Source organism: Hevea brasiliensis, chromosome 1 (genome assembly GCF_030052815.1).
Source record: "Hevea brasiliensis isolate MT/VB/25A 57/8 chromosome 1, ASM3005281v1, whole genome shotgun sequence".
NCBI lineage: Eukaryota > Viridiplantae > Streptophyta > Magnoliopsida > Malpighiales > Euphorbiaceae > Hevea > Hevea brasiliensis.
Window position 1 is genome coordinate 103745191 of NC_079493.1, and position 72089 is coordinate 103817279.

A 72089-nucleotide genomic window follows, 5' to 3' on the forward strand; every position below is an offset into this window, starting at 1 on the left:
CTTTCACAATAACATTAATTTCGCAATTATCCCTAGGCTTGGGTGTCACAGGGTCCCACACGAAATCACGGTAGCGACTGAGCTCACAGCCACTTCCCAGTACAGTCAGCCATCGCTGTGACCTTGACTCATTTAACCCATTATGCTTTATTTTCTTCATTTCCATTTTACTTTCATATAATTGTTATTAATTTTTTATTTAGGGCTTTTCTAAATGGCACAGACTTAGTTATAGACATCCTGACTATCCGGACAGACACTAGTCACCGGAACAGTGAGATGTACGGAACTAATGAATATAGGGGGTGTTACAATTCTCTCCCTCTTAAAATAAATTTTGTCTCGAAATTTTACCTGGTGTTAGTCTCTGAATAGCTGTGGGTGCTGCCTCCTCATATCCTCCTCACATTCCCAAGAAGCTTCTTGGCCTGAATGATAGTTCCACAGCACCTTAACCAGTGGTATCTGCTTGTTCCTCAGCTGTTTCACCTCATATGCCAGAATCCCTATAGGCTCTTTCTCATAAGTGAGGTCTGGATTTACTTCAATCTCCTCAACAGGTAGAATGTGAGAGGGGTCTAATCGATACCTCATTAACATTGATACATAGAAGACACTATGTATATTTTCCAACTCTGGAGGCAGTGCCAATCGATATGCCAGAGGACCCACTATTTTTAGCACCTCATACGGCCCAATGAAATGAGGACTTAGCTTCCCCTTTCTGCTAAATCTCATAATCCTCTTCCAAGGGGAAACCTTAACGAATGCCTTTTCACCCACTATATATTCAATATCTTACCTCTTCAGATTAATATAGGACTTCTAATGATTTGATGCAGCCTTGAGTCTATCTTTGATAAGCTTAATCTTTTCCTCTATTTGCTGAATAATTTCTGGTCTAATTAGTTTCCTTTCATCCATTTCATCCCAACACAGAGGAGTTCTACACTTCCTGCCATATAGAGCTTCATATGGAGGCATTCCTATGCTTAATTGACAGCTATTATTGTAGGCAAACTCAATCAAAGGCAAGTGTGTATCCCAACTACCTTCAAATTCAATTACACAAGCCCGTAGCATATCCTCCAATATCTGAATTACCCTCTCAGACTGACTGTCTGTTTATAGATGGAATGTCACACTAAAGTTCAATATAGTTTCTAGGGATCTTTGCAAACTACCCAAGAATCTAGAAGTGAACCTTGGATCTCTGTCTGATACAATCGATACTGGCACTCAATGAAGTCTCACTATTTCATCAAGAAACAGTTTAGCCAATCTGTTCAGGCTATAGTCCATCCTCACTGGAAGAAAATGTGCAGACTTGGTTAATCTATCCACAATGACCCATACTGTATTATAATTCTTCTGTGTTCTAGGAAGTCCCATCACAAAGTCCATTGTGATTCTTTCTTATTTCCACTCGGGAATCGGCAATGGATGTAGTAAACCATCTGGCACTTGGTGTTCAGCGTTCACTTACTGACAAGTTAGGCATTTGGATACATATTTAGCTATGTCTCTCTTCAAACCCATCCACCAATAATGTCACACCCTACCCCTCAGTAAGATGTAACATGATCCCGTAGTACATCTAATGAATTGCCGTACTTCGCCTACTGGTAACCCATTAAATATACTACAAGGGATTTTAAAACAATTTTCTTACTTTTGAAGGTGGCGAGCACTTTTGGTAGGAATTAAAAATTTTTACTTGAAGTTTAAAGACTAGTTAAAATTTTTGTACATTTTTATTTTTACGCAAATTTTAGAAAATTTTTGATAGAGTGCCACCTATATTTGGAAAAAATAGTTCTTCAAAACCTGAAAAGAAACACACTTCCAATATTTTCTCAATCACAACTTTAACACAAATCAATTTCATCTCAACCCATACAATATGCTCAACACAAAATCAACCGTAATTGAAACATCTCACTTCCAAAAAGGAAATAATTTATCATTCATAAAATACAAAAAGAATTATTTGCATTAATTAAAAAACTTAGAAATAAATTTAAATATTACAATAATTTGCATTTTAATTACATACCCAAAATAATATTACAAGAGTTTTTGTACAACTGCTCAAGTAATTTACACACATATATTTACATGCATAATCAAAATCTAATATACAAGGGTATAACTAAATATCCGTACAAAAACCTCAATGTAGACTCAACAATCAGCAACTCACTCTGCTGCCTTTTTCCTTGTTTCTATCAACGACAATAAAGAAAGTTATCGTTGAGTATAAAAATACTCAGTGGTGCACAATAAAATATAAAATGAATAATATAAAACATTTATTATCAATTCACAGTTCAAATATTTCATAATCACATTTCAATTTTCAAATCACATTTATCACAAATCACAATTTGAATATTTCATTATTTTCAAAGCTTAATTTAATACAATTTGATCAAACAATTTAATAAACACAATGTTGTCAATCACTAACACAACTTAGGCCATGACACAAAATTTTCGAACATGCCGTGTGTACATCACGACAAGGCATACTCACCTCACTAATCGAAATTAATAAGGGAGGTGGCTAGCTAGCTAATGAGTACTCATCCAAACTCACCTCCTGACTGGGAATCCAAAGAGGGAGGAATATAGTCAAACTCACCCCATAAATGGAGGAGAAACATAGTGATATTGCCATGCCAAGTGTGAATTAAAAACAATTTAAATCAAGTTATTCAAACATTTCACACAAAACACAAATCAAGTTCTAATTCAAATTTCCATTCATAAAATGGCAACACAGCATTTCTCAAAACCTATAATTAGTACAACTAATTCACAATGCATAGCTAAATAAGTTTTCAATTAGAAAACAATAAATTAAAATTTATTGTGCACAAACCTCTTTTGTCGACTCAATTTACTCAAACTTTCGTTTCCCCTTCGAAGATCCCTTTTTAACTAAAACACATAAATTTAAAGTGCTTCAGTATCTATTTCTAATACTTAAATTCCAATAATTTATTTATAAACTTATCCTTCCTATTACGGTTTATAAATTTCGGGTCTTTCATATTTTTGTGTTTGGTGGCACTATTTATGTCAAAACTTTGACTTTTCTATACTTAATAGATTTATTAGTTCTAATTGCACCCATATGCTACATTTTGGGTGTCAATTTTGTTGGCATTGATTGCCAATTTAATTTTTAAGTCTCCTAAGAGAAATTAAAATTTTTTAGTTTTGGTCCCCTATTTTCTACGATTCCATTGGTTTGGTTACTGTGAGAATTTGGCTAAGTCTTCTTTATCAAAGTTGTTCCTTATTGTCTTAGCTTTAATTCTCTTTTTGAATCACTCCATTTAGAGTTTTGTAGCCCAAGTTATGCCTATTTTTCTAAGGCTGGCCGGATTTGATATTACCCAGAATTCTAGGCATTTTCTGGATTTTGGCAATTTTTGGTGTGTTGATTGCAGGTGATTTTTCAGATAGGTTATGGTTAAAATTTGGGTTTGTTATCTTCATGAAAGTTGTAGGGCTATGTCTCAACTTTCTATCAGTATAAGATTCAGGTCATTTGGACCTTCTTAGACCAAGTTATGATCATTTACGTAACTACTGTTCATTTAGTCATTTTTGTAAAGGGCAGTGTGCCCTAATCCGAATTTGGCCTAATTGTTTACTAAGTTATTGTCATTTTCTGAGCATGATTCCTGAATGAAAAATGTGCCATTTTGTGTCTAGTTTCATTCTCAATTAGCCTCACACTAATTGGGTTGGTAAATTTTCAGTTTTGATCCCTGAAAGGGACCTAGGTCAAGCTGCCTGCAGAATGACCCTAACCAATCTGAATTGAAACTTGGTTCCAACAATTCATACACACCACAAATGGTCACAATTGATCATTTCTATAAGGTCAACTACATCAATTGACCAATTACATAGAATTCAAATCTAATGCATTCAAAACATATAGCCATACTTTACATACACAACTCAACCTAAACAACCATTCAAACACCTCAAAATCATTCATTTTAAACCCTAACTAAGGCTGGTCAAAATTCTCTTTTGGTCCATCAACAATTATTTTCTTTTAATTTTAAGTTAAGATCTAAGTTAATTGAGTCATAAATACAATAAATAAACTTAAATTTCCAAGTGCAAGTGCTTACCTTCACTAGAATTTTTAACTCTTCCCTTTCTTCCTTTTCTTCTTTTCTTTCCTTCTTCTAAAGCTTCCTCAAGTTGATCTAACAAGTTTTTATGGATTATTTTGGGGTCAAAGTGGGTTTAAGTGGTAGAAATCAAGCTTGGATGCAAGCTTTCAATGGAGTGACTATGGTGGTTTAAGAGAGTGGGGCGGCAACTAGGGAAGAAGAAGACTAAAAATAGTTTTTCTTTTCTTTTTTAGGTATTTTATGTCTTTAAAAAATGCTTTTGACTTGGTCAATATTTGTAGAAAAATTAAAATGGATTTTGACATCATGATGATGTCATCCAATGATGTAATAAACTTTTTCTTTTTTTTTCTTTTGCATTTATTTTTTACTTAGTTCTTTAATTTAATTCTTGATCCCTAAATTTTTTTTTCTCTTATTTTATTGAATAGTTAGATTAGGAGTCAGCTCTAGGGGTGAATTGACCAAATTGTCCCTCGCTGGTTCAATCCGGTTTGCAAGTTATTCGATATTTCTTATGGATCCCTGACCTAATTATTTGACCTGTGTAACAACTTTTTTTTTTGTGATTTTCTCTTTTCTACTGTGTTCGCAATAGTCCTAAGGACTGCGGCGTTACATTTTCCGGTTCGAAATTTGAGTTTAGACTGACCTTGCAGTCATTTCCGAGAGGGTCATCCATCGCTGTGACTCTTGGCTCATTTAACTTCTTGTGTTCTGTTTTTCTTATTTATACTTAACTATTTGGCAATTACTAATTATTTGCATTTAGGGCTTATCTAGGTGTCTTAGATGTGGTTCTAATTCTCTTAATTATCTGGACCGACACCGGTCACCGAAACAGTATAATTTACCAGGCTATGTAAATAGGGGTGTTATAAATAGTGCTCTTTGACTGTTCTATACATTTTAGTTCCACCAGGATGCATAGCAAAAGGAGAGTCATGTGTTTCCTTCATAATGATTTGCCTCAGTTCCACATCATTTGGAACGCACACTCTGCCTTAATATAGCAACAACCCATCATTGTTCATTATAAATTCAGGTTTCTTGCCATCCCGAGTTTCTTCCATCAATTTCTGATATTTTTCATCATTCTGGGCTGTTTTTAGGATTTGTTCTATCAACACTGGTTTCACTTGCCAAGTAACTGTCATCTGCCCCTTATCATCAACCTCCAAGCTAGCATGTAGTGCTTTTAATTCATATACCACGGACAAAGGAGAAACTTTTAAGCTAGCCATAGTTTTATAACTCAAAGCATCAGCGATCACATTTGCCTTTCCTGGCTGGTAGTCTATTAAGCAATCATAATCTTTAATCAATTCTAACCACCTCCTCTGCCTCAAATTCAACTCTTTCTGGGTGCCCAAATACTTCAAGCTCTCGTGATCTATGTAGATATAACACTTCTCCCCATACAAATAGTGTCTCCAGATCTTCAGAGCAAATACTATGGCAGCAAGCTCCAAGTCATGTGTAGGATAGTTTCTCTCATGTGGTTTCAGTTGACGTGATGCATAAGCAATAACATTTCAGTCTTGCATCAGTACACAGCTTAACCCATTGTGAGAAGCATGGCTATAAACAATGTATTCTTTACCCGGTGTAGGTAAAGTCAAGACTAGAGCTTCAGTTAAACATCTCTTCAATTCATCAAAACTCTGCTGATATTTATTAGTCCACTGAAATTTTATATCTTTTCGAAGTAGCTTGATTAGTGGAGATGCCAACATAGAAAACCCCTTAACAAAATGGTGGTAGTTTCTAGCCAAACCCAGAAAACTACAGACTTTTGTAACATTTCTGGGTGGCTTCCAATTAAGGATAGCTTTTACCTTACTGGAATCTACCTTAATGCCCTCAGCTGACACAATGTGCCCCAAGAAAGAAATTTCTTTCAGCCAAAATTCACATTTTGATAATTTGGCATACAGTTGTTTCTCTCTTAAGGTCTGCAGTACAATCCTCAGGTACTTATCATGCTCCTCTGCATTCCTCAAATATACTAATATATCATTAATAAATACAACAACAAATTGATCTAAATATGGCATGAAGATAGTGTTCATTAGGTCCATAAAAGTAGCTGGAGAATTGGTTAACCCGAATGGCATAACAAGAAACACAAAGTAGCCATATCGAGTTCTGAAAGTGGTTTTTGAGATACTCTGCTCTTGCACCCTCAACTGATAATAGCCTGATCTCAAATCAATTTTAGAGAACACAGCTGCACCCTTCAATTGATCAAACAAGTCATCTGTGTGAGGCAATGGATATCTATTCTTTATTGTCACCTTATTCAGCTGTCTATAGTCGATGCATAGACAAAGAGTATCATCTTTCTTCTTAACAAACAGTATTGGTGCTCCCCATGGTGACACACTAGGGTGAATAAAGCCCTTGTTAAGCAATTCTTGCAACTGCATCTTAAACTCCTTCAATTCAGCAGGTGTCATTCTATACGGAGTAATGGAAATTGGGTTCACACCAGGCATAACCTCTATTTCGAACTGCACCTCTCTTTCTGGAGGTAATCCTAGTAACTCATCAAGAAAGATGTTTGGGAAGTCACATATAATAGGAATATCCCTCAATGTTGAACTCCCTACTTAGGTGTCTATCACATGAGCTAAGTAAGCTTCACACCCCTTTCTGATCATTTTTCTTGCTAATGCTGCCGTAATGAGATTTGATGTCAATAATTGCCCCTCCCCATGTATTACTACATCACCATACTAAGAGAGACTAAAAGTGACTATCTTTAATATACAGTCAATCATAGCATGATGTCTGGCTAACCAATCCATGCCCAAGATGATGTCATAATCTCTGAAGGGCATTTCTACCAAATCTGACAAAAAAGTATGTCCTTGGATCACCAAAGGACAATTCTTATACATCCTATTTACCCTAACCTCTTATCCCAAAGGACTTGTTACTACCACCTCAAAATCCATTTTCATACAAGGAACAGCAATAAAGCAAGCAATGCTGGCACTAACATAAGAGTGTGTAGACCCTAGGTCAAACAATACATACACATCTTGGTTAAAGATTGAGAAATGACCAGCAACTATGTCGGAAGTCTCGGCCTCTTCTCTCTGTTTCATAGTATACACTCTGGCTGAGGTGCCACCCTGTTCTGGCTGGTTTACTATGCTCTGACTACTAAGTGTACTACCCCTACCTCTGCCTCTGCCTCTACTAACTGATGGTGAACTCCTCGGGGTAGAGACTTGGGTTGATCCCTCTGAAGTAGTAGGTGGCCTAGAACAGTGTGCACTTGTACAATTCTTAGCAAAATGACCAGTCTCTCTACAGTTAAAACATGCTCCTGTGGCTCTATAGCATACCTCATTGTGTGTCTTGCCACAAGTTTCACAAAGTCGAACAAATAGTGCACCTCTGGGTGTCTTCTGGGTTTACTGACCGGATCAGGGTGGTCTCTGTCTAGAAGATCTGCCTCTACCAGACTTATGTGAATTGGATCCCCTAAAATTTTTTCTCTTTCCTAACCCACTATTAGGAGCTTGACTAATATCCTTTCCACCCTTCTCCTTTTCCTCTAATCCCTTTTTATGTGCCCCTTCCATTTCAATTCTCTCTAGCTCCAGGGCTTGCAAAATCAGTTTCAAAAAATTTTGATGTCTGAACCCCACTACTTGCATTCTCAAGCTAGGCCTTAACCCGGCCTCAAAGTGTTTACACCGATCTCTGGCAGTAGTGAGTAAGCTCCCAGCTTAGTGACTCAGCCTAGAGAAATCCCTTTCATACTCTGTTACTTTTCTGTCCCCTTGCTTCAAGCTCAGAAATTCTTGTAACTTCATGTCAACATATGTATCGGGGACCCATTTCTGCCGAAACTCCCTTAGAAAATCTGACCATGTGAGGACTGGGGGCTCCAATAGACTGCGAGGGATGGTCTTCCACCACTCATATGCATCCCCTTGCAGCAAAGAAATAGTGTACTCAAACTTTAGTTCTTCTGTATAGTGTAGCTTCTTAAACACCCTTTCCATTCTCTCCAACCACTGCTCAGCTTCTAGCGGATCCACAGTTCCCTTAAATTCAGTAGCCCCATACTTTATCAGCTTATCATACTGTCTGGTTGGAGGCTGGGGTTGCACTGCTGGTGTTTGAGTTGGGACTTGGGTGGGCATACTTCCAGCCATTTGTTGAAATAATACAACCATCTGCTGAGCGAATTGAGTAGGAAACTACAGCATGGGTGAGTTAGTGTAGTTGACCCACTAGCATTCTGTAAAGTTAGGGCTTCTTCTTATGCCTCAGCCTCAACTGATTGCTTAACAGAGCGGTCTCCATCACTTATAGAGATTCTCTACACCCTGTCAACCAACACAAGGAGAATTATCCTCATTAGTTCATATTTATGATGTAAATGCATTATATGTATCAATTAAGAATACTTGAATAGTTGTACTTATCAAGAAAATAATTCAAATGCATAGTTCAAAACTCATTCAAAACATGGCTCTGATACCACTAAAACATGTCACACCTTACCTCTCCGTGAGGCATAACATGATCCCGTAGTATACCTAACAAATTAACGAACTTCGCCTACCGATAACTCATTAAATATACTATAAGAGATTTTAAATCAAATTCAAATCATTTTAAGATGTAAAGTAAAGTTGAATCATTATTAAAAGTCTTTAATAGGAGTTTAGGTCATAAGTTAGAATTTTGATTAATTCGACATTTTGAAAATTTTACAAAAATTTCGGCAGAGTGCCAGCTGTAATTTGAGAAAACAGTTCTTCAAAACCTGTTAAAAACACTCTCAATATGTATTTCAACTACAACTCCAATAATTTCTAACACAATTCACCTCAATCAACACAATGCAACACATTTTCAATAAACCTCATTATCATTTAATTTAATGCAATTTACATACAAAAATCTTAATGGACAGAAAGGAAAACAAAAAAATTATTAATACAAACTTTAAGGCACAACTGCTCGACTAGTTCAATAGATACATATGAATAAAAATATTTACATCAAAAGAAATTATAAGGGTATAAAATATTATACTCATAAAAGTCCTCAAAAGATGCATCTTCGCCACTATAGCAGCTCACTCTGCTGCTTTATCCTTTCCCCTATCTGCGACAGTAATAAAAAGCCATTGCTGAGTAATTTTACTCAGAGGTGCACAATAAAAATTTAAAGTTATTGAACTTAAAAGCATACATCGATAAACAAATATTTAAACCCTTTCACAATCATATTTCATGAAATTAATGTCAACATTTATAATACCATGTTATCAAAATAGTTTATAAATCATAGTGTTGCCAATCAATAACACAACTTAGGTCATTACACAAAATTTTCAATCAATGTTGTATTGTACACCACGACAAAGAAAACTCAACCCCACTAATCAAAATCAATGAGGGAGGTAGCTAGCTAGCTATATGAGTACTCATACAATCTCAACCTCAAACTAGCAAGAAAGAGAGGGAGAAATATAGTCAATCTCAACCCCATAAATAGAGAAGGAACACAATGATATTGCCATGCGGATTGTGAATCTAAAACCAAATTCAAATCATATTGTTCAAACATTTCATGTAAAGCACTAAGCATTTTTCATTCCAAATTTTCATTTGTAAAATAGGTAACACAACATTTCTCAAAGCTATAATAAGCGCAAATTATTCACCATACATATTCAAATAAATTTTTCAAGTAGCAAACAAGAAGTCAAAAATTATTGTGCACAAACCTCTTATATTAGCCTTGTCTTAGTCCACACTTCTCCCTTCCTTAGTGTAACACCCTTATGTTCGGTAGTGCGTTCTACTGTTCCAGCGACCAATGTTGTCTGCACAGCTAGGATGCCTAGAACTACACTTAGATATGAGTGAGGAGACATAAAATAATGAAATACAAGAAAAGACAATACAAGAAAAACAAAGGAAAAATAATAGCAATGAAATATAACCAAGTTAAACGAGCCGAGAACCATAGCGATGGGTGACCACACCGGAAAGTTGCAGCGTGGACCGTTGACTAGCCCTGGACCGTGGGGAGCCCTGAAAAATATTTTTAGGACTTAAATAAATATCCATTGAAGTATAAATATCATTAGAAATATCAAAGAAAAATTAAATAATTAGTACAAAGAAAAACGAGAAATCGAGAAAATGAAAAAACTCAGTGTTACCGAAAAATCGGAAATATAACTCGAAGAGGGGCATTTTGGTCATTTGACACCTAGAGTTGGCTTTGGACCTAAATGTCCATGAAAATAAAGTGGTATTAAAATTTGAAAATTTCATGAAAAATGAAATTGGAATAAAATGTAATTAAGAGAAATTAAAGGGATAAAGTTTGGGATAATTAAAAGTTTAATTAAATTATTATTATTTTAAAATTAGTGGACCTTAGTGAGACATATATAAGCATATGAGACAAAGTGGACAGCCATATTTCATCATCTTCATCTCTTTAATTTCACTTTGCTGAATTCATTTTTCTTCTCCATAAAAACTCCATAGCCGGCCATGGAAGGAAGCTTCATGCAATCATCATCAAGCCAATTTCCACCCAAATTTCTTCATTAATCCTTGCCTACACACCTTGGGCAGCATATTGGTAGTAATTTTAAGGAGGTTTGGTGAGGTTTTGGTGAAGCTTCAAAAGTGGTAAGTGAGTATTTTCAATTCTTGTTTCATTAAAAGTGTAACCAAGGTTGTGGGTAGTTGATTTGTGGAAGAATTTTTTAAGTTTGATGTTTTAATGGAGATGTACATTTTGGCAGCCATGGAACTTCACTATGAACAACTTGTTCTTGCATGTAAATAGTGACTTGAATGATGATTTAAATATTTGATTGTATTGTACTTGAATTCCATGTGTAAGGTATGATTTGGAAGCTTAAAAAGTGAAAATGGCAATTGATGGGTATGTGTAAATTTGTGGCAGCCTCATGAAGAAGATTGAAGTGTTTGAGTTCATGAAATATTATTGAATTATGTTGTCATTGATGACATCATGTGTATATAAATAATTGTTTGAATTTGGACATGGAAATGAGGTATGTTCATGTTGTTGAATTGTTGTAAATGGGACTTTAATTGTTGTAAATGGGACTTTAATTATTGTAAATGGGACTTTGGAAAATTCTGTATTATAGTGTGTATATTGAGAGTGGTTACAAGCTGCCAAAATGACCAAAAATGTGAAGTAAAGTGTGTTAATATTAAGGTACAAACCAGAATTGGCATGAAGCAAGTAGTTTGGTAAGTATAAAATGTGTAATGGGTATGTGATAAAGAAGTGTGTAGTAGGGCAGTGTGTGTTTTGGCTTAGAACCTTAAGTGTGTGACTCCAATTGATATGAGACCAATTGGAGGAGAAACTAGGCACAAAATGTGCCAACTTTCATGAAGAAAGCTTATCAAAATTCTACCTAGAAGGTGACTTGAAGAATGACCAAATCCGGATTAGTGACTTGAAAGCTTGAAAATTTACCATTTGGGCAGCAGTTAGTGTTTTGACCATAACTTACTCAAAACAGGTCCAAATGACCTGAAATTTTTACCATGAATAGTTTAGACATATATCTACAATTCTTATGAAGACACCAAAGCCCAGAAATGGCCAAAACCAAACCAAATAGCTTGCACAAGTTCAGGTTCAAAAACTGGCCGAACCAAAAGTGACCTAAAAATAACCTAAAGTTACCATTTTGGTACATTCTGTCCAGTATTGGTAAATTGACCATAACTTGGTCTACACAACTCATTATAACCTGAAATTTTGCCCTGCGTGCAATAAGACATAGACCTATAAGTTTGTAGTTTGGACCGAAACCCGAAAATCGAGAGAACTAGGTCATCCAGCTAGGTCAAATTAGTATACCGAAATTCAGTAAATTGCAATAAAATGCAATATACTTGAAAATGAAATTGGTAACATATACCAACACTAAAGGGCTATAAAATATTGACATATTCGTCAACATCTTAGGTTGACTAAGGAAATAATAGAATTCAATAAATTAATTATTAAGCCTCATTGTTAGAGACGGTTCAAATGAGTACTGAAACACTTCAAATTGTGTGTTTCAGTTAGCAAAGACTCAGGGAAGGGGAAGGAAACACCGAGTCAGAGCCAAGAGGCATTTATCAGAGGTTTGTGCACAATTAGTTTTTAATTGATTTTATTTTGAATATTTCATATGATTAAATGACATATTTTTCTTATGTATTATGTTTAATAAGCATTGGATTTAATTCAATGATTATTGAAATTGTTATAGTATGTATGAATTTAGCTTTGTGAAATGGTATTTCCACAAGTATTAAGCATTGTTGTGATTGAATAAATTATGTTTTAGAAAATTGTGATAGAACATGTTTTTAATTGTGATGGGCAATTTGCATGGAAAAATGCAAATTATTGATTTGAATTGTGATGAGCATAAAAATTATTGGATATTGGAATTGACTTTGAATCGAATTGTATTGTGATTTATGCTAACAAAAAGGATTGTGATATTGTTTTATATCTCACTATAGATGCTTGACTAGGTTATTACCCGTCTCTCTCATTTGTTGAGAAGACAATAGAGTTAGTTGTGTTTTGATTACCATGTTACGTGCACAGGTTTAGATTCTCCTCTTATTAGAGGTTAGATCTAAGTTCTTATTTGTTATGGCCCTTGCGGAAGATTCATTACTGTGATGTGTACTGTGCACGATGATTCGACCTCCCCGACCATAGAGAGTTAAAATCACCCCGAAGATGGCCCTTTCGGATTAGTCTTACATTGTTAGTGAGATAAAGAATGGTTTTTGAGATAAAGAATAGTTTTTGAGATAAAGAATGATTTTTGAGATAAAAAATGTTTTTGAATAGTAAAGAATTGTGATTTCAATTATGATTTATGTATAATTGATTTTGTTGGAATTACCTTAAATGGTTAGTTATGATTTGATAAATTGAATTTCGTGATCAAAGTCATTTTATATAAATGATTTATATTATTGGCAATGAATATTTTGAGTTTTGAAATTTGATGAGTATCCATATTTTCAAATTATTTGTTGTAATTTTTGTTAAGGTAAATTATACTATGTTTTAAATTATAGTTGTGCACCACTGAGTTCACCACTCAGCGATAGCTTTGTATGCTTTCGCAGGTGAAAAGAACATAGAGCAATTGAGTAAGCTTCTTTGAAGAGACATTCAGATTAGCTCCAGGTTTACCTATGTACACAGGTTTTGATGTATGCATGTAATAATATGTATGTAAATTATTTGAGCAGTTGTATAAAAACTCTTGTAAAATATTTTGGTATGTAATTAAATGTAAATTATTGTAAATGAAAATTTGAGATTTCATTTACCTGAATAGTTTTGTAATATTAATTTTGAGTCTTGTAATCAATGAAATATTTCTTTATGATGAGATTGGTTTGAAAATGAATTGATTGTTTATTGAGATTTGAATTGTGAGTTGAAATGAAGTTATTAGAGTTGTATTTGAGAAAACATATTGGAAGTATTTTCTTTTGCAGGATTGAAGAACTATTTTCTCAAAATACAGCCGGCACTTTGCTGAAATTTTGAAAAAAATTTTATAACACCAGATTTTAATTGATGATTTAAATTTCACGAAAATTGTTTTAAAATCCCTTGTAGTATATCTAATTGGTTATCGGTAGGCGAAGTACGGTAATTCATTAGGTGTACTGCGGGATCATGTTACATCTTACGGGGGAGTTATGTGTGACACTTAGAGGGCTCCTTTTCAACTGAAACATATAATTTAAAGTATTTCAATACTCATTCCCAATTATTTCTCACAATAATTCTAACAATTAAATTTTTCATTTAAAATTTACTTACAAGGTCTTCTAAGTTGAGTTCTTTGTATTTAAGATTATGAGGTTACTATTTATTTGACTAATTAGGCAAAATGTTGACTTTTTCATACTTAATAGGTATACTAGTTCTAATTACACTTACATACTACATTTTGGGTTACAACTGTGTTGGCATTGATTACCAATTGAAATTCAAAACTCCCTAAGAGAAATTTCAAATTTTTAGTTTTTGTTTCCAAAGTTTACTGTTCCATTAAACCTATCTACAATGGAAATTTGGCCAACTTTTCACCATCAAAGTTATTCCTTAATGTCTTAGCTTTAATTCTCTTTTTGAATCACTTCATTTGAAGTTTTGTAACTCAAGTTATGCTATTTTTACTAAGGCTAGCCAGATTGGTCAAAACCCAAAAATTCTGGAAAATTTAGGTTCTGGCAGATTTGATGAGTCAAATTTGGTTGATAATTTGACTAGGTTATGGTTAGAATTTGGGTTTGTGTTCTTCATGAAAGTTATTCTACTATGTTTAAGCTTTCCATTTGTATAAAAATAAGGTCATTTGGACCTTTCTACACCAAGTTATGACCATTTGAACAAGTACTATTCATATGGTCAGTTTTGTCTAGTGGCAGGGTACCTATTCCGAATTCAACCTAATTTTACACCAACTTGTGATCAGTTTTAGGGCAAGGTTTCTACATGAAAATTGTTGCTTTGGGTATTAATTTTCATCTCTAATTAGCCTCACACCAATTGGAGCAATAAAATTTCAGTTATAGCTATGTGAATGAGCAAGGGTCAAGATGTCTAAATTTGGACATTACCACATTCACACTTCAATTCAATTCCATGCATTCAATCACACTTATAAGCACACCAATTGACCAATTTAAGCATTAATAATGTCAATTGGGCATCAATTCACCAAAATCCCCAAATTTGCCCCAATTTCTAAATTGCCAAGAACCCTAATTTTCAATTGCTTAATTCATGTAAATTTCACTACACTAATCAAGTCCAACACTTCATAACTATCATAAAACATGTTTAATACCATCAATTACCATCAAACCCTAATCATTCTCAAGGTGGCCGAAATCCCTAGGTTCCCTAACATGCATGATTTTTTTTTCAAGTTTCTCAGTATAAATTCATCCATTTCAACTCAATTTCAATCACTTATACTAAAGGAGAAGATTTGATTAACTTACCTTAATGATGATCTTCCCAACTTCACTTCCCTTCAAATTTTCTTTCAATTCTTTCTTCAATTCTCTTCTTCTAGGGTAAATTAGGAGGTTTCTATGGATTTTTGTTAGGGTTTATAAGGTAAAATGAAGCTTTGGAAAGCTTGATGTAGCTTATTAATGGAGGATTTGAGAGTGAACTTTAGAGAGAGAGGGATGGCTTGGAGAAGAAAGAAGACAATGAATTTTTTTTCTTTTTAATTTTCATTTTATTCCCTTTTATACTTATCAAAAATTAATTTAATTAAATTATAATTCTTTATTGTATCATGCATACCTCATCCATGATGTCATAAATCCCTTTTTGAATTTCTTTTCTTTTTTTTCTTTTTCCTTTCTTCCATTCACCTCTCCACTTTTAATCCATTTTTCATAATTTTAATTTCCTACATTTTAATGGACACTTAGGCCAAAAGTCACCTCTAAGGGTGAATTGACCATATTGCCCTTTCTTGGTCTGATCGATTTTTCCAATCGCACTAGATTACTTCCTAAACTCTGATTCAATTATTGAGCTTGTTCTCTGTTCTTTTCTGTGGTTTTCACAATACCATTAGCTTCGTAATTATCCCTAGGCCTGGGGTGTCACAGGGTCCCACACAAAATTAGGGTAGTGACTGAGCTCACAGTCACTTCCCGGTACGGTCACCTATCGCTGTGACCTTGGCTCATTTAACCCATTATGCTTTGTTTTCTTTATTTCCATTTTACCTTCATATAATTGTTATTAATTTTTTATTTAGGGATTTTCTAAATGGCACAGACTTAGTTCTAGATATCCTGACTGTTCCAGCAGACACTAGTCACCAGAACAGTGTGATGTATGGAATTAATGAATATAGGGGTGTTACAACTTTAGAGATTTCACTTTCTTCTTCCTTCATTTTCTCTCAAGCCAAACACATTCTTCTTACTTTTTGTGTTTAATTCAAGAGAAATTAAAAGTTATGTCTCTTGAATTAAAGTTAGAGAAATTGTTTCTCTACTCTTAAATAAGGTTAAAACCAAAGAAACCTAAATCCTCTTCTTGTGCAAGTTGTTGGCCAAACCAAGAGAGGGAGAACAAAAGGGATTTTGGTATAAAGTTGGAGCTTTGATCATTGTTCGTGTGGACAGACTAGAGGACCGATAATTCGAGGTCTTTTCTTCCTCGATTTGGTGTTAGATTTGATTCTATACTTATCGAGTAAAATCTCTAAAACCTTAATTATGTGAATGGTTTTAGTTTCTTAATGACAAATAGGCTAATAGCAATTGATTACAAGAGTTGTAATCAATTAGTATGTGTTTTTGCAATAATAAAATTAACTTGTATGAGTTACATAAAACACTTAGGATTTTAAAATGTAAAGTTTTTATTTTTTTACCCTTGGTGGTATTTTTCTTTCAGGTAGAGCACTTGGCAATCTCATTCTCCTATAGCCATTGAGGAACTGTGTGCTTCAAGGGTCATCGGTAGCATTCCCTGGGATACCATCCCCTCCTCACTATTGAACTTGCTGTGTCCTCCAGAGAACATAGAGAGCACCCATAAACTGGTCAATAAAATCACTCTCTCTAAAATCATCTAAGATCTACAAATTCAAATACAAAAGAGACTATTTGCACTCAATCCAGGAAAAGGAAGGGGTAGAACCCAAAAGTTGGGTTGAGAGGAGAGCCTCCCCTGCCTAGAAGTTACAGAGGAGGCCACAATTGGCATTAGACTTTACCCTTAGAAGAAGAAAGAACAAAAAACCAGAGTTTTTTTAGAGAAAAATATCGACAATAGCCTTAGCTGTTGAGGTTTAAAACTCATTTTTCTTATATGTATTACTACTCTCCTTATATCTCCTTATATGTCATCCTATCCTTTAGAACTCTTTTTTTTTTTTTTTTTTTTTTTTTATCTCATGATCACTATCTCTTCCCCTCTCCCATCATTATATATGTCTTTCATTCCATATATTACTACTCTTTTTATATGTTGTCCTTGAGGACTCTCTCTCTCTCTCTATCTATCTCTCTCTCTCTCTCTCTCTCTCTCTATATATATATATATATTTATATATTTATATATTTATATACTCTTTCTCTCTCCCTCTTATCATTATATATTGCTTTCATTCCATTTATTATTCTCTTTATATCATCCTTTTAAATTTATGGAAATGAACATATTATATATGCAACTATTCACATTAACTACATGTTTAAAAATATAGAGATAACACAAACCTAAATGATACTTTTTTATTTTAATTTAAGTTGTAATTATTAATTTTGTGAATTGTAAGCTTTTTCAGAGTAAACATTTCTGTAAAATACTATATATTAATGATATATCTTTTATAAAGCAAGGTTTTTAATTAATTAAAAAAATAATTTAGTTTAAACTATTAAGATAAATAAAATAATAAAATTAAATATACACCTAATCTCAAAAATAATATTATTTTATTAATTTAAGTTATAATTATTAATTTTATCCTTTAGCCTATTAGATAAAAAAATATCTAAAACCTTTGAGTTTCTCGTAATTGTAACCAAAACTTTTTTTTTTTTGTATTTTATTGTCGTAATTTAATTGATTGTCATAATTATAACTAAAATAATTAAATTAAATTTAAAAAATAATAATAAATTATAATATAATTCTTAAAATTCTATTTAATTACTAAAATAATTCATTAATTTAAATTTTATATTTAATTTTTTTATTTATAATATAAAATATATTTATATTAATTTTAATTAAAATTTTATACTAAAAAATTAATTTTATTACATATTAATAAATAAAAATATATTAATTACCCATCAATTAAAAATATTAATATACTTAATAATAAACTGATGATTAAAAAAATATAATTCAATTTAATAACTTTGTCTATAATTGTGACGCTAACTAAAATTATAATATAATAAAAAAAAATTGGCTAGAATCATAAATACCTTCGAAGTTTGAATTTCCTAGAAGTTTTGAATTTTTTTTTTTTTTCCAGGCCTCACCTTTTGCATGTTTAGATTTCAGAACTACAAATCGTTTAAGCAAATGAACCTAACTGTATCCCATTTGGCCACGACCCAGCTCCCTGTCATCTCTTTCTCCCCATCCCCTAACTGTCACTGTGTTCGAAGCCGCAGCACTGAAGTAACTCGTCGCCGCAGCACAAGACAACGTCGCCTGCCCTCATCCTCGCAGCTGCTCATCGAAGGCGCATTACTGAAGCAACTCGTCGGCGCTCCTAGTAGGTGAGTACTCAGGATTTTCAGTTTTCAGTTAACATATCTTTGGATTCATTTCACGGCCAACAATTTTTTTTTTAATTTTGTTTCCATGTGAAGTCTGTACCTTGGGTGTTGAATTTTTGGTTAATAATACAGAGTAGAGTATCTGTGGTTTCATCTACTGTTCGGTTGATTAGGGCTTTGGTTTTAATTCTCTAAAAACCTCCATTAGCAGTTTAAGATTTGAGCCGCAATTCACAAGGATGTTCTTTAGCTGTCACTTTGGAATGCAATTTTTCCATTAAATTCAATTTTATGCATGGCGATTTGGTATTGGAGCTTAATTTGTTTGTTGAATTGACATTTTCAAGCTGAATGAAGGCGTTTTTTTAAGATCATATAGACTAGTGTATTTGCTTGATTACTTCTCTGTGATGGTCAGAACCTAAGTATGCTGTTATTAATGTGAAAGGGTTGGTGTTTTGGTGGGGGGGGGGGGGGGGGGGGAAGGGGGGGGGGGGTGTTGGGTAGGGGTGGAGGGGGGATTGGGTTTGGTGGTGTGGGGTGGAGGGGTTGGCGGAACATTGGTTTGGCTATCTTTTATAAATTAACATTATTTATAAATTTTTTTATGATTTATTTAAATGAAATCAATGTGTGAAATGGAATTGTAGAATATTTTTATTTAATTATTTTAAAATTTGGAATTTTTTTCACCATGATTCTTTTAATATTTCGGATTTGAGCTTCTGGTTTAGGCGCCCTTAATTTCATGGGTGCCCTACCCGGTACCATCCATGGACCATAACCTATAAATTCAACTCCCCAATTCTTAAGAATATGAAAGGTGTTATTTGTTGAATTTAGAATCTGTAAATGTTGTGGTTCACATTTCATTTTGTTATTGAAATTTAAATGAGTTTTTTTTTTTTGATAAAAACTCAATGCAATGAGTAATAAGTAGTAAGTAATATAGTAAGGGATAGGTCAAATTATAGAACTCCTTACCATTGACACCTTTAAGAAAAAAGGTGTTACTGTCTGTAATGGAAGATAAAATAAGTGTAAAGAAAATTATGAGTTTGGACTATCTTTAACAAAAACCGCAAATTAGTGTTACTGTCAATTGCTTTGGAAATTGGATGGGGCAATTTACCAACCCAAAATCCACAAATCAAATTGAATCAACTCCTTTCATTTGGTTTAGTTTCATCAATTTTTGGATTTTTTTCAAATTTCATATGAAATTGAACACACTTAGCTATTTGGATTTATTTGTTATGGTTCTATACAATTTTTTTTTTTGGAGTGTTATTAGATTAAAAAAAAAAGTTGAAACTGAGGCAAATGCCATAAAATATTGTACTCTTTGGTAACTATATGCAAACCTCAAGGACTAGAATGTAATTTATCTTTAAAGGATAAAATAAAACCAGTGTCGCATCTGGGCTTGCGGTTTGCAGCGCAACTTTTCTGCTAATTCTTCCTTCCACAAACTTAAATTGGTACGTGTTTATCGATGGGTCCTTATTTAAGCATTCTTTGGTCTTCAACTATTGTTTGATATTTTGCTTCATGGTGCTTAAATTAGTTAACTTTGGCTAAATATGAAAGGAGTATTGCTTGTAAATTTTAATCCTTGTCTTATTATTTCCTTAGTTTTGGGGTTTTCTGTGATGATTTATTTGCTTAGGACTAGAATTCATTGTGACCCTTCTAGTATTTCAGTGATAGAAACTAGCTTTCATTGTGAATTACTGCATATTTGATTTGCTTGGTTTTTGGTTTGTTGTAGTTGATGGTGAATATTCCCAATTTTTGATAACATTAGTACTAATATGAAGGTCATTGTTTCTGGATGTGCAAGAAGTTTTTCAGGTCTCTCTCTCTCTCTCTCTCTCTCTCTCTCTCTCTCTCCTGCATTTTCATGATTATCTGAGTCTCTAAATTTTGTGACCATTTCATTAGTTATAGAAATCAAATTGAAATGTAATTATTTCTATAAAGGAGTTCAATTGATTTAGGTGAGTCTGAAACCAAATTTTAATTATAATTGAAGAAATTTCCATCTGATTATTTGATGCTCCAAAATGAAATAGTAGGAAAGGAAATCTTGAAATGAGGTGGATGGTGTCCATTTCTTTTTGCCTTAAACACGCCTAAATTGCAAAATTATTTGTCAATTAATTTTTGTGTTTCCTTAAATTCATTACCTTGTCTTTCATAGGTTTGGTCATTCATCATTCTAAACAACCTTTTGGGATTCGAAGATGTAATGAAATCAAATTTAATGATGACAATGTCATTAAGCTATCTCAAAGGGTGAGTTTCTTTTTTGCTTTATGGTCCAATTGCCTTTTCTTTATTTTTTTTAGTTCTTTTTTTTTTTTTTCCTTATTTTCTTTTTGAAAATTTGGTATCCAGCTTCTAGTTGTTGAGATTGGAATTTTTGTTCTAATAGATTCCTGGAGGAAGGATTCAATATATTCCTGCAAAGCCGTCTAGCAACAAGCATGTTTTGTTTGCAGGAAGGAATCAATATCAGTTGAGATATGAAGATGACTTGCCTCAAGAACCTTTTTTTCTGACTCTTATTAAGGAAGTCATCTGGTATATTATTATATTTATATCAAAGATGATGTAATTTTTAATACAGATGAAGAATGCAGTTAGCAGTAATGAAATGAATGATGTTTAATCTTCTTTCCAGGGGTACAAAATCACTATTTTCATTTCTGGTTGAGCAGCCTGGTCAGCTGAAGTACATAGAATGGCCAAGCTTCCAAAGCACTGTATGTAGCATAAATTCACTATCATTTTTAAGTCGTAGGATTTAATTCATGTGGAAGATGGCTGATTATGCTGACCACCAAATGTATTGTCAATTTTAGTATACTGCAAGTTTGAAAATCTGGATCAACTTTTATTACACCATTCTAATGAAAGTTTGATTTTGCTTCAAAGCTATTGCAATTTTGAGAGAGTCTTAGATTTTGCAATTGATGTGTGCAGCTGAAGACTGCAACCCTTACGCTGGTTATTGTGGCACTGCTCATTGTTGCGCTATCATCAGTCGACTCTGTACTGTGCTATCTGTTGGCTTTGCTTCTTAGGAGGACTGCTTGATAGAAGTCCAAACGCTTGGTTTTTCATGCATGTCTATGCCTCTATTTGCCAATTGCTTACAAAGTCTACTTCCCTCTTATCATTGTTGGCCAAAAACCGCCTTTGCAACAGTATGGTTTACTTGATTTGAAACATGTTATCCAGGGAACAACATGCCAACTGAGTGGAAAAATGAAACTCTGCATTTGTATTGATTTAATACTTATGCATTGAAACTCTGCATTTGTGTTGATTTGATACTTATGCATTGTAGGTTTGTATTATTTAAATGGCATAAATGGATTATTTGGCTAATTTGGCTTTTTAATGAGCAGAGGACTGCTTACGTGTGGCAACATCACCCATTTAAGCCAACATTCTCTTGCCATATTGATTTGCCTGATGGAAAAGGTGGGAAAATCTTCCTTAGTTCCCCATTGAACTCACAAAAAAACGAGTGATTCACATGTTTTTGTCTTTGTATATTATAAATAGAGTCTAGACAAGAATTTTAGGAGATTTCAAGCATTGTGTTGCAGGTCATTGAGGTGGGTAATTAAATGATCATTTTCCTTGGCCACGACTCTGCACCCTTTATTCCGTTAAAACTTGGGTTCTTGGCTAATCCCACAAGGCACCAGCAGTAGTTTGAAATCATTTGTGCTCAAAATGGCTAAATCCGAAACATGAAATCTAATCTTGACAGTTCAACTCAATTAAACTTTTATCCCAAAAATTTAAAGTTGGCTATATGGATTCTCTTTCTCCACTCTAAATGATTTTAGGTTAAATCCTCGAAAATATGTTATGTTTCTAGGTCATGTTGTACTACTTTTCTCTAGGTCAGTTTAGGTCTACTCCTTCTTTTCTTTTTATCATCTGACCTAATGTGCTCTACCTGTCTAACTGGAGCCTCCGTATGTCTATACTTCACATGACCAAACCACTTTAATCTCCCTTCTCTCAACTTATCCTCAATTGACACCACTCCTACATTTTCTCTAATTATAACACCCCTATTTGCATAACCTGGTATATCTCACTGTTCTGGTGACCGGTGTCGGTCCGGACAAATAAGAGAATTAGAACTATGTTTAAGACACCTAGAAAAGCCCTGAATGAAAATAAATAGTAATTATCAGATGGTAAAGTATAAATAAGAAAGATAAAGCATAAAAAGTTAAATGAGTCGATGGTCACAGCGATGGGTGATTTTACAGGGAAGTGACTGCGAGGTCAGTCCTAACCCTACTTTTGAACCGAAAATTATGACACCGCGGTCCTAAGGGCTATTGCGAACCTAAGGGCTATTGCGAACCTAGTGGAAAAGAGAAAATCACAGAAAAGAGCGGATAAGTAGGTTAGGATTCCGGAAGAAATATCGAATTATTTGCAAATCAGATCAAACCGGCGAGGGACAAATTAATCAATTCACTTCTAGAGGTGACTCCTGACCTAACTGTCCAATAAAATTGGAAAATTAAAAATTTTGAAATATAGAATTAAATTAAAGAACTATGGAAAAATAAAAGAAAAAGGAAAAAGAAATGAAAATAGGTTTATTACATTACCTTAATGACATCACCCATGATGTTAAAATGGAATTTAATTTTCCTAATTTTTTGACTAAGTCAAAAAGCTAGATGATTATACAAAAATCAAAAGAAAAAAAAATGTCATCTTCTTTATTTCCCAAGCTAGCCGTCCCTCATCCCTCTCTCATCTCTCTCATGTTTCCTCCATTGAAGCTGGATTTAAAGCTTCATAAAAACCCTAGTATCTCCCATAAATTTCCCACTAAATTGTGATAAATCTTGTTATTTCAACTTGAGAAGGAGATTGAAGAAGAAAAGAAAGGAAGAAAAGAGAAGAAAGTGAGGAAGTGAAAATCAAAGAAAGGTTAGTGATGAAATTTGGAATTTTTAGTTGAATTCCTATGTTTCTAGTTAAATTAACTTAGAATTAAAGTGAAAATGTAAACAAAACTATTATGGGGGACTAGTAGTGAATTTCGGCCAGCATTAAGGGGGACTGAAATTTCTTGAGTTTGATGAAATTAAAGTGATAGGGAAGTTGAATTAGGTATATAGATTAAGATTATGCACTTTAATCTCTTTAGTTGCATGAATTACATAATTAGAGTTCTTGGCACTTAGGGTTTGGGGAAAAATTTAGAAAAAATTGGTAATTTATGTATTGGAACTTAATTGAGGTTTGAAATGGTCATTTGGAGTCATTTGGGATGTGTTTGAATGAGTGAAACTGAAGTGCAATTCGGATTGGTTAGGGATCTCAATCTGACAGTTTGACCTAGGTCTTTTTTAGGGACCAAAACTGAAATTCTGCCAACCCAATTGGTATGAGGCCAATTGGGAATGAAAATAGACACATAATGACACAATTTTTATGCAGAAACTATGCCCAGAAAATGACATTAAGGTAGTGAACAATTAGGTCAAATCCGGATAATATGTACTACCACTGTACCAAAATGACCAAATGATATTTGTTCATTTGGCCATAACTTGGTCTGGGCAGGTTCAAATGACCTGATTTTTGTGGTATTGGAAAGCTATGACATAGTACTATAACTTTCATGAAGAACACCAACTCAAATTCTGCCCATAACCAAGTCATTTTGCCACCCAAATTTAGTTGCCCAAAACTGCCAGAACTAAAAACTTGCTTAGAATTCTTGGTAGATACCAATCCGGTCAGCTTTAGTAAAATGCTCATATCTTGGGCTACAAAACTCCAAATGGAGTTATTCAAAAAGAGAATTAAGATAAGATAATAAGGAACAATTTTGATGAAAGACACTTAGTCAAATTCTCACTGTAGACAGACTAATAGAACAGTACAAACGAGTAACCCAAAACTGAAATTTTAAGATTTAACCCTAATAGGTTTTGAATTGAATTTGTCAATCAATACCAACAAATTAGGCACTCAAAATGTGATATGTAGGCATAATTAGAATTCACATATCTATTAAGCATAAGAAAGTCAACATTTTGACCCAATGGTCAAATGAATAATAACCACCATAATCAAGAACACAAAAAACTCAATTTATGGGATTATATAAATAAAGTTTAAATGCAAATTTCAATTGCTAAAATTTTGATTAAACATAATTTGGATAAATATTGAAACATCTTAATTGTATACTTCAGAAGAAAAAGGGCATTCTGAGAAAGGAAATCGACAGGAGTGAAATAAAGAAAAACTAATTACGATGTTTGTGCACAATAAACTTGTTTAAGTATTTTTTATTGAAATTTGATTTAGTATGTAATATGAATAGTTGTTAATTGTTTTGGCTTTGGGAATTTTATTTAGAAATTATTGTGTTGGCTACTTTGTAAATGAAAATTTTGAGATAAAATGTGATTTGTGGTTTGTATGAAATATTTAAATGTTGTGATTTGAAATTGTTTTTGATTCACACTTGGCATGACAGTCCTTTACTGTGTTCCTCCTCCACTTGTGGGGTTGAGTTTGATATTTGATTATACTCCTTCCTCTCTGGCTTGCCAGTCTGAGGTGAGTTTGGATGAGTACTCATTAGCTAGCTAGCCACCTCCCTCATTGATTTCGATTAGTGAGGTGAGTTTGCCTTGTCGTGGTGTACAACATGGCACGTTTGAAAATTTTGTGTCATGGCCTAAGTTGTGTTATTGATTAGCAACACTGTGTTTATTAAATTGTTTGACCAAATTTGTGTTATATTGAGCTTTGAAAATTGTGAAATATTTAAATTGTGATTTGTTATAAATGTGATTTGGAAATTATGAATTTTGATTGTATAATGTTTAAATTATGATTTGACAATGAATGGTTTATGTTTAGCTTTTTAAATTTTATTGTGCACCACTAAGTAAAATTTACTCAGCGATAGCTTAATTTTGCTGTCGCAGATAGGGAAAAGGGTATAGCAGCAAAGTGAGCTGCTACAGTAAAAGAGGAGCACAGTTTGAAGATTTTTGTATGGGTATTTATTTATACCCTTATAAATTTGACTTGATGTAAATAATCTTTTGTTCATATGTATCTAAGTAATTAGATGAATAGTTGTATATTAAAGTTTGTAATAATATTATTTTTTATTTTCCTTTGTAAATTAAGACTTGTAATAATATACAAGAGATTTTCCGATCTCAATTGGATTACACCAAGGATCAGCCATAAGCCCTTACCTTTTTACATTAGTTTTAGATGAACTGACGAAACATATACAAGAGAGTATTCCTTGGTGCATGATGTTTGCGGATGATATTGTTCTGATAGATGAGACACGAGAAGGAGTCAATAGGAAGCTAGAACTTTGGAGAAGTACTCTAGAGTCAAAGGGCTTTAAGTTAAGTAGAACGAAGACAGAATACATGCATTGCAAGTTCAGTGAAGGCCAAACTGGTGATAGGGAAGGAGTTAGTTTGAATGGAGTGGCACTGTCCCAAAGTAATCACTTTAAATATCTAGGCTCAGTCCTTCAAGTAGATGGGGGATGTGAGGAGGATGTTAGTCATAGGATTAAAGCCGGATGGTTGAAGTGGAGACGTGCCACGGGAGTTTTATGTGATCGTAAGATTCCCAATAAATTAAAAGGAAAATTTTACCGCATGTACCATACGACCAGCTATGCTATATGGTAGTGAGTGTTGGGCACTGAAAGAGTCCTACGCATCTAAGATAAGAGTTGCAGAGATGAGAATGTTAAGGTGGATGAGTGGCCATACTAGACTAGATAAAGTCCGTAATGAAAGTATTAGAGAAAAGGTAGGAGTGGTGCCAATTGAAGATAAGTTGAGAGAAGGGAGATTGAGGTGGTTTGGTCATGTGAAGCGTAGACATACGGAGGCTCCAGTTAGACAAGTAGAGCACATTAGGCTAGAGGATAGAAAGAAAAAAAGGGGTAGACCTAAATTGACTTGGAGGAGAGTAGTACAGCATGACTTAGAAGCATTACACATTTCTGAGGATTTAACCCAAAATCGTTCAGAGTGGAAAAAGCGAATCCATATAGCCGACCCCAAATTTTTGGGATAAAGGCTTAGTTAAGTTGAGTTGAGTTGAGTTGTAAATTAAGACTTGTGTATGTAAATTTAATTTAATGCAATGTTTATGAGTTTATCGAATTATTTTGAAAAAAATTTTGAGTTGTGAATTTTGAATTGAAATTTGGTTGAATTGTATTGATTTGAGAATATATTGGCAGTTGGGGTTGAGAAATAAAATTATTAGGAGTGTTTTCACAGGTTTTAAAGAACTGGTTTTTCCCAATTATAGACGACACTCTGCCGAAATTTTTATAAAATTTGCAGAAACTTTAAATTGATTAAAAATTTGATAGATAGTTTAACTTCAAATAAAAGTTTTTAATACCTATTAAAAGTGCTCGCCACCTTCAAAAAGAAGTAAAATTATTTTAAAATCCCTTGTAGTGTATTTAATGGGTTATCAGTAGGCGAAGTTCGGTAATTTATTAAATATACTACGGGATCATGTTATGCCTTACGAAGGGATAAGGTGTGACACTAATACTCTCATTACGGACTTTATCTAGTCTAGTATGACCACTCATTCACCTTAACATTCTCATCTCTGTAACTCTTATCTTAGACACATACTACTCCTTCAATATCCAACACTCACTACCATATAACATGGCCGGTCGTATGACTGTATGGTAAAATTTTCCTTTCAAATTATTCCGAATCTTGCGATCACATTAAATCTAATCCTGACAACTAAAGAACATTAAATTCAACAAGGTTTTACATAATTAATATCTAGAAGTACTCTTGAGCAGCAATGCATTTGGAACGAGGAGCCTGCATGTTGGATAGAGATAAAGAAAATAAAGCAGACTCTAATGTCATTGTAGACGCTTATACCTAAAGGTGACAAATTGGTCAGGACATATGGCATCAAATCATTCCAATTCAGTTTACTTTTAGTTGCGAGCCATTCAAGTATTTTCCTTTTTGTATGGGTTTGGGTAGGGTCATTTGAGTTGATAGTTAATTTGGATCATGTGAAATTTGCTCTGACCAGAGAATGCAGATGACTATTGGTATCAATTTTTTAGATTGCCTCTATCAAAATGGTTTAAACCAGTTTGGTTTGACTTTCCCTTGTGTTATATTTTCTTTATTTTGTTTGTTTCCTGATTTGAAACACCAACACTCTTCTCAATTGTAACTAGATAGGACTCTAGTTCACAAGTCTAATTTTTACTTGATTTTATGCAGCGGCCCATTTAGAATTTGTCCTCTTCTTTTTCGGCTTGATTCTATGAATCTAGTTCTTTTTTTACTAGCCCATGAATCTATATGGATCTAGTTCATTGTGGCACAACCCACCATACTTTTGCGGATTTTAGATTGTAGCCTTTTCCAATATTATGTAAAATTTACTCTAACCCAGAGAGTATAGATAATTATCAGTATTGGTCCATGCGTTGAGCTTAGAACTACCTCTACTAAAATAGCTTAACTAATTTAAATTCTCCTTGCTTTATATTTTCTTTGTTTTACTTGTTTTTCAATGTGAGACACCAAAAGATTAGGTATTGGATCATTATGTGTAAAAGATTTTTCGTCAATTTATGGAATGTGGGGTCAACTCTAGTATGTCAGCTTTGGGTAAGGCCATTTAAATTGTTGGGTTTACCTATAATTGAACACTCAATTTTACGGATGATTTAGATTTAAGTCATTTTAAAGTTTTTAACTAATGGAAATGGGCTAAGAATGACTTAAAATTTTAGCTCTATAGACATCCAATTTTGACATCCTAAATGATTTGAAGCTTTGAAAAGAGCCCATTGTCAAAACAAAATGATTTGAAACTTGTGTTTAAATTGTCAAAACCCTAGGAAATTGTGCATAAGATTGCCATCTTTGTGGGGCTATTTTTCAAAATCCATTTAGAATTAAAATATGGGTAATATAATTAGACTTATTAATCTTTCTATTTGTATAATCTTTCTCTATTCTTTTGCTCATAGCTAGATTTTATAAATAATTTTAGAGTGAAATTTGTGCCATTGGAAGGTAGACATTCTCAGCTTCAAGCTAGTTACTGTCATCCAATCCAAGTTCAAGAAGGTATAATATCTTAAACTCTCAAAACTATATATTTTTTTCTATTCAAAATTTGTTTTCTTAAGAATAGTATGGATTTTAATTCTTAGTTCATGGAAAATAATTTCTATATAAAAAATATTTTTATTAAAATATGTTTTATTTTTTTTATTATAATGTAAAATTAATTATATGTGTTGTGTTCATATTTTAATAAAATTGTTAAAATCTAAAAAATATTTTTTTCTTTTGAAAAGAGGAATTTATTTCTCTTCAAAATGATTTAATTTTCTATTTGATAAAAATATATTTTCCTTAATCCATTTTTTGAGTGTTGCAAATACTAGAAAATGAAAAAAATATTTTCCATGAAAATATTTTCCACAAAAGAAACAAAATACATAGTTGGAATTATTCCCAAATATATTATTTCCTTAATTCATTATAATTTGTGGGATTAATCCCTAAAATCTATATTTGAAAGTGTTGAATTTCCGATTTTTTTTTTGTTCAATTTTTTGTTAAAATAAATTTGTGTTTGCCTCTTATTATTTTTTGTTTAATTTATTTAATATACTTCCTTAGCATGCATTTTTAAGTATTGTTAAATTTGTTATTACCATGTTTATGTCTAAAATACATGTTTAGAGTTTCAGTCTTTTTATGTCCTGTTTGGTTAGAGGTAAATATACTAAGAAAGTAGAACTTCAAACTAAACAAGTTGCAATTCCCTAATTAAGCACGATGAATTTATTAATTTATCTTTTAATTTATTAAACTTTAAATTATTTTATGAACATTACTACTTTTTATAATTTAAAAATAAACTACTTTTTCAGAAATTAATTTATAAACCAAACATATTCATATCACATTTCCCAAAAAGTTCACTACAAATGCATTTTCCCAGAAATATTCTTCTAAAAAAAGTAAAATATTTTGAACCAAACAAGGTTTAATTTACATGTTTACTGCTAGTATTTTTTCATATTCATTACATGTTTATAATATTTTATAGCCATTTTATTATTAATTGATTATGACTAACCCATTATAAAAATGCTTCTTTAACCTAGAGTTATCAAGGCTCTAAAAGAAAATATAATATCTAAATCCAAACAAAATACCGATTGAATAAATAATATAAGATACAAGGTTCCAATATCACTCCCTCATGAAACAAGATACTGAATTCATCCTAGACTATTAGTTACAAACCTTGAAGAATGATGAACTGAAAAAAAAAAAACTTGTAATCAAATCATTGTCAATGCCTGTTGTACAAAATCTGGGAAAATCACACAAAAACCTATCAACTCTTGAGGGAAAAAAACAAAAACATAAGACCCAAAAATAAAAAGAATTGGAAGCTTTAATGAGATCATTATAGGCCATACTCTCATACAAAACATCCAATATGAAAAATGCTCTCAAAAGCTTGGAAGCTGCACCCCTGCCTACCATTTCTATATTCCAATTCCTTCATTTTTCTCGAACCATATGCGACTCAGAGAACCAATCTGTTGAATACTTAGAAGAGGTGCATATTAGCTTCAAGCTTCATAGAATTATGGCAATACCAATGCTTTGCATGAAAAAAATGGCGACCAAATCCTGGTCTGTGCCTAAATGACTTGTGGCTCCAATCATATAGGACAAAGCGCAAAATGATTATCATGGCTGATGCAAATACCCAGCACAGAAGACCCAAATAGTATGCAAAGGTTTAGCAAGCAAAACTTGAATAGCATTATACTTGATATTTTGAAAGCTTCTCCTTCACCGGAGGCTCCAGAGCAGACATATACTGGTCCCATCCTCCATTTCCAAGCATCTGCAATAACATACAAACAAATTCATATTTGATACATGATTCAGTTTTTCTGTCACTGATAGTTTATAGTTTCTTATTAGGAAGTAACTTTTACATCAAAGAACACTGCCTAAGGACATAAGAATGCAAAAAAAAAAAAAAACCATTAGAGAAGGCATTTGTAACAACAAAAACAATATCAACAACTAAATCTTCATCCCAAACTAGTTGTCTATATGAATCACTTTTCACCATTTAGATCCGTTAGACACCGAGTACGACTCAATATCCAAAACTAGCAAATCCTTTGATATAACTTCCCTCCACATCATCTTAGATTTTTACCTTCCACTTCTCACGTCTTTCCTTGCTAACTTATCACACTTCCATTATAGGGCATTTGATGCTCTCCATTAGACATGATCAAACCATATTAATCGACAAAATCCGCAAAAATGAACTTTGGCTAATTAATGATACTCTCCCTATGTATGTGTGCATATGCATGTGTGTGAAAAATGATCAAATTGCATATTTAAGGCTCTGTTTGTTTTATGGATAATTTTTTTCCAGAAAATATTCTCCACATTTTCAAACATCTGGAGCACTTTGGAAAATTAGTTAACAAAATTTTTTTTCCCCAGCTAAATAACTTATAAAGAAAATGATTTTTTCTTTTCAAATTACAAGGCGACTACTTAAAAACATTCACAAACTCATAAAAACAAAAGGAATTTATGAACGAACAGTATGGGTGCATGCTCACTAGTTTATTCACCACAAGCAAATAATCCATGGCTTCACTAGCCACTAATAACTGCCATGGATTGCCAATGAAAACCACAATTTAACCCCTCTTTTTTTTTGTAATTTCTCTAATATTCAAGTCTAAATTGGAAAAAAAGTTATTATAGGTCCAAAAAAAATTGTCCCAAACTATTGAAACAAAATTAACTTTTCTATTGTACTCTAAACACCAAAACATAATTTCCAACTAATTTTTAATATTGCAACCAAACAATAAAAAAATAAGTCATTTTCTAAAAGGAATTTAAAAAAATATATATATTTTTTCTATAAATAAGTTATTTTCTATTAAACAAATGGAGACTTAAGTTCCACTATTTTTTATATGAACCCATAACATTTTTTAAATTCTAAAGTTTAATTGTTAGATGCGCCACTCTATACATGTAGATAGACATGCTAAATTTCAAGTCAATCAAATATTTACAAAAATTTATGTAAACAATTCTTTAAAAATTAACATTTTATAATATAATAATGAATAAATTATTATATTATATATGAAATCATTGCTAATACCCAACTAACCTTGAACAAAGGGAGACCTTTGTGGGTGTGGAGTTGATACTTGTTGCAATTTATTTATTTATTTATTATTATTTTTTTTTTATAGATGTTGCAAGTTACAATTAACAACCCTCAAATAGGCAATTTTAATTTTGCCATTCACTTTATATTTTTAACAGTAAACAAATCAACTTTAAACAGAAATTGTACAACCCAAAACATTTTAAAAGGAGCTTCAATGATGACTTACGCTAAATAATAAAAGGGCGAAAAAAAAGCTGGATAAACAACATGGTGATATGAAACCACATAGAACACTCAAAATGGAAAGAGAAATAAAATCTCAAACTTTATTAATTCTCAATTACCAATAATAATCATAGTAAGCTCTCTAGGAAATTACCTAAATTACATACATATTATAGACTAATAACTAATCCGACTACCACTAGGTAGTGGTGGCCACGGCTCAGGAACCGCAAGTTACGATTCCTGAACCGTCAGTTCAGGTTCAATAAAATCATAAACCTGAACCAAAGCGTCATGGAACGGCTGCCGATTCCAGTTCGAGCTCTGGTTTAAAGGACAGTTCGAAAAATAATGGTTCAAGACGGTTTGAAGGACAGTTTGGATGCGGTTTAAGGGCAGTTTAAGAGCGACTTGAAGGAAAAAATTAGAGGAAAATTTTATTGATTTAGAATTTAAGTTATATTTGTAAAAATATTTTATTTTTCTTATAAATCTTTCAATCAAAATAAAATAAGAAAAAAAATAAAAATAACTTATTTTAAAAAAAAAATTAATAAGCAAAGACTTGAACTTATTAAAAAACTAGAGATAAAATTAATTTTTTTTTTTTTAAATTAGAAAAATGTGCATGAACTTAATTTTACCTATGTATCCCTTTAGAATTTAGAGGAAAGTTGAGAGAAAGGAGATTGAGATGGTTTGATCATGTGAAGCGTAAACATAGGAAAGCTCCAGTTAGACAAGTAAAGCACCTTGAATTAGAAGATAGAAAGAAACGAAGAGGTAGACCTAAATTGACTTGAAGGAGAATAGTACAACATGATCTAAAAGCATTACACATTTCCGAGGATTTAACCCAAAATCGTTTAGAGTGGAGAAAGAGAATCTATATAACCGACTCCAATAAATTTTTTCGATAAAAGTTTAGTTGAGTGGAGTGGAGTTGAGTTGAGTTTAGTATTACTTGCCCTTTTTAAAAAAATTATATGATAATTGATAATTAAAAAAGTAGAAAAGAAAAAAAATTAAAATAGAGAATATTAAAAATTTTATTGAAGATATAAAATAATAACAGAGTAATTGAGATAGTATTAAAAATTTTAGTGAGCAAATAAAATAATAAAGTATGGGAATTGTGAGAGTACTGAGAATTAAAAGGAGTGTAGAAAATAATTATTTAGAAAATTTGAGAAAAATTAAAAGAGTATTAAGAATTAAAGAGAGTGTAGAAAATAATTGTGCAGAGAATTGATGATATATATATATATATATATAAATGAATTAGGAGTGGAGTGAGGTATTTATTGAATTCTTTTCTATTTAAATTGCCAGTTTGATCCGATTAGAAACTATCGGTTCAATCTGATTTGGAACCGTCGGTTCACGATTTCTAAAAAATATGAACCTAAACCAAACCGTAGAAGGACGGTTTCAGTCCGGTTCGAAGCCGATTCCGGTTTTGACCGGTTTTGGTCTAGTTTTGACTAAGCCGGTTTCAGTTCAGTTCCGGTTTGAAACCGGACCGTAGCCACCCCTACCACTAGGATTAGGAATCTCAAAATAATAAAAAACTAAACCAACACTGGTTAGGATTATAAAACCAACACTAATCAAGAAATTCTAAAAAATAGAATTCCTAAATAATTAAAATACTACTGCCTAATTAAATTTCTTAAATAATACCTAAGCTTTCTAACAATAATACAAAATATGAATGAAAAATCTTAATTTTATAATTAAAAATAAAAAAAAAATCATAAATCTATAGTTATTAAAGGCTTAAGGCACACCAAGGAGCCAAGGGGTTCGGGAGTCAAGGCACAAGGTGCAGGGATGCTCCTGAGCAAGGCAAGTCATAAAAATAAAAAAGAAATCCATTAAAAATAAATTATATAATAAATTTATTAAAAATATGCACTATAAATTTAATTATTAGAATATTAATTACATATAATTAGAATATAAATTACATATAAAAATGTGTAATATTTTATTCCTTTTATTAATTATTTTTATTGCATCAACACTATTGTTAATTAGACTACATATATTAGTGAAAATTATCATTAAAATGTATTATGTTAATTTTATTTTTCAATCAAATATAAAATTAAAATAATGATTTTATATTTTTTATTGCATTGTAATTTTAATTTTTATTATATATTTAATTTAATAATAGGTTAATAAACATAACTTAAAATTATTTAAATTAAATTCTATAAACTTATTACGAATAATTATGTATTCAATATAAAAATAATTTACATTTAATATTTAATTTATCAAAATTAAAATTAAAAAAATACATGCAAAAAAATGCTAATAAAATATATTAGCACTAAATTAGATTTAGAGGGTATTTGTTTTGGCTACTTGCTTTTAATTTTTGACCTAAAATGTATTCTTTAACTTAGTCAATTTAAAAATAAGTAATTAATTGTTTGGTAAAACTACATAAAATTAACTTTCAAGTGGTTTTAATATTTGGATAGAAGGTACTTAAAAGTAACTTAATTTGTCTAAATAACCAAAAAGGATATGTGGTTGTAAAAATGAGGACAATATTGATATTTTTAAAAATTATTAGGATCATATAGTCTTTTATTTGATCAAATAGTAGTTTTAAAATAAGCAGATAAGTCATAAATACCTTACTTATGACTTTCGACTTATTTTAAGTAGCTTGTTTAATTTGTAAATCAAACTAAACACAAGCATACTTATAAATTTCTACTTATAAATAGATTTGACTGACTTATAAGATAAACCAAACACTCTCTTAGCTCAATAACCTATACTTCAATTTAGAGCTCTAAAATAGCTCTAAATACTAATAAGTCAGCCCATTTAAATACCAATAAAAGCTATAAATCATGGATTAAAATTGCAGTCGCCCCGATGGTTGTGGGTAACAGTAACAGTCTATTGCTAAGCAAATTTTTTTGAAAAATTTGTAAAGTTTGTGAAATTAATATATATTTAAAAATATAAGTAAAACAAAGATACAAAACTAAAAAATAAGTATAAATACATCATATAATGACATTAAATACATCATTCTTAGACATTATTAGTATTAATCAATTTAAAACTAAAATAACTAAATAGCTAGTAAAGAGTTAACCGTGTAACTATGTAGATCGGACAAACTAATGTTTCATACCATAAATTTAACAAAAAACCTAGTAAAAGATTTGTAAAAAGATAGAGAAGTTTATATGAAAATTTGAGAAAATAAGTGAGAAACAACAGCTAAAAAACAATTAAGACAAAAAAAAATGAGGAATAGTTAGTGCCCCCCATGTGGCTTAAAATAATAAATGAGGTAAGAGTATTATTGTTACTTAACAGTAAATAAAGTCCTTTAACATTAAGTAACGAGTGTAGCGACTAGTATAGGAACAAATTTTTTATGCTTTTAAATAACGGACATCACAGCAACAGAAGGGCAAAAAACCTATAAATAACAGCCGTTACGTAACGTAGTAATCTTTATTTAAAAACATTCTTTAAATACTAAAGTCCCATTACCATCAGCCCATTTAAATACCAATAAAAGCCTAAATAATAAATTACTAAAAATCCCCATTTAAATACTAATAAAAGGCATCCACCACTTAGAAGCCTACATTTCATTGAGGAGCACTAGCAGTCGTTAACCAGGAACGTCTCTTCTTCTTTTTCTTTTTCTTCTTTAAATACCAATAAAAGCCTATATAATAAATACTAAAAAGCCCCATTTAAATACAAGTGAAAGACATCCACCACTTAGTAGCTTACACAGCTACATTTCATTGAGGAGCACAAGGCAGTTCTTCTACTTCTTCTTCTTCTTTAAATACCAATAAAACCCTAAATAATAAATACTAAAAAGCCCCATTTTAATGCCAATAAAAGACATCAACCACTTAGCAGCCTACACTTCATTGAGGAGCACCGAGCATGAGGCAGTTGGCAGCCAGGACGCCCCATTTAAATACCAATAAAAGACATCCACCACTTAGCAGCCTACACTTCATTGAGTAGCATGAGGCAGTTTGCTTGGGTGGACCTCACTTGGGCGCAACCAGCACCTTGGTGCGCCTCCTTTTTTCAATTGCTTGGGTGGACCTCACTTGCGCGCAACCAGCACCTTGGTGCGCCTTTGGAACATCACCCGCCTGGAGTGTTTCTGGGCACAGAGTCGCAGACCCATGGGCCTCGAGCACTTGGAGAATCAGTTTAAATTCTTGAGCAGCATGGTACTGCTGTGGCTGGGGCTAGACAAACGCAAAGTTTGAGGATGACTTGGTGGCATTGAATGGTATGGAGCAGTGTTAGGATCATGAAGAGTTCAAAAATTGAAGGGTAAAGTTTATATATAATATATGTTGTGTTCTAGTTTAAGAGGAGCAAGGACAGTAGAAGGAAGAAGGGAGCTTTCTAAGTTTTTTTCCCCCATTAATTATTGCTTTTATTTTAAATATTTTAACATATATATATCATTTTTGGTAACCACCACGTCAGTTTGTCAATAGGTTATCTGTTTTTAGTTCACATTACAGACATATGACAGAATTGATAAACATCTCCATGTTTGTGTATTTAATTGATAAAATTAGAAAGTCATGCTAAAATTGAAAAAAGCACAATAGCTCATGACTTTTTCTTTCATTAGACCTTTAAGAAAGTACATCAAACAAGTGTGAAATCGAAGCATTACTAACCTGTTTGTAACCATGCAACACCTGACAAACTTCATTGTGCAGCTCCTCGCTCCTTATTTCCTATGGGAATGTATTATGTCAAAAATCATGTTTTTAATTAAAAAAAAAAAAAAGAAAATTCAAAAAAGCAATGTCATTCTTACATGCCAACTTGCTATAGCTTTGCACATGAAAACAAGTGAGCTTAAAGCTCCTGAAGGATTTGCTCGAACCTGACAACATTTGAAAGCACCCAAAGGTTCAACTATTGTTCAACCCTAGGAAGAATAATGTAAGCAGAATCATACCATTGCACACAGGCCTCGGAAAGCATCCTCCTTTTCAATATCATCACGAATCCTGCCATAGCTCAATTCAAATAATTTCTCATATGATGACACCATTAACCTTGAAATCAATAAACCATTTCACATTGACATAAATGGACCAATACTTACAAAGACAAAGCAATGCACCATGATTGCATGAAATGCTCCATGTGTGGTGATACAAGCTCAGGACAAACCCATGCAAGCCTCCCAAGTGTGATTGCGCTATTTTCAATGAGGGACTTGTTCAGCTCCTGCTCATCAGCCAGATAACCAATTATAAATACCATAAAGCCACTTGCACATGCACAGTTGCATACAAAAAATTATATTAATGACAGAGAATTACCTCTGAATGTTGAAGTATTGGAACTAAGCACGATATAATGGTCATAACAATAGGAGAAATTTCTTGATGAACCTGAAATTATTAGTAATTATATCCTATCAATAAAATTAAATCAGGAAGAAATTTATGCACTTAGATATTTAACAGTACAAAACATTTTTATTTTAAAAAAAAAAAAGAAATAGAAAGATGAACAACATATACCTTAACCGCTAATTCTCCGATAGCCCAACAAGCATTATTTGCTACTGACATAGTTTCCTTGAGCTTGGGGGTGTTCTGTGAGGAGCACACATGATGTAAATGTTTGACCAATGAAACAGAAGTCTCAAAATCATGAAAGAAATTACACTGACCAGTTGTTTAGCTGCAACATCAAGAAATTCATGCAATCGAGGCCGCAAATGAACAGCACATGCCTGATCAAAATCACGAAATACCAAATGCATAATAAAAGCTACCAAAAGAGCACAATTGAGTTTCCATCTACCACCAGATCTAGTCCAGTACCAACTAGCTGTTTTTTCCAAGGAGTAACAAGATTCACATCCCACAAATAAATGGTACCCAAAGGGGGAGTGGAATTTGAATAAGGTCAGCTGGTGACTGTAATTACTACTTACTTTGGCAAGGTCTCCAAGGAGTGCAAAGGCACTTTGACGAACATCAGTGCCATTATCCATACAACATTGCAGAAGCAGGTCCCTCAAACTACTTTGTGAAACCTTCAGGAAAAATTAGAGAAGCTCATTTGGCAAACATAAATAAATATATATATATATATATATATATATATATAAGTAGTGTTTATATATAAATATATATAAACACTACTTGCGTCTGGGACATCCACACCATGCAGGATAACTCCAATATATGATCAGGAAATAACTACATGGAATCCATTCCACCAGGAACAACATCCCAAATAAATAGGCAAATCATCAAATAAAAATTTCATCCCTAAGCAAAATGTGGAATCAAAAACACGTATCCATTGAACAAAAGAATTTCTTGCAACAGTTAAAAGGAATTATATAACAGATGAAACAGACTACTCTGTAAAATTCTATCAACAAGCAGCAATGTTCGGCAAAAGTTGAATCCACTTCTTTAGTTCTTGCACAGGAGAATAAAACAAGGAATTCGAAACAGAAACAAAAAGTATGGGGAAAAAGGAGTACCAAACTCTCTATCCCACTACCAAGACCCTCAGCAAGTCCAGAAAGGAGATCCAGAGAGCAGACGATAAACTCTTTATCATATGGAACTCCTGCTGAAACAGGATCAACCTGCAATTAAGTTCCAGTTGATGTCTTAAAAAAATTGCAAGGTTTTGCCATAAATACAAACAAATGGTTTAAAGAATGACAAAGGCAATGCAATATAGGCAGTTAAATTTCAGACACATCAACAGTTACACTAAGCTGGAAATGGATATTACTGTGTTGAGAATGACATCATGCAACCATTGAAGGAAGCAAACTTTTCATTCTCTTTGCTACACATTGAAAGGAAGAAATAATTCACCATGCTGCAATATGCATACGACATTCCATCCCATGTCAAAAATGGGTATCTAGTAAACATGAATGAATGCTGTTTAGGAATCTCAGTAATGAGAAATTATACCACACATTATTGTGTCAATATTAAAATGGTCAATAGGGACATAACAATATGATGTGGGTGTGGCATATAATTGAAAATATAAAAATGGTTAGCAGTCCATATGCTGACATATAGATCAGTACAAAAAGTATAAAGTAGAATAGAAAAGGAGGCAAAAAGAAGACAAAAGTTACATTTATAAGCTAAAAACAGTAATATTAGCTTAAAAATGGACCATCCCTCTTGAATTTGAACACTATCAAATTTAATCAAACCTTTGCCACATGTTGGCTCTGGATGATATGTATACACCTCTGAAACACAGGCTCAGCGAATTGAGAGAACCCCGGACCCAATGCCTGAAACAAATAAATAAATTATTCTCCTTGTAGCAACTCCCAATTGAATTTCGTTTGTACTTGCATTGTCAAATTGAATTCAATGGCTTCTAGAGTCAATCACATAATCCAACAATTTGTACTAAATATCTACATTTAAGCTTAGACCCATATTTTTTTAATTTGAATGTGATTACTGTGTTATAAGTTATTTTAAAGGATCTACATTTAATGTTGTCTAAAGTCATAACCAAGCACATGTAAACAACTCCAACCCAGCCCAAAATACTCACAGCTTGAATGATCATAAAAGGAATTTAAAAAGAGAGTTATGGATTTGACTTTTTAGTTTGAATTACTTAAACAAGGCTTCAAAAAAAATTTTTTTCCTTGGTTGATTAGTGAATGGAGATTAAAATTTGCTTAGAACTTTAGATGACTATATCTCCTTTCCAATTCATATCTTTCATAGAATTTAAACTAAAAGATCAAGTTCAAATCCTGAGATTTCAGATTCACTATCCAAACGCAACCAAAAAAAGCAGTTCCACGAGCATCATAATTGAGATTAATGATAATATTGAAACTAAATTTGAAACATTATTAGAAGTCTAATCACACGTCTTCAATATCTATTAACAGAGAAAAAAGAGGAAATATCAGATTCAGATTCTGCAAACTATATTGAACGTCATCAAGATTTTTTTTCGCTAAAAGAAAATAATAAATTTAAAAAAAAAAATAACTTTAGGTTTCCATCTCTAAGGAAGAACAAGTATATAACAGAGGCAGAGGGAGAACAAAAAGAGTATAATCAGAACATAAAAAAGAATATGCCTAGCATTGGCTGAGAGCTGGCCAACTGCAGAACACTGATGGTTTTGGCAACACAGAGCTTGAATTAAATAGAATTAGAAGCCCTGTTTGGCATTGAGTTTCAGAGCCTGAAACTGCTTTTCTGAATAAAAGCACCATTTTAGATGCTGTTAAGAAAAACAGTTTGGAAAAAGCTATTTTGTTATTTTAGTGTTCTTATGACTAAAACTGATTAAATTTAATTTTTAATTATTTTTTAACACTCTCTAACTAATATATTTAAAAAAATGATTTTCTCAACAGCAGTTTCAACAACGATGCCAAACAGGCCCAGAGTCTCCTCTCTCTTAAGGCACATGTTCATAGAAGAACACAATGCACCCAAAATTTTGTAATCAAAGATCCAAATTTCCATCATAATCACTATAATACATGCTGGAAGCTTATTAATGTATTAGAGGGAAAAGGGAGGGGGGAATCATATTTTAGTGTTCCTCAAATTGATCTCCTTCATCATGCCTGTCACATCATTATAAACAAAGAATAGTGTTTAATTGTTCAACATAGATTAGCAGCACTATCAAATATCAACTGACACAATACACCCATTATTGTTTAAGCTGTTAGTTTTCCATACACTAAAATATCACTAGAACCATACACCTATGACATCAGACAAAGAAACCAAAACTACAGATCAATGCCCAACAACAACACTAATCAATACCTGTGCTATGGATGTAAAGCACTCAAGCAATGGAAAAAGATCTTTATCTGAATTTGAAAGCTGCTGCCACTTTCCGATCAATGGTGGCATCAAAATTTCAAGATATGTGGGCTGAAAATCATTACTAAATCAGTTAAATAGCTAACTGCATACATCATTCAAGAGAAGAGAAGAGAGAGAAAAGGAAGAGAAAGGAAGAGAGCAGTGCATGATGTTAATACCTGATTCAGTTCTGCTCCAACAGCATCCGCAAGAGTTCCAATAGCATCATATACAATTCTGAGATTCCGTCTCTAGATCAAATAATACAGCTATAAGTAAATAATAAATTACAAGTTATGCAGAAAGACGTAACAATATGTAAAAGCACTTATAATAATTTATGAAATTAACAATGAAATCAGCAGACATGCAGCATCTAATCATTCAACATTGGAAGAAGCTCAATAGAGTTAAAGGCAGGAAGGAACCTGATATCTCCCAAAAGCACACATGAGATGCTGTAGAATAATGTCTAAGCGGGGTGCCAACTCTTCGGCAGCCTCCTGCAAAGATAGCAGATCCATTAAGATATGGTACATATTTGAAAACAGGAAAAACTAAAACAACCAAAATCACTTATCAGAAAGACCTCTTCTAGTGTTGCAAAAGCTGAACAAGCAGCTTCTTGGACCCGCTTGTTAGTATCCAATATTCTTCGTAAAAGACCCATAAGAACCTTGTCAAATTGTTCAAATCCTTTTTCATGGCCACTTTCCTAAGATAAAAAGAGAGATGTCAACTGCAAAATTGAAACAGAGACAATGCACTACCAGAGGATTATAAAGAACTCAGCCAAGGAAAGAGACTAACAAATATATATATATATATATATAGACACACACCCACACACACAGTGCATCAAATGGAGGAAAGTTAATAGAACAAAAATTTAACCATACCTGAACAATGTATTTGCTGAATCTAGAAAGTGTCCAGCAAGAAATACTCCGTATGAGGGGGAACTTATCATCTAATAAGGGAATAAGAAATTCCACAATCTGCACATAAAAAAATTTAAATTGCATGCGTCTAATTTAATATTCAGAATCAGTGAGGTAATAAATAAACCATTATTTCATTCCTCACAAGCTTGAAGCACAAACTACAAAGTGCAACTACTTTTTATTATATTGCATAGAAAAGAAAACACCTGAAACATACAAAATGACATGCCATACCCCACTCCCAGCCCCTAGTCTTCCCCCCAAAACAAAAAGAAAAAATTAATTAATTAATTGGCTCCATGAAAAAGGACAAGGGATAAAAAGAAGTCAGAAATTTAAGGATACATTATCATAATTAAAAATACAAAAAAATATGTCAAGAGCCTTCCTTATGGATAAATTTTAAAGCGGAGAAATAAGAAACAAAATATGGCTCCAAGTACATGCAAAAAGTAAGAAGAAATGAAAAGAACATTAGCATCAATTCAAGCTGCTTATTAATTCCAAAAGGTACCAGAAGAAAGGACATCAACAATGGATGGGTGAATTTAAAATTCCAGATCTTCTGATATCAAAAGCTCAATACCTCCAAAGCTCTATTATTTTCCTTTTTCCATACTGAACCTTTTTCCCTCACCAATGAAATGGGCGAATTTATCCCAAATGAAAATAAAAAGGAACATAAAAAAAGAAATATGTTGTGACTTGTAACTGTTGCCAACTATTGAGACTTGGAGAATACACTTTGTCTACACAAACTAGTACAACTAATTGGAAAAATCGTTTAAATGAAAAACATATAACAACTTAACTTGCACAACCATAAAAAATAAAAGGATTATATATAAATAAACATGAAACTCACATTCTAAATGAAGAGCATACAGAATCTTACATTTGAATTTATCCATTGAAGCACATAAAATCAAATTTGCACAGTTATCCAACAATCCTAAATCATCTGCTATAATGCTTTAAAGACGGCTAATAAAAATTGGAAAAGTTCTAAACATTTTACCTGAGACAGATGAGGATAAAGACCATTAATACAACCCTCAGCTACAGCACCAAGAGCCAAGACAGCTGCTTCCCTTTCTTTCCAGGCTTCATCACCAGTAGCAGATAACTTACCCTGAAGAAATTTGAGAAGAAAAAATTAGGCATTTGAAACAGAAGCATGCAGCTTGCAGCTTGCAGCCTTGCAGGAAAAAACTTTCACAACCATATTCATAGTGGTGCAACTAAGACAATCTATTGGTCCAAAGAATTCTAGCCAGCCACTATTAGGCACAATAGGATCAATGCTTCCCGCATTCTTAGTAGACCATTATTAGTTAGCCACTGACTCACATGATAGAACTATAATATAAAAACTTTTCAATGGCCAAAACAAGTTATTTTAGTCACACAACCAAACACAAAATCAATGCAATAACCGAAGAGGAGAATGATGAAAATTATACCATCAACAACCTTTCCCATTAGGAACGGGCAAAACTTAATGAGCTCAGCTATATATTCTCCAACTTCAAATAAATATAAAAAAAAGGGCAAAATTGTTAATCTAAATTTAGAAGAGGTAGCATTTCCTTAAACGTACACTTCATATTGAATTGTTCCCTTTACATGCACAAACCATAACAGTATTATCTAGGGGCTATTTAATTTTCAGATGAGCCACAAGGATGAACTGCATAGTTACTTCTGGACAATAATCAGGGAAAGACAAGAGGGAAAAAAAGGGGGGTGAAAGGAAAATATAAGGAAATAGGACTCCAAGGTTGATTCCCTACTAATGCACAAAGAAAATTATTTAACACCAAATAATTAATTACCTGAACAACAGGTAACAGTGTTGGAAGAATCTCATCTCCAAACACATTTGATAGAACATCCAGAGCAGCTGCACTGCATTTTCTTAAATTCCATATATTAACTATGTCATCATCCTGTAATTATCCCAAAATAACAATTCAGAGAAAGTTAGCACAGCAATATTTAGTCATGTGTACTGAAACACAAATTTCCCAAGGAAAATATACAGGGCCTATGGACACTTACATCACCATCCACACTATCTGATCCATGAAGTCGTGATGAATGAAAACGTGGTTTCAGATCCTGTAGTGCAAAATTTTAGATTAAAAAAAAAAAACACCACACATCAAGCAAGACATGATAGTTGGACGAGACAACAAGAATCTCAAACAACCAGGAAGTGAAAAATTACTAGAGAGAGAGAGAGAGAGAGAGAGAGAGAGATAAGAGATTATACCTGATCACGATCTGGGAGAGACTCATCCTCCTGCAACAATAAATTGATGCTGGTAAATTACGAATTAAACAAATGTCCATTCAGAATCATCCAAAAACCAGAAATGATAACCTCAGCCTCAACAAGTGACTCATCATCATCGGTATAAACCATGTTTGATAACAAAACCTGCAAAAGGGGAACAGAGGCATTAAAAAAATCCCCATGAATTTGAAAAGATAGATGAAAAACGGAAAATCAAATCAAGAAAGTCAAAAATTGGAAATTTCGTACTGGAATTAGGCGGGGCAAGAATTCTCTTAAGTTTTCAGGTGATAACTGAGCATCACAGTATGCAGACCTGCCAATTACAGCCAATATTAACAAGGAAGAAGAACAGATATAAGAAATGGAAGACATTATGAAGCTGCAAACAAAGACCAAGAAGAAATAAATTTACCATTCTGTCACTAAAAAATTTAATGAAAGATATAAAAGTGTATCTCCTATTTCTATCATGGAAAGAATGGAACACAGAATTCATGATCTCAATCCAGACTGACAATCAATAAAAACCAAAAATCTAACTAGGTTAATCCAGCTTCTTTCTGTGTTCAAAACGATTGCCTTTTAAGTTTTATTCTAGTGCATTAAATAATATATCATTGTTATAACAATCTTCCCATCTGAATCTAATGCTAGGTGATTAAAGCTGAGCAAACTAATAATTCAAACATGACCTATGTAAAAGTAGGTGGAAAACCTATTTTAGACATTAAAGCTCCTAATTATTTATTAAATCATTGAATCATCCTTCAAGATAAATTAACAAATAATATCTCTAACCTAACATATGAATTCCAAATTATCCCTTATTTGTGAAAATGCATTAACAGTTTTTTTTACTGTATCTTGGATTGCATACTATTTTGGTACAAATACAATTCATTATCAACTCAAAGTATGAGATGATAAAACTAATTATACATAGGTTCTCAATTTAGCTCCTTTTTCAAGGACATTCATATATATATATATATATATATATATATATATATATATGAATGTATGAAAGAGGAAGGATGCAATACCATAAAATGAAAATAATTCTTTTGTCAGATAAAACGTCTTGCAGATGGTGCATGTAAATAGTCCAGTAATTGGGAGTTGTAAATTTGAAACAGAAGCAAGCCGAAGAGAAAGGAGGAGGAGGTGGGGTTCATAGTGCCAAAAAGGTTTGAAATGGAAAACGTAAATATTTGTAACCGCCAATGCTATACTACATGATCAACAGGTTGCCGAGTCAAGATTAATCTCCATTTACATGATCCCATCTATCCTGGTACCCAGGTCTATGCAACCAAATCTCCAACACAAAAATGGAAAGTTAGCTACATAAAGTTCATCATACGTAGTTTACAAACTGCAGGTTTACCAGAATTCACATGCTTCAAGAGCTACTTCATCATCACTATCGTTGTTGACTTGCAAAATATATTCAATAACATCCTTCAAATGATGCTGAAATTAAGCAAAAGTCACATCAATAAAATAAACATAAAAAAAAGAGGGTGGCAGATTAAAAGCCCTCTCAGCCCACAATTGCTTGAGATGCTTTGAAGCCAAGGAAATTGCATGGCCAAAGGGGACGTAAAGCACACTAAGACGTAAAGCACACTAAACCAAAGACTGTAAAATAAAATTGAACTAGTGTGACAGACCCAGTGAAAATTTATTTAAAAAAAAAAAAAAAAAAAAAAAAACTCAAATTTGAACCCCCCCCCCTCTCTTCTCTCTCTCTCTCTCTCTCTTAAAAAAAAAAAAAAAAAAAAAAAAAAAAAAAAAAAGAGGATAAAAGTATATGAAAGGTAATTTCGAATGGAATCCAACAAATATGCATGATACTAAAATTTAACAAGATACCCACCTCTAAAAAAGATGGACGGACTTCAATTAATTGAACAAAAGCTGCACAAACCTGTTCAAAAAAAAAATTCAAACGACACAATTGAATAACCCAAGCTAAGCTTCTGAGAGAGAACAGTATTCTGCAAGTTATCAATGTAACAAAATCCTAAGAGAAGCTCAAACATGGAAATAAATATGAGAAAATTAATTTTGTAAAGCAAACCAAGATTCAAAAATTGGAACAAAAACTTGCCACAGCTGAATAAAGATATTATTTAAAACAACGCCAAGCATAAAAATAAAGCACAACATATTTCAATTTGACAACAAGACCTTAAAAATTGCCCACCAATATTGGCTTCTTGATTTTAATATTTGATGCTTAAGATGCCTCTGTAAAACATACAGGAAGTAAGAAGACTGACCAAAGACCCTGATTTTTTTCCCCCTAGATAAAGAGAGTGACCTAATATGATAATGAAGCCAAATAAAAGTCATAAATAATCAAGACAATATACCATTAATAAACAAATTTTATAGTCAAATTAAAAATAACTGATACTAAAAACAAATGAGTGAAAGACTACATTTAATGGCCAGAATTGCTGATTAAATCTAATGATACTGGGGCAATGAGAAAGTATTCACCAATTTCCGCACTTCTGAAGTAGGATCCCGAGCAAGAATAAACAAACCCTGAAGATATTCAGTCATAGATGCATACAAAGCCTGCAAAAGATTAACATATGATATTAACTATTTCATCAAAATTCAGAATAAAAACAAGGGCGAAAAAGAGGGGGGAACTAGAAGATAGATAGATGGATATATCAAGAATATGCTCACAGCAGGCATTAACATAATGTACTGATTCACAGAAGCCAAGGCAAGCTTTCTCAACGAACTGTGTGGTGACTGGAAAAACTGTTAATAGCAAAACCAAGTTCAAATACTACTCCCAGGAAATAATAATAATAATTAAAGAACAGGCAGAGTCAAAAGTTTTTGGGTACATTACAAGTTAGTCTCTAAGGTCTGTCAAACACCACAACTTAGTCCCTCTATTTTCAATTTGAAATAATTTAGTCCCTCATTTTTGCTCTGTCAACAAATCAGTCCCTCCGTCCAGATTTGGCCAATTTACCATTAATTATAGCAAAAATGAGCAAAATACCATTAACTCTATTTTCAATTTGAAACAAGTCCCTGCAGTTGTGTTTTATTAACAAAATAGTCTCCCATCCAAATTTTATATTTAAATAATTAAAATATTTTATATTTAAATAATTATATATATTATATTTAAATAATTATATATATATATATACTTAAATATAATATATACATGTATGATGTCTAAAGTATAATAATATAATTTTTTTTTATTAAGATATCCTGTATGTGTAGTGTCCTATATTATTAAGAATAAATGTGTTAAAATATTTGCATCATAATGTAAACTCATTTCGTGTTTGTATTTATAATTTATAAATCAATTAAATATATGTTAGTGCAATAAGAAACATTTAAAATTAAAAAGGTCAAAATAATTTTATTGTAATTTTTCATTATTTATAGAAAAAATTTACTAAAAATATTATATCAACCAAATTAATAAATTGCACAATATTATAACTTTTTATTTATATATGTATGCTATATTTTAAATGTAATATATTATATTGATCAAATTAATAAATTGTACAATATGGAAAATGAGACACCATGTAAATAAAAGATAGTTTACATGATAGTTCTCTTTTTCTTCCCATTATATTTTCTTATAAAATTCTAATTTACCACTATATGGTATAAAATTTTATTTCTTAAGTAATAACTAACAACTAGTGTAACTGGAATTCTAAAAAAATAACGTGACTTTTCTTATAAAATTGTCTTGTCAGACTCATATATATTTAATGTGTTTATAAATTATAAACATGGATATATTTACAATACGATATAAATATTTTAGCACAATATGGAATATTTTAATAATTATATTTTAGTCATAATATATGCATATATTATATTTTAAATATAATATATACAATTATTTATATATAAAAATATTAACTATTTATATATAAAATTGGATGCAAGGACCATTTTGTTAATAAAAGAAAATCTCAGTGACTTAATTGTTTCAAATTGAAAATAGAGGGAATAAGTTATGGGTTTTGATAAATATTGGGGACTAACTTGCAACTTGCCCAATTTTTTTTTTATTACGAATAAATATGAAAGCATCACATGATTAGTTTAACAGAAAATATGAACAAAGCAGAACCTCCATTATGAACTCTGCCAAAAACATAATACTCATCTCACATGGTAAAATCGAGGAAGGAATATCTTGATTGGGGGATCAGACAAGCCGGGTACATCTGAATCCAAAACTTGAGGGATATCCTCACAAATCTGCATAATATAGCATCAGCTTGATGTGGTAAATATTCAAATAGTAGAAAAGGCATATAGATTCTAATCTGTGGCATAGCTGTGAAAACCTGATTGGAAAAACCAACACTACACCAAAAAACAGATACTGTATCCATTGTCAGTAGATTAAACAGCATAAAAATTTCAGAAAAGATATGAAGGACTTCTATGAAAACTAGGTTATCAGGGTCACCCGGATGAACCTGGGGGCTGGGACAAAGTTTAGATAACCAGAAGCATTCACAGGTAATTCATTAGAATACAAAAAACATTAACCCTCCAACTCATCAAAGATGCTTTGTTATTCAATAAATGATATACTGCTGTAACTCATCAAAGATGCTTTGTTATTCAATAAATGATATCCTGGACAGCAGTAACATCAATGCCACAAGGCTAACAAAATCTTTCCTCTCCTCCAAAACGTACTACTGTAGAATAAATTTATACATACATACATGCACTCTATATATAAGTATAGGAGCTCCATAACCAACTATGCAGTGTTGATTTCAATAATAACAAAAAGGATATTGATGATGACAACAACTGTAACACCCTAGGCAAATCCCACATCGGCAAAACACGGGAGAAATGCTGGATTTATAAGTTGGCGGTTCGTAACCCCCAGTGACGCGTTTTAAAACCGTGAGGGCTTCGGCCCAGAGTGAACAATATCACTAGTAGGCCGGGCTATTACATTTGTGGTATCAGAGCCGCTTCGCGTGCAACCTTGGGCGATAGTGGGGCAAACCTCAGCGAGGACGCTGAATCCCATGAGGGGGTGGATTGTAACACCCTAGGCAAATCCCACATCGGCAAAACACGGGAGAGTTGCTGGGTTTATAAGTTGACGGTTCGTAACCCCTAGTGACGCGTTTTAAAACCGTGAGGGCTCCGGCCCAGAGCGGACAATATCACTAGTTAACGGCCCGACCCACTAGTGATATTGTCCGCTCTGGGCCGGAGCCCTCACGGTTTTAAAACGCGTCACTAGGGGTTACGAACCGTCAACTTATAAACCCAGCATCTCTCCCGTGTTTTGCCGATGTGGGATTTGCCTAGGGTGTTACAACAACATTCAAGCATACGGCTATATAAAAATCAGTAGTAACAAGCTATTCATGTACTTTTCTTTCCAGCATGCAAACAAAATCAATGCCATTTTTTTCTCTCCCCATCACATAATGGAAAACTAATACTCCCTCCATCGCATTTCAATTTTCAAATGCCTTTTAAGGTTTTTGAACAAGGATTACAGAAAGGAATGGATAACCTCATTTTTTATAAAAAAAAAAAAATGCTAATAATCAACTAAAGTACCCTTGTATTAAATTAAGATAGGGCAAGGTGATATAAAAATTAAAAAAAAAAAACACTTAGAAAGGTGATAAGGAAGAGATAAATGCATTGGGAATAATAATAATAATAAACAAAGGTAAAGTTGAAAAAAGAAATAATGCATCCTTAATTTTCTAAAAATGGCAAATAAAGAGGGACAAAAGAAATTTTCTAAAACATCACTTGAAATAGGACAGAGGGAGTAATAGTAAGCTACTAGTCAATGGATGTAATGCATACCTTAGACAGAGCATCCATAGCACCTTCCATGTGATTAAGATCATTACTGTCCAAGCAAGTTACAAGAGCCTGCAACAGCTCAGGCCACCCTGAAATTCCCCCTATTTGAACAACAACACTTATAATGGTCCCAACCGTTGATCTTATATGCCTATCTGCTGCTCCTAAACAAGGCAACAACTCTGACTTAATATACTGTTGGCATGCCGTAGTCAATGATTTATATGCAGTTTTGAGGTTGTTTTTCAGCAGCAGACCAGCAGCTTGTCGAATTTCCACAGATTTACCCTGTTAGAAATTCCAAGAAACAGAACAACAATCAGCATTAAAAGTTTGCCGTCGTATCATAGCTAAATATGTCCATGTTAAAAAAAAATGAGAAGGCAGAGAGAGAGAACAGAGAGAAAGATGGCACGACACAGCAAGGACACTAGTGTTGAAGCCCAAGTTTTAGTTTAATCATGAAGAGCACAAGTCAATGTGCAAGACAAGTATGTTCCTCAAATTGCCAATTGATATTTTGTGGCGGGAAAATTTTGTTGACAGGATAGTATTTTGATAGACTTTTGTTTTTGGGTGATGCTTCATACAAATACCTTGCAAACTGATCTGTTTATTTTTAATTCAAAAAAGAAAAAACTATTTATGGATAGTACAACTTGAGATACTTGATTTAGAGCATCATATCAACATATAGTCGGTATGTTTGCTGTTTTAACAAGATTAATTATAAGTATCATGCATGTTGAGTTTCTTATGTACGTATGGGTGGTGCATATATAATTATAAGAATCATATATTTTGCAAAATGTGCCACTGAATTTTCATGTCTTTTTTGTCTTCACCATTTTGCCGGGTCGTGTCATGTCTGAGTCTGTACTTCCAAAGGCAAGAAATCAGTTTTCATGTACTTAAGCACGCTCAGATCAACAAACATATAAAGCTGTAAGCTTCAAAATTTATGAAACAATTACTCCACGGAACAACGGACACCAAAAATGGAAATTTTAAATTGCATACTCCGTTGTGTCTACAATCAGTATCTTAAACTGAGGAATTGCAGCTGGAACTGATTTTCCTGTTCTCATTTCCAAAGAAACATTTGTGAATTGTGCGATTAACAAATAGATGCTTTACCAATCAATTTTTACTCTTGTAGTTAGAGAATAGATAGCAAATTAACATATTTAAGTCAATCACAAAATCACTATGTTTAAGTCAATCACGCACCACTTGACAACGATTTAAGTCAATCACCTACCACTTGACAACATCGTAAAACCCTACTCACACAGAGAACAAGCTTCTTTCCAATTACAAAATTCACCGAGTTTCGCAACGAAGAAATCCAATCAAATCCCTCAAACAAAAACACCATCAAACACTCCAAATTGAACCTATCTCGAGAAGCAAACAATCGAAACACAAGATACCTCAGTGCGAGTAAGAATGAAAACAAGGTAATTGTTGAAATCGGGAAATTGAGAGTAGTGCTGAAGTTGCTGCCAAATCTGGGACTTGTCAGCAGATGAAGAAGGAGAAATCTGGTGTTCCAGCAACACGCAGATCTCCTTCAACCCATCTTCCTGTGGTTGCCAAGAGGCACTCGCCGTCGCTGCCATTTTTATGCAATTTCCGAGCTTTTATTGGGAGACAGATTTTGGTGGGCGTGTGTAAGTGTAGCAGCTGGCGAGGCTAAGGAGAGGGAGACTAGCTCTGTTATTCTTTCTTTCTTCTTCTTTTTTTTTTTTCTGGGTGTCTATACGTAAGTGCCTCCGTGCGTGCAATACTTGTACTTAACTACGTAGACCCAGCACTGCTTTTACCATTTTGAGACAGAATTTTGGGGTGGTTTTAATAATGACAAAATTTATATTTAGCCCCTTTATTTCAACAAAATTTAACTACTTTCCCTTTAATTATCAAAAACTACATTAGTTAGTCTTCCTATTTTTATTTTATTTGCTCTACTCTCTCCAATCGCGGTAATCATGAATATTTTTTATTATTTATACTTGAATTCTATCTCATATTTCACTTTTATTCTTTAACTTTAATTTATTATTAAAAATTTTTATGAACATTAATTTTAGTTTATAAAAAATCTTTATAACCTGCAATAACAAGTTTTTAAATTAAAAAAAATATTTCTAAACTACAATTTGATATTTATAAATATAGTTTTAGCATTTTCTAATAAATGGCAAACCCTCATCTTTTTTAAGAAGTAAATCGTTACAATAAATTAGTATTTTTCCTATAGGCTCAAATGGTAATTGAAATAAGCAAGTATGTTTTTAGTGTGAGAGGAAATGAAGTAAAAAAGGCAATTTCTTTTTTTTTAACTTACAAACTCACTATAGCAAATTAGAATGATTTTTGTGAAATAAAATTAAAGTTCATGAATTTTTTTAATAACAAATTAAAGTTAAAAGGATAGAAGTGAAATGTGTAACAAAGTTCAAGATTTAAATTTTCAATTTCTATAATTTAAAAAACACAACCACATTGTTCCTCTATTTTCTAAATCTTAAACTATTTAATCACACTAACAAAAATTTGTCTCTCCTTTAAAGATATTGTTTTTAAACTGATGAAAGAACTAAATAATAGGTAGAGCAAAATTATATAGACTAAATATTGTATTTTCAAAATAAAGGAATAAGTAATTAGTTTTGTTTAACTAGAAGGACTAAATAGTAATTTACTATTTAATTATTAAATCCATCTTTTAAAAAGGATAATTTTAAATCAGTCATATTTATAAATAAAAAATTATAAATAAGTTAATATTTTATTTGATTTATATTAAAAAAAATTTAAAATAACAAAAAACATACCACTGATAAGTGGTGTTTTTCTTATGACTTATATACTTGTATTAAAACTATTACTTTGAGCACGTAAAAAATTATATTGTCCTAATAGTTTTTAAAAATATCAATATTATCATTATTTTAATAATTACAACACTTAATTATAAATTTTTTTTGTAATTTTAATAAATTAAATTCTATTAAGTATATTTTAATCAAACATTCCAACAATTAACTACTTTTTCTTAAATTAACTTATAAGTTAAAAAGTTAAAAGTAAGTAATCAAAATAAAAACTCTTAAAATATTATTAAAAAATTATTTTAACATTTCTATAATTAAAATATATTAAAATTTTAATTAATTTTTAACATTTGTAATTAATATATTTAAAAAGTAATAGTAATTTTGACAATAATTTTAAATGGACCCCAATTTTTTTTCATTCTTAAATAGACTCTGATTTATTAAATCAAACTAAAAAGATAAAAATTTATTATCCAATTTCGATATTTTTAAAGGGTTTTCTCACTTGTCGTAAAGCTTATGACGTAGCAAATATTGTTTTAAGTTGTAAAATTTTTGTCTAAAAGCAAAAACAATAGCCTACAAATTATATTAACTTTTTAAAAAGAAAACATTCGTTTCATCATCAAAAAATGTAAGAGATAAGGCCTAAAAGAGTTTAGTCCAAGACAAGATTCAAAAATAAAGCCCAACGACTAACCCCTAATCTTAAACACGTATAGATGCGAGAGATTAACAAAGGATAACCAGATGGGCAAGTATAAAACGAAGGTCTCTCTCTTGTTTTAAGAGAGAGAACTTTACTCTCAATTTTGATCATTTTTTTTTCTCTCGAAACCACTAAGGAGTGTACGTTGTGCTTCCCCTGCCCTTTGAAGTAAGAGAAGAGGTCATTGTTTGCAATCTGTCTGAACATGATTTGGATCAGCTCTCCTTATTTTCTAAGTTCTACGCACATAGTTTGTAACACCCACCATTTTCTGGTATCAAAGTTTCTATCGTTGATGGAATATACTAGTGGAATTTAAGATTCCACAAATAAGGGAATGATGGTGGAAAGTGTAACTATATGCATATAAATGTACATATGATGTGTCAAAAATGTATTTAAGAATGAAAATATTTTAAATGATTTGACCAAGAGAAGTTTTAAATGCTATTTTTTGGCAGAAAGAACTTTGACAGCCAAAGAATAAATTTTCAGCAGCCAAAGTCCTTTTACTGTTCAAATACCCTTTTTGAAAAAAATTGACTTTGGCAACCAAAAACTGGACTTTTGGTAGTCGAAAGTACCCCCGACAGCAAGGGTATAAATAACTATTTCAGTTTAAAATTAAAAGAAAAGTGGTTTTCTCTTTTCTCTCTCAATCTCTATTGCATGCAAAGGAATTTTTCCTCTTTGAATTCTTTTATTGTGATCTTTTAAAAAGCTAGGAGTCTTGGATTGGTTGGAGAACTCAAGAATTCAAAGGACATTGAAGATTTCCTCCAATCTCTCTACCTAGTTTACATAGGAGAAAAGTGAATTTTCCTTTCTTTAATTGAATTACCTACATGTTTTTAGTATGTATTCATGACTAAGAGTGTGACACCCCTTACCCGGCTACAGTATATCCGAGTAACATATGTCACACGGTGTACCGGCACACTCTATTTTACCTTAATTAATTTTTGTCATAGTTTTGAATATAGTTTATGAAATATAATTTATTTAAGCCATTTATCAAAAGTATTATTTATTTGAGGTTCCGAAAATTTTAAAGAAAATCCGGCAGAGTACCGGCTAAAAATAGAGAAAACAGTTCTTCGGAACCTATGAAAAATACTTCCAATATTCATGTCTCATCATCTCAAACTCCAATATCAAAATCTCAACAACATTCTACAATTTCAGTTCTCAATCATCCATCACATGTGATAATCAAGTATAAATCACAATTAGATATTTACTTTTCCATTCACAAATACAATTTTCATAATTTACATGAACATCAAAATATATTACATAATTCTAAATACATATGAGAAAATAAAAATTTAGTTACAAAATGACAAAATGACACCTAGTGCCCTACCAATGCACTGCAAGTGGTGAGGTGACACGGACACTGTGCAGAACTATAGGATGGACTCACCCAGTCTGCGGTCTACTGGGCTCACGATCTGTATCTCCAGAACCTACGCGTGGCAAAAGCAACGCGCTAAGCAATAATGCTTAGTGGTGCAATAATAAAATAAAAGAAATAGCAAGAAAATAAATATGTAGTGAATGTATATGTTTCATTTGTTTTGAATTTGTATATCATTAACTTTGTCCACTTTCATTCATTTGGTTGCCCAAGTAACCTACACTAGACGCATCGGATCGATAAACGGGTAACCGCATCGGGTATCAAGTACCTCTGGCCGTCACACCATCGGTCACATATGCATCTCCCGGTGTACAACAGAACAGCTAACAAGCTGTAAACAATATCAGGTACAAGGCCAAATCTCAATGCAAGGTCAGAATGGCTAAAAGCCATAAAATCACAGAATGGTATATTGCCATGCGCAGTACTGCTAACTGAACCCTATTGACATGCCAAACTATCCAAACCAATCTTGTTAGGTATACTAGGGCATTTGAAACTTTTAAATTCTTCAATTTGTGAATTTCAAGTTTTGGTGTCACTATTCACCCCATTGGTCAATAAAAATGTTGACTTTTGGATAGAAAATAGGTATATTGGTTTTGACACTCCCAACATACCACATTTTGCATTTAAAACTTGTTGGAATTGACCCCTAAATCCATTTCCAAACCTAAAACCTAGAGAGCAGAATTTTCAGTTTTTGTGACCCAACTTTACTGTTCCATTGGGCCCTGTTGCAGTGGGAATTTGAGGAAATGGTAAACATGAAAGTTGTTCTTATTTTTTCTAGTTGAATTTATTTTTTTGAATCACTCCATTTGGAGTTTTTTAGCTCCAGATATGGTCCAAAAACCACAGCTGGCCGGATTGCCAAAACTGCAGAATTACCAAATCTACAGTACCATGAATAGTGACTGTGACTGCCATTTGGGTTAGGTTCTGGTCATAATTTGGGGTAGGTTTCTTCATGAAAGTTGTTTGTCTATGCCTTAACTTGTTGCTGTAAAAATTTCAGGTCAATTGACCATTTCTACAGTGAGTTATGGCCTTACTGTTCATTTGGTCATTTCTGCAGGTGCTGTTGCAGGGTATCCGGATTGGGGCCAACTTTTGGTCCACTTGCTTTGGTCTTTTGGGCATGGTTTCTTCAGCAAAAAAGTGCCATTATAAGCCTAGTTTCATGTCCAATTGGCCAAACACCAATTGGACCAACACAGCCAAAGATATGGCAGTCCAAGTGGGCTGGAATCACAGCCACCCTGCTGCACTCACTAGGCAGCATACTCATTCACTTTGCCATGCTATATTTCTGTCCAAATTATGGTCAAATTTTCTCAAATGGTCACTAATTGACCATTATGATGTTCTTTAACAATTTCATAAGCCAAGTTCACATTTTACTCCCAAAACCCTAGCTTCACATTATGATTCATACAAGATGCTTTAGTTAGCACACTAACTCATTATCCATGTAGATATATACCTTAAACATCATTTCTAGTCCACTCTAAGTTCATCAAAACAATCAAAATCATTCCTTCCTTAAGGCTGCCGAATTCTATGGTGGACATACACATGAGTTTGGTTCATTTATTTCACAATTTCTTACCTATTACAAATCTCTAACATGGAATTAATGAGTTTTAAATACATATGTGCACTAACTTTTTGTAGGGCAGATTTTTCCCAAGCTCAACTTCACTTTCTTTCCTTTTCTTGGCTGCCAAACACTCCTCCTTGGTGTGGGTATAATTTTTAGTGAAGAGAGGATAAGGTTTTGAGGTGAAATAAGGTGAGGTTTGGGAGCTTTAGTGAGCTTTCATGGTGGAATAGTTATGGAATTTGAGAGCTACGGGTGGGTTTTGTGAAAGTGATGGCTGCTGGAATTTTTAGGAGCTTTTGCTGTATTCTTATCCATATTTTATTGGTTAATTTAAGTGTTGATTAAATGTGATTGGTGGGTAAGTGTTTAATGACATCATATGATGTCATAATTGGTATTTTCTTCCATTTTCTTTTCTTCTTTTCTCTACTCATTTTCAATTCATTTTTTAGCAATATTTATTCATATTTTAGATCATAATAATTATTTACTTAACTGGACAAGTCGGCCAAAAATCACCTGTGAAGGCGAAATGACCAAAATGCCCTCCGTTTGGCTTAACGGGTCAAAATTGTCTGTACCGATTGAAAAATTTTTCTAAATATTTTCTTGGCATTCTAATGTCATAGAAACCTCAATGACCCTTCTCTGGAGTCCCAAAAATTATTTTATGAATTTTTACCCGGGTCTAGGGCTCCTAGTTGCGAGAACCGCAACTTCCCTCTGGGTTACCCATCGCTTGGGCACCGGCTTATTTAACTTGGTTGTATTTTATTTCTAAAATTTTTCCTAAATTTTTCTTATTAATATTTGAGTTAATTATGGTTCCTCACTTTAGTTTAAATATTTTTCCGGACGTTCTAGCTGTCCGGACCGACACCGGTCACCGGAACAATAGAATGTACGGAGTTGCTACCGGGAGGGTGTTACAAAGAGAGTATGGTTTGAATTGCATGTGATTTTTATATGGTTTTTAAGTTTTTGGCTTTGGAAGAAGAGTTGCATGTAGGAAATTTTAATAAGGAATTCAATGATATGTTCTAAACTTATTCTTGATAGGTTTAAGAAGTCTGTATGCATATCTTGGTTAGATTTTGAACAAAGTTATATTAAGTGAGTCCTTGGACTGTTTTGTCTTTGGATGTTTAAATGGGAAGTTTGAGAAAATCTCCACTTTCTCACATCAATTGTGATGCATGTGTGTTTATTAGAGTTTCTTAAGTTGTTATTTATCTTAGAAATGTGCTTTGATAGTTGGATTGTGTTTTGGAGCATGGATATAAGTTTTGGGGAAGTTTGGGTATGATTTTATGCAGGTTTTTGACTTAGAAATTTTGAAAATTCTCAGGTTCGTCTGCCGAAAATCATTATTTTAACAGCTAAAGTGATGCAATTTCTTGAGAAAATCTAGAAAATTTCTATGTTCAGTAATCGAAGTCTAGGACTTCAACGGCCGCAATCGCCACTGGACTAAAAAGGACATTTAAGACTCAAGAATTCGACAACCACAGTAGCTATTGCCTAAAGGGGTAGCCGATGTTCAAGGTTTCAGCAGTCGATGTCTTCAAACTTAGTTCTATTAGCCTTATTTCTCCTTTAGTTCTAAGACTCCAAAACATGATTTAACTATTCAAAAGGACCTAGAATTGTCTGTTTGATGTGTGTATAGAGTTTTAGAGTTTCAAATAACTCCTTAAGTTCTGATATTTATAGGATCGGACTTGAAGGATTTAGGAAGCTAAAAATCCAAGACTAGTTACCGTTTGAGTAAAGTGTCCAATAGTTATAAGAGGTGAGTAATATAATGAATGTAATTTATTTAAATTGAAATCATGATTGATACATGCATTTTGCATAGTTATTTAGGTTTAATTTCATGGCCATTTTATTTGATTGTTAGTCACTTTTAGCTAATTTTATTAGTTATTTAGATAGTTTTTCATGATTGTCAATTTTTGGATTAATTTATAATTTTACTTTGTTTTGTAGGAAAAATGGTGGCTTTGAGGGACTAAAAAAGAAATTATGCTAGTCAAGAGTAATTTCTACATCCAAAAATATCAAAAACAAGTTTGAAAGTTGAAGAATACAGAGGTCAAATTAAGCATAACTTGCCGCATAAGTTGTGCAGTTCTGCACAAGGAGAATAAGCAATTTTTCCATTCCTGCCGAAATCTGCATAAGTCACTGCATGACTTATGCAGACTTACTCCTTGCCTATGCAGCCTCACACAGAGGGCCCAAAAACCTGCCAAAAACTGCATAAGTGGACTGCATAACTTATGCAGTCCACTTATGCAGTTTTATAGAGTCTTCATAATAAGCTGGCAGAAGATTCCCTCATAAAAACTACACCTCAAAGACACTATTTTAGGGCAACTTGTTAGAAAAAGATATAAATAGGCTCTTATCTCATTTTAGAAAAGAGAGAGGAGACAAAAAAGGGGCAGCAGCAGGGGAAGAGTCAGAAAACAGAGAGCAAAAATGTCACCTCTCCATTTCTAGACCAGATTTGGAGATTTCTTCCTTTCTTGCCTATTTTCTACCTTTCTTGTATTGGGTTTCTTAGTTCTTAGCTTAGATTTAAGATTTATTTTCATATTAACTCAGAATTTCTTGTAAATATTATGGATAGTGAGTAGTTTTCATTAGATTTTGGAGTTGGGATGTAATATTTGAGATAGTTTGTGGATTTTGATTGGGTAATCCATATTTTATGGTTTTAATGAGTTTAATTCATTTCTTGTGTGTTCAATGACATGCTTAGTGTATGATCCCATTAAGTGTTGTTCTTAATCCATGGTTGAAGCACCTAAAAGAGAAAACCTTATGATAGATAATCAAGAAATGGGACTTAATTAACTTAGATCTAGAAATAGACTAAGGATTAAGAGGATTTACAAATTAATTAAGGAACTTAATGGGTCTTGATTAATTTTAACTCCACGAAAGTAGGATTAGATTGATTAAGGCACTCTTTGTCCCACTAGAAAGGGTATTCAAAGGATTTAAGAATTAATCTCTTTAAAACCCGTAAGTTCCATAAGATTGGATAACCAATTTAAAAATCCCAAAATAGCTTGAATATGAACTCCCGAACTCCAGAATCGCCCTTTTTATCATTGTTAATTTCTAATTGAATTTAATTACTTGCCATTTTAAATATTGCCGTATTTCAATTTGCTTATTTTAATTTGATACAAATTTAGTTAAATCATTACATTGTTAAATAGATTATTAATTTTACACATATAGATTTTACACTTCAATATCTATCAATTTATTGCTTTAATTTCAAAAATAGTTCAAATTAGTCAATTTTCATATCAAAAATTCGATCATTAACACAACTCCTCGTGGGAACGATATCTTTTCTATATTACTTGTACGACCCGTGCACTTGCGGTTGGGCCACATCAAGTTTTTAGCGCCGTTGCCGGGGAGTTGTTTGTTTAAGATTGAATTCTTGATTATTTTAGTTGTTTATAGTTTTATCTTTGTTATCTTTTCATTTTGTATTTGTTTGTTCTTTTTTAGGTACTCTTAATTTTTTATGAGAAGAGCTAGAAGCACAAGTGACACATCCTTATTGTTTAATCCTAAAATTGAGAAATTTTGTAGAGCCAATAAGAAAGAAACTAGAAAAAGGAAGCAACTGAAATTGAAGCAGAAATGGCTGATGAAAGAATTAGAATTGGTGGTGGTAATGCTGGAAATGATCGAAACAATGAAAATGCAGCCCAAGGTGAAGAGGTTGTAAATGCTAATGTGCCTAGGGGAAGTATGATGGATCTTGCTTTTCCTCGTTTTGATGACTTGAGAGAGAGTATAGTAAGACCAAGAATTGATGCAAACAGCTACAAGATGGATTTGGGGGTTCTTCAAATGATTCAAAATTCCCAATTTGGTGGACATCCTTCTACAAATCCACACACATCTAAAGAAGTTTGCTATGATTTGTGATATGCAAAAACAACGTGGAGTATCTGATGATGCAGCAAGATTGAAGCTATTCCCATTCTCTTAAAGGATAGAGCATTGGATTGGCTTGATTCTTTACCTCACAACTCTATTACAAATTGGGAGCAACTCACTGATGCATTTCTTGCACAATATTTTTCACTTGGAAAAACTCAAGAATTGAGGAATCAAATGACAGCTTTCAGACTAAGAGAAGATGAAACTCTCTATGAATCATAAATGAGATGGAAGGAATTAGAGAGACAATGCCCACATCATGCCATTCCAAAATGGATGATAAATCAGAATTTTTACACCAATGTTACTCAATTAGAGGGATAATTGATGCTCAAACAGGGGAAGAATTTATTATGAAGCATGAAGATGAAGCTTATGAGCTATTGGAGAAAATTGCAAAGAATACTCATCTTTGGAGTAGTCCAAGAGGACCAGCTCCAACTCAAAAGAGGCAAGCTGCTGGAATGTATGACCTTGATCCATTCAATATGATTAGTGCAAAGTTTGATGCACTTACAAATGTTTTGGCTAAGAAGATGGAAGATTTAAGTATGTTGGCTAGTTCATCATCATCATCTGGAAGTTCACAACAAATTGCTTATGTAGAAGGAACTACCAACTGTGTAATAGACTATGAAAAGCAAGCTGCATATGGTGGTAATTATGGAAGCAAACAAATGGGGAATCCTTACTCTCAAACTTGTAATCCAACTTGGAGGAATCATCCCAAATTTTCATGAGGAAATCAGCAAAATCAAGTCCCAAATCAGAATCTTCAACCACAACAGCAACAAAGAATTCCATATCAGCAAAATAGGCAACCATTGCCTAATTTTTAGCAGAGAAATATGAATCCTCCATCAAAACAGCAAGAACAAAGTTCCACCACAGAAGCTTTATTACAACAGATTCTTGTTAACAAAACTAAGCATGATGAAGAGAAGAGAGAGATGAAAGCAAGGCTAGAACAGATGCAAACACATAACAGAATGTTGGAAAATCATATTACACAACAAGCATCTTCCTCAAGTACCAAGTCTTATGGAAAACTTCCAAGTCAACCGGAAAACCCAAGAGAGTAGTGTCAAGCTATTACTTTAAGAAGTGGGAAGTTTGAAAATAACGAGAAGAGTGAAAAATTTGAGAAAAGTGAAAAAAGTGAGAAGAGAGAAAATGAGAAAGAAATTGATGAGAGTGAAAAACAAGAAAGTGAGAAAGAAAGTGCAAAAAAAGGTAAAGAGAAATTTGAAGAGAAGAAAGAGAAGTATATACCTCCAGAGCCTTACAAACCACAACTTCCCTTTCCACAAAGATTTCAAAAAGCCAAACTTGATAAGCAATTTGGGAAGTTCTTAGAGGTTTTGAAGAAGCTATACATAAATGTTCTTTTTATTGATGGTCTTTCACAAATACCCTCTTATGCAAAATTTTTAAAAGAAATTATCTCAAGCAAGAGGAAACTTGAAGACCATGAAACTGTAGCTTTGACAGAAGAATGCAGTGCTATCCTCCAAAGGAAACTTCCTCCAAAGCTCAAGGATCCAGGGAGTTTTTCAATTCCATGCCACATTGGGGAATCATGTTCTATAAAAGCTTTATGTGATTTAGGGGCTAGTGTTAGCCTTATGCCCCTCTCCATTTATGAGAAGCTCAATATGGGAGATCTTAAGCCAACCGACATTTCTCTTCAGTTAGCTGACATATCAATTAAATATCCTGAAGGGATTTTGGAGAATGTGCCTCTGAAGGTTGGGAAGTTCTATATACCTGTTGACTTTGTCATCTTAGACATGGAAGAGGATTCTAATATCCCAATTATCTTGGGAAGGCCCTTTCTAGCTACAGTAGGAGCATTTATTGATGTTAAGGGAGAAAAATTGACTCTTAGAGTTGGTGAAGATCAATTGGTTTTCAATATTAATAACACCATAAAGAAGCATCATTCTGAAGCTGATACTTGTTTGAGAATTGAAATCATTGATGAGCTGGTTGAAGAACACTTCAGAAAGAGATATCTAGAAAATCCACTTGAAAATTGCTTAGTTCATGGAGGAAGCATAGACTATGATAACCCTCATGTGGCTGCATATGCTCAACATTTAGAAGGTAGTCCACCATTCATTTCTGCTCCAGTTCTTCAACTCACACAAAAGGAAAAAGTCGAATCTAAGCAACCATCATTCAAGGAAGAAGATGCACCTAAGGTGGCTTAACCAACTTCCTTCTCAGCTCAGGTATGAATTTCTTGGCCCCAATAACACTTATCCAGTAATTGTAAATGCAAACCTGAGCACTTTAAAGGTTGATAAGCTGTTAAGAGTGTTGAGGCAATTTAGGAAAGTTTTAGGATACACCATAGATGACATTAAGGGAATAAGTCCACACTTTTGCATGCACAGAATTATTTTGGAAGAAAATTGTAAGCCATCTATTGAACATCAGAGGAGGTTGAACCCAAATATGAAAAAGTTTGTTAAAAAAGAAATTTTGAAGTTACTTGATGCAGGGATCATATATCCTATCTCAGACAGTACTTGGGTGAGTCCAGTACATGTTGTTCCTAAAAAAGGTGGAATGACAGTGGTCAAAAATGAAAATAACGAATTAATTCCCACTAGAACAGTGACTAGTTGACGAATGTGCATAAATTACAGAAAATTAAATATTGCCACTAGAAAATATCATTTTCTACTTCCCTTTATTGATCAAATGTAAGAAAGACTGGCTAGGCATTCTTATTTTTGCTATTTAGATGGGTATTCGGGATTTTTTCAAATCCCTATCCATCCAAATGATCAAGAGAAAACCACTTTACTTGTCCATATGGAACCTTTGCTTATATGAGGATGCCATTTGGGTTGTGTAATGCACCAGCCACTTTTCAAATGTGCATGATGACAATCTTCTCAGATTTCATTGAAGACATAATGGAGGTTTTTATGGATGACTTTTCTATTTATGATTTTCATTTGACATATGCTTGGCTAACCTTTCCAAAGTTTTGCAGCGATGTGCAGATACTGACCTTGTGTTTAATAAAGAATAATAAACAAGACTTCTAGAAACATTAGTAGAGGACTGGCACTCAAATTAACGAGGTTAGACCAGGCGTAAGGGGTGCCTAACACCTTCCCCTTACGTACCCACTATCCCGAACCTAGACATTGGGCTATGGTAATGACGGTTGTGGAAACTCTGCAAGGAGTAATTTGCCATCCATGACCCTCGGAAGAAACACTGAATATGTCCCGGTTATTACCCGGGTGGCGACTCCTGTCTATCTATGCCTTCGTGGCATAAATCCTTAGTACCGTGGTAGTGTTATGGGAAGACGGTACTTACCAGTGGTTTGATTCTATTAGGATTGTATGAAGTGCATGTCTAGGAAATGCTGTCTAAGGAGGTGGTACTTAAGTGAGACCATTGTGACTCCACCATCTTTCCTGGGCATTACCTGGTGCATTTTATATAATTTTAATGGATGATATTTCGCCTCACGCCCCACCCCCACAGTTTGGCGACTCCACTGGGGACTAAATGGATAGTTACTCCAACATGTTTCTATTAGTCTAATATTATTCCTCTGTTAAACTTTTTGCATTGCACTACACTATCACACGGATCACTCTTACCCTTTTTAGCCTCGTTAGTACTAGCCAAGGAAACTATAGCTCTACTCGAGCTATGACGAATTGGTGAATGCTAGCACCCCATGCCTGTACCTTCGAGTATATAAAAGAGCCACAGCTCCGGCCGTTGTGCTTAATGGACAAGCTCTCGCATGGGTGACCCTTTTCCTACCCAATGAAGCCCATGAGCCATAGATTTCAACCCTAGGTACCCCGTAGATTTTTGTTGTGCTGGATTCGTATCCTTACTGTTCAAACCATAAGTTCTAGTGGTAGTTGAGATGAACCTAGGCCTATGCATAAACCCAATACGTGTATAGGCCCAAGTCCATTTCGAAACCCATGTTAAGCAAGAGGATGCTTACTTATGGTTAAACTTTAAGAATATAAATCCTTTGTTTGTGAGGGAAGGATCGTCCTGGACCACCCCCTGTTGGTGTGTCCAAAGGTACCAAGCCTGTGATAGAATTTTTTCTTACCATGCACGTGAGAGTTGAAGGTATAAGGGGGCGAAGATTCAGTTCTGGAGACATTCTTTTCGGTTTATCATTTAATCTTTGGTCTGATTTTAGTTCGGTTTATACAGTTCGGTTTTGGTTCAGTTTTGGTCGTATTAGTACGGTTCGGTTTTGGCTTTGTAAAGGCAAAGGTAAAAATGAAAGTGCATATTCATGCATTCATGCATTGCATTTGTACATAGCATAAGATGTTAAAACCTCGTATTTTTTTTCCCTTGTAGTAAACATAGCTTTAGAACACATCAGGAAGACTTCTAATCAGGTCACTTGGGTTAGGGAGGGAAAGAGATTAGTAAGAGTTACACCTGCACAAGCTAAAATGGAAGACACTAAGGTCATGTTTAAACAGATGCTTGAAGAAGCTTTGAATGCCAAGATGGCTGAGCTTGAAGGAAAAATCATGGCCAACTTTGAGAAGAAGTTAGAGATGGGTGGGCCTAGTGATGTTCAGGTGAAAAGGCCTGAAGAAGAGACTAGTAAAAAGAAGGCCTTTGATGACGTTTGGGATGAAGAAGATTATCTCCAAGACAAGGCCAAAAAGAAAGAAAAGGGGACAAGTGAGGAGATTAGAGTTGTTACTGAGATGATGGAAAAACTTCAGGCCAGTGTGAAAAAGCAAGCTGAATTTACTGGAATGGGGCTGTTAGATGCAGATGACTTTGACATCCAGTTGGATGGAAATCTACCTGAAAAATTCAAGATGCCTGATTTGGCTAAATTCGATGGTACTGGTGACCCAAAAACCCACCTCAGGTCTTATCTTATAGTCATAAAAACAACTGGTTTGACTAAGAACCAAGCGACTCAGTTCTTTTCTATGTCACTAGAAGGGGTTGCATCTTCATGGTATCATGGGTTAGAAGCCACTGTGAGAAAAGATTGGGAGGAGCTAGTTAGGAGATTTGTGCAACAATACTCCTATAATACAGCTTTAGATGTTACCCTGAGAGACTTAGAGACCACTAGGCAAAAACCAAATGAAACCTTTTCAGAGTATCTATTGAGATGGAGGAAAAAGGCCATGAAGATGACCAATAGGCCTGCTGAAAAGGATCAAGTGCGATTGGTAGTGAAAAGTCTGCAGCCTAGTTATTATGAGAAACTTTGTTATTATCCCTTGGCTACCTTTGAACAGCTATATGATGCTGGGGTATTAGTGGAGGATGTATTGAACAATGAAAAGAAGAGTTATCAGCCCAAGAGGGGAGGATACCAGTCAGCTGGCAACATTACTGGGGAAAACAAAGTCATTGAGGTTCAAACCGTGTCCCGCACCCCTAGAAAGTTCTCTCAATTCAACCAACCTCTATCTAAAGTCTTCGAGCGACTCAAAGCTCGGGGTCTCCTCCAACCCTTGGCACCTAGACCACTACCAAACCCACTGCCACCCAATTACAATGCTAACCTATATTGCCAATTCCATCAAACTCATGGCCATGACATCGATAGATGTTTTCGCTAAAACACGAAGTTCGGGACTTGATCGATGCTAAGAAAATAGTGACCGGAAACTCGACCCAACACACGCACCAACCCAATGCCCAACCATAATGTTCCACCTCCACCAGGACTTTACATGATTTCCACCACCTCAATTGACCCTGACCAAATTCTCAACCTTATCCAACCTATCCAAAAGCTTGATGAACCTCGATCTATAATGACAATTGATATTTGGGATAGTTCCAGTGATGAGGAAGGTTTGTTAGATGTTTGGGTTGACTCTGACGGAGAGGAAAAGAGTAGAGTGAGCCACATGACCAAGAGTGGTGGATATTATCCTGATCCACCCATGGAGAAGGACAACGTGAGAGGGAAAGCCAGGGTGTTGGCTGAAGAGGACACAGATGAAGAGGATGATCAGTTCCTTAGGCAATTGAAGAGGACTCAGGCTAGTGTAACGATGCAGGAATTGCTATTGGCATCGAAAAACACAGAATCAAGATCGACCAAGGCCCTGAGTGTACTCAAGGTCTCCACGGAGATAACTCCAGAAGAGGTTGCCAAAGTTGTGCTTATAGAAGATGGGGGTCATATTACTTTCTCTGATCATGATCTCCCAGCTGAGGGGAGAAACCATAGTAGGGCTCTGTCAGAATCGCCGAGGTTGGAGGGTGGAAAGTGCCTTGTGTGATGATAGATGATGGGTCACCATCAACGTATGCCCTCTCAAGATTTTGCCAAAATTAGGAATTTCTATGTCCGAACTAAGCGGTTCGATCTGTTATCGTGGCCTATGATGATTCAAAGAGAAACGTGATAGGGGTATTCAAGACTATGGTTAATGTGGGGCTTGTAGAAACCGAAGTTGAGTTCACTGTGCTAGACATCCCCATGACATTCTCCTTACTGTTGGGTAGAATCTGGTTCCATCCCTTAGGTGGAGTCCCCTCTACACTCCACCAAAAGATCAAGATCCCGCACCAAGATGGTGTAATCACTGTCAATGCTGAAAGAGATGGGGAAGTAGCTATGCTGCAAGTGGATGGTTCGGTACCACTATTGTCTGGTTTCCAAGTTGCTGGGATCTATGGAGACTGGATGGACCCTAGGGTGGCCACTATGATGAAAGAGATGAAGTTTTTTCCTGGCATGGGTTTGGGAAAACGAGCTAATGGCTTAGTGACTTTTCCAGAAATAAAGGGGCAGATCACTAGATATGGGCTGGGCTATCAGCCAACTGAAGATGAAGAGGGACTCAAGCCCACCAAATTTATCAGGGAGGGCACAATTGCATGGACTGATGACCAGGAGCTGCCGCATGTTGAGGAATTAGAACAAGAGGTCAGTGCCATCAAGTTAAGGTCTGCATGGAAGCCAAGCACTTGGACCTACACCCCTAAGTTTGAGTCTGTCTTTTGTAATGCTCACAGTAGTGATACTGATATTGTTATTTCTGATGTACTTGATGACAATTTTGAGGCAAAAATAAATAATATGACTAGTCCTTTTGCTTACTTGTTTGATGTTCATCCTAATGGCTACACGCATGGCATTCATAATCATTTAGAATCTATTTCTGTTAATGCATTAAAATCAATCTCTATTAATTTGGGTACACCAGATGATCCTAAAGACATTAAATTAGCTGAAGATTTAACCCAAAAAGAAAGAGATAAATTTATAGCCTTATTAATAAAGTACCAAGAAGCATTTGCCTGGTCTTATAAAGATATGCCGGGAATTGATCGAGACATAGTACAACACAAGATCCCCTGCACCCTAACATGAGGCCAAGAAACAAAAGAAACGTCGGCTTAGGCCAGAATGGGAAGAAAAGATAGCTCAAGAGGTGAAAAAGCTTATTGAGACTGATTTTATTGAAGTAATTGAGTATCCCGAGTGGTTAGCCAACATTGTGCCAGTCCCCAAGAAGGATGGGCGAGTTCGGATGTGTGTAGATTATAGGGACCTGAATAAGGCTACTCCTAAGGATGATTTCCCATTGCCTCACATCGATGTGCTTGTTGACAGTGCTGCTTGCATGGCAATGTACTCTTTCATGGATGGTTTTTCGGGATATAATCAGATCCTCATGGATTTGATGGATAAAGCAAAGACAGCTTTTATCACTGAATGGGGGACTTATTGTTATAAGGTCATGCCTTTTGGGCTAAAAAATGCTGGTGCAACTTATCAGAGAATGGCTACTATGTTGTTTCATGACATGATGCACAAAGAAGTTGAAGTATATGTGGATGACATGGTAGTAAAATCCCCAACTAGGGAGAGACATTTTGAGGCATTAGAGAAGTTCTTTCAGAGAGTCATCAAGTATAAATTGAGACTGAACCCTAGCAAGTGTGTGTTTGGGGTCACTTCAGGCAAACTGTTAGGGCATATGATCAGTAGGAAAGGGATTGAGGTTGACCCAGATAAGGTGAAGGCAATCCAGGAGATGCCAGCCCCAAGAACAGAAAAAGAGATTAGAGGTTTCTTAGGCAAATTACAGTACATCAGTAGGTTCATAGCTAGGCTCACAACTACCTGTGAACCAATTTTTAAGCTACTAAGAAAGAATCAGCCAGTGGTGTGGAATGAGCAATGTCAAGAGGCATTTGAAAAGATAAAGCAGTACCTGAGCAATCCACCAATTTTGTCACCACCCATACCTAGCATCCTCTAATCCTCTACCTATCAGTGGAAAACATGGCCCTGGGGGCAATGTTGGCACAAGAAGTAGAGAATCTGGAGAGAGCCATCTATTACATCGAAGAAACTCCTTGCTTATGAGGAGAATTATTCACTAATAGAAAGAACCCATCTGGTCAGTAGTATGGGCAACTAATAAGTTAAGGCACTACTTTAAGAACCATCGAGTTATTGTAGTATCCCGGATGGATCCTTTAAAGTACCTATTTGAAGTACCGACGCTAGTTGGAAAATTGGCCAAATGGTTGGTCCTACTGTCTGAATTTGATATTGTGTATGAGACTCGAAAAACCATTAAAGGGCGTGTAGTGGCCGAATTTCTTTCTGAAAATCCAGTTAATGAAGGGGAAGAAGTCGAAACAGCCTTCCCGGATGAGAGTCTCAAGCTAGTAGAGGTCCAGCCATGAAAAATGTACTTTGATGGGGCCATGAATAAGAGCGGAGCCGGTATAGGGGTAGTTTTGGAAGCACCGAATGGAGAACAATTGTTAATGTCAAAAAGGCTATGTTTCCCAACCACTAATAATATAGCAGAATATGAGGCTTGCATTTGTGGCCTGGAGGCATTAATAGCTGTTGGGGCTAAAAAAGTGGAGGTGTTCGGAGATTCAATGCTAGTGGTTTCCCATGTTAAAGGTGAATGGGAATTGAAAGAAGAAAAGTTGAGGCCATACCTGGAGTATGCTAAGAAACTATTATTTAGCTTTGAGGAAGTGACAATGAAGCACATGCCTAGAGCTCAGAACCAGATGGCTGATGCTCTAGCCACGCTGGCATCCTTATGGGAGAAGGGTGATCAGAAGCTGACCCAGCCAGTTATCTTGATGAGGAGTAGAATCCCATGCTATGAAGGGTTAATAATAGCACATTTAGATCTAGAAGATGAGATGAAATGGTATGAGGACATAAGAAGATATTTAGAGGTAAGAGAATACCCACAGTCAGCCAATAGTAGGGATAGAGCTACAATTCGTAGATTAGCCACTCAGTTCACTTTGGCTGGGGGGCAACTCTACAAAAGGTTCTTCGAAGGACTATTGCTCTTGTGTGTGACGAAAAAGCAGTCTGAGCAGATAATGGAGGAAGTACATGCAGGAGTGTGTGGTCCTCACATGAACGGAAGGGTATTAGCAGGCAAAATTTTAAGATTGGGCTATTACTGGTCTACCATGGATACTGACTGCGCTAAATTTGTGAAAAGATGCCATGAGTGCCAAATCCATGGGAATTTGAATCACCTACCGTCCAGTGAACTCTACAGCATGACTTCACCATGGCCTTTCTCAATATGGGGCATAGACATTATTGGGAAGATTTCTCCCACGGCTTCTAATGGCCATAGATTTATGTGGTAATTGACTATTTCACCAAGTGGGTTGAAGCTGAATCTTATAAAGTAGTAGGGGCTAAGCAGATAAGTAAGTTTGTGCGAAAGAACTTGATTTGCAGGTTTGGGGTACCCCATGAGATAGTATCAGATAACGGCAGCCAATTCAAAGGTGATTTCTTAGAATTAATTACCGAATTCAAGATTAAGCATCACAAGTCCTCACCATATAGGCCACAGACTAATGGAGCAGTAGAAGCAGCAAATAAGAATGTGAAAACCATTCTGAGAAAAATGGTTGAAACCTATAAGGATTGGCCTGAGAAACTCCCTTATGCTCTTTGGGGTTATCGCACTACTACAAGAACATCCACAGGGGCAACTCCATTCTCTTTAGTGTATGGGACTGAAGCAAAGGCTACCCATTGAGCTAGAGGTCAAATCCTTGAGAGTGATACTAGAAGCTAAGATTCCGTAAAATGAGGGCCTAAAAGATATGAAGAACTAGCTTTGATTGATGAGAAGAGGATGCGAGCCTTGTATCATATGCAAGCTTATCAAAGGAAGATAGCAAGGGCCTTTAATAAGAAGGTGAAGCCAAGAAAGATCAAAGAGGGAGACATGGTTTTGAAACAAGCTCGGCCCATCCCTTTTGATCCAAGAGGAAAGTTTAAGCCAAACTGGGATGGTCCATACATAGTCAAAAAGATCTTGTCAGGAGGTGCTGTAAGAATATCAGACCTGGATGGGAATGAATTTCAAGAACCAGTCAACTTAGACAAGCTCAAACGGTACTTTGTGTGAGATAGGCCCGCTAGGCTGAAAATTTACAAAAGACGGTCTAGGCAAAAATAAGGGTCAAAAAAAAAAAAAGAAAAAAAAATGCTAGATTGAAAACCTGCAAAAGGCAGTCTAGGCAAAAGGAGAGAAGATTTGGATGGAAAACCTAAAAAGGCCATTCGACAGGTTATAAAGCTTATTTCTAACTTTGGAAGGTTAGAAATTTGGCAAAACTAAATGTAAGAGGGAGTAATGGTGTACCTGAATAAATAAAGAAATTTTTATTGCATTGACTAGGAATGGGTTTTATTTAATTATGATCGTGAATGTTTGTGTCTTGAGGGATACATCAAATGATTAAGTAATTGAACTGCGTTGTTTTGATGTCTTCTGAGCATGACAAGATAGGTGCTTGATATGAATGTCCTGGTAATTGTCTAATTTCAAAAAAAAAAAAAAAAGAGAGCTTGCTAGGTGGAAAACCCGGAAGGGCCACTTAGGCAAAAGTTAGAGCAAGCCCGCTGAGATGAAAATCCGAAAGGACATTTCAGGCAAAAGTTAGGGCACAGAGAATGGAGTTCATGGAAGAGAAATGAGTCAAGGCAGAAACCATGGGGGGAGAGAAGAAAAAGGAAAATCAGAGAGAAATTGTATTGTGACCTTAAGGAAGTCTTTTTTGATGAACAATTCTTCTAAAAAACTTGGAGGCCAAAAGAAAGTTTTTGTAAAAAGAGGTCCCTCAGAGGACTAAGTTTTTTAGAATCTCTAGCAAAATCAGCATGCTCATAATAGGAAGTAGCATACAAGAAGCACAAAAATCACAAAAAGAGTTATGAGACTTAGTCATCCTAATTTTTCAAATCATGAATTAGATATTTTTTGGTAAGTCCTTAGACGTTGTTTAGGGCGCATGACATAGTTGTGTAAGGCATAGAAGAACATGCATCAACATGTCACCTGTGGGTGTGTAAGGCGTAGAATAACATGCATCACCACAGTTTCAATTGTCGAACTACGAGGGGGTCTGATT

The 72089-nt window shown here is 33.8% G+C and overlaps 2 protein-coding genes and 1 non-coding gene across 3 annotated transcripts; 1 reads left to right on the plus strand and 2 right to left on the minus strand.

Moving 5' to 3' along the window:
* The first annotated feature begins 18276 nt into the window (after window positions 1-18276).
* LOC110667153 (uncharacterized) lies at window positions 18277-21916 on the plus strand. The gene is made up of 6 exons (XM_021827896.2): window positions 18277-18520; window positions 20292-20374; window positions 20724-20818; window positions 20958-21106; window positions 21207-21288; window positions 21509-21916. The coding sequence occupies exons 2-6, from the start codon at window positions 20335-20337 to the stop codon at window positions 21620-21622; spliced, it is 480 nt and encodes a 159-aa protein (XP_021683588.1). The 5' UTR covers window positions 18277-18520; window positions 20292-20334; the 3' UTR covers window positions 21623-21916.
* A 7882-nt stretch (window positions 21917-29798) lies between these two features.
* LOC110667154 (transportin-1) lies at window positions 29799-51860 on the minus strand. Its single transcript, XM_058146348.1, has 29 exons — window positions 51528-51860; window positions 50095-50382; window positions 48403-48492; window positions 46918-46995; window positions 46720-46800; window positions 46091-46141; window positions 45599-45684; window positions 44458-44524; window positions 44296-44352; window positions 44185-44214; window positions 43971-44030; window positions 43745-43858; window positions 42928-43041; window positions 41865-41963; window positions 41555-41680; window positions 41394-41468; window positions 41145-41216; window positions 40924-41034; window positions 39318-39401; window positions 38616-38723; window positions 38055-38156; window positions 37788-37850; window positions 37636-37710; window positions 37432-37503; window positions 37212-37336; window positions 37062-37113; window positions 36918-36986; window positions 36775-36834; window positions 29799-30523 (listed from the first exon to the last, which is right to left on the minus strand). The coding sequence occupies exons 1-29, from the start codon at window positions 51714-51716 to the stop codon at window positions 30440-30442; spliced, it is 2682 nt and encodes an 893-aa protein (XP_058002331.1). The 5' UTR covers window positions 51717-51860; the 3' UTR covers window positions 29799-30439.
* An 8952-nt stretch (window positions 51861-60812) lies between these two features.
* LOC131169716 (small nucleolar RNA R71) lies at window positions 60813-60919 on the minus strand. The gene has a single exon (XR_009140616.1). It is a non-coding gene; the product is annotated as a small nucleolar RNA R71 (small nucleolar RNA).
* Between the last annotated feature and the right edge of the window lie 11170 nt (window positions 60920-72089).

Bases quoted from the DNA above. Each gene is read 5' to 3' on its own strand.
- LOC110667153 (XM_021827896.2), top strand. From the start codon at position 20,335: ATGAAGGTCATTGTTTCTGGATGTGCAAGAAGTTTTTCAG. The intron at 20,375-20,723 runs GTCTCTCTCTCT...TGTCTTTCATAG, and splicing joins ATGTGCAAGAAGTTTTTCAG to GTTTGGTCATTCATCATTCT. The intron at 21,107-21,206 runs GTATATTATTAT...TCTTCTTTCCAG, and splicing joins CTTATTAAGGAAGTCATCTG to GGGTACAAAATCACTATTTT.
- LOC110667154 (XM_058146348.1), bottom strand. From the start codon at position 51,716: ATGGCAGCGACGGCGAGTGCCTCTTGGCAACCACAGGAAGATGGGTTG. The intron at 45,685-46,090 runs GTGGGTATCTTG...GCTTAATTTCAG, and splicing joins TCCGTCCATCTTTTTTAGAG to CATCATTTGAAGGATGTTAT. The intron at 41,035-41,144 runs GTATTAACATCA...AATGATTTTCAG, and splicing joins TTGGAGCAGAACTGAATCAG to CCCACATATCTTGAAATTTT.